Source organism: Wyeomyia smithii, chromosome 3 (genome assembly GCF_029784165.1).
Source record: "Wyeomyia smithii strain HCP4-BCI-WySm-NY-G18 chromosome 3, ASM2978416v1, whole genome shotgun sequence".
Classification (NCBI taxonomy): domain Eukaryota; kingdom Metazoa; phylum Arthropoda; class Insecta; order Diptera; family Culicidae; genus Wyeomyia; species Wyeomyia smithii.
Genome location: NC_073696.1, coordinates 276,428,823 through 276,500,911, shown reverse-complemented (window position 1 = coordinate 276,500,911; position 72,089 = coordinate 276,428,823). Strand labels below are relative to the sequence as shown.

Below are 72,089 nucleotides of genomic sequence, written 5' to 3'. Positions count from 1 at the left end.
TATGCTTGTTTTCGAAACCCGAACATAAAGAGGAAATACTTATGTTCCACCCCAGAAGGTCAGCTTTCTTAGCTTTGTCACTTCCAACGAATTACATTACTTCTTACATACGGATTAGTTGGTACGGATTGTCCCCGTTCTTAAATTATATTGTATTATATTGCGCTACACAGTAGGCCTGGCCGTTGACAAGAAAAATGTTTGGAAATCATTTTTTTTAAAAAAAGGTGGATATCATTTTCCAAGATCCTTTTAAGTACTGGCTGTGTTAGTGTAGACTAGACTAGACTAGACTAGATATGTCATAATTATAGGTAGGAATACTCGCTAGGTAAGTTGATCAAATTAGAATTTTAGTTATAGATTACGAATTAGTAATCAAGCACAAAATAATTTTAAAGTATTTTGACTGGTACACGTTTTATCGCCTTTCAGATATTTGCTTCTTCGTTTTCAATTACCCGGCCGACGACAAACCTACCGTGTTGTCAGTTATCCGTTACAAGCGATCGTATTAACAAATCGATCTTGCTCGGTCAGTCGAGGAGCACACTGGATCGTGAATGCGCGGGCAGGTTAGGGTCTACGATAATCTAGGGCAATCGGCTTCGCATCGACGTACCGTTTTGTTCGTTTGGTGATTGAATAACCAGCGCTTTCAGAGCTGGTTGGCCAATGCTTGAGATGTACGTCACTTTTGCATGAGTAAAACTCCGCTGTCATCCAGTAAGAAGAATGGTTTCGAGTGGTTCGATGGTTTCTCAGTACTTCTTCGGACAGCTTTCGTAAAGGGGAAATGGTAGTCAAGTTGTTCTTCACACTTTTAATTAGGCGCTCCCAACTACAACCCATAAAGGCAGCCAGGGGCGGATTCCAACTCGTCTCGGTGGTTACGAATTTTACGATGACCTTGTCGTAATCAACTGCTTTATACAACTTTTTGAGTTCTAGACTTGCACCAATGAAGTCTGTTCCCAGGTCGCTTCAAATGGTCCTTGGAGTGCCGTGTTGGCTCATAAAGTTTCGCAGTGATCATTCCCCTTCTCTTCTCCACTCTTCATCCGATTACAACTTCCATCGGGCCAAAGTAGTACAACTTTCATGGGGCCAAAGTAGTAGGGTGAAAAGCAACGTGTAGGCAGCAAGCCGTTCCTCTGGAAGGTCCACCTTGATTAAAGGTAGGGGAACCGGGGTATACGAGGAATCGCGAGTTTTTAACGCAGTTCTCATGGTGAAATTTTTCGGGGTAGTGGTTAATTATTATGGTGGTCAGAAGGTGTTTCGGGAGAATTACTGGGCTCTTAGTTTCTTCGGTGGGATAGTGACTGCACATACCATCACTCCGCGATCGTCAAGCCATGGTGACAATTTATACAGTGGGCTGCTTTTCGGGAGTTTTTGTGTCATTGCGATTATTGGTCAGGATAATCATTCCATCGGTGTAACCTTCTTGCTGAGCTAGGCTAGGAAACTTTCAGCTTCGTAGAGTTCATCTCTGGATAGTGGTCCTCTTGATTTGGGCCTTCTATTTTGCTTGCGTTTGCAGTTTGCGATGAAACGCTGGGTGTAAGCTACCGCATTGCGTAGCCGGCTCCAGCTCGAGAAGCCTGATACAACGAGGATGGTTTTGCCATGAAAGAAGGCTGAAGGATTCTTGGGTCTATCCTGTTTACTGCGGTAGAAAATTTCAACATTTGAGTAAGACTCGATCGGTGGATTGCGGCAGTGTGAATATTGTAGGGCTATCTCCTATATATTGAACAACTGGAATGGCAGCATCAGCTCTTCTACGGTGCGCACTCCATTGAGTTGAAATTGTTTAGCGTGCGACTCCAGCAATTTTCACGTCTACTGTGCATGAGCTCACCTCGTTACGGTCGGTACCGCTTGTCCATCGCAAGCAGAATGAATTGTTCGGAATCTCCAACTTCGGTTGATCAGCTAGCTCTTGATCTATCACAGTTATCTTTATCCAGAATGTAGTTGTAGAGCTATTCGATGTATAGTGTTGAAATTGATTGTCATAATGGAACAACTCGTGATGATAGAAAGTACAACCAGCTTTTCCACACGGTTTCGTATCGCATTTTCCTTCGTGACGGAAGAGACATCGACGACACAGTAAAAGTTCTTTCACGGCGGCGTCATCTTAAGAAAGTTAACCCTTGAAAGAGTTACGTGAAGTCGAGCCTATTTCAGTTTCAAAGTGGTAGGCACTTTGTTAACCCATAGATGAATAAGAGAGACATTATACATATATTCCTCTAGGTCACATGCATCGACGATTTCGCAGATGTCAAGCTCTAGCTTACCTCTTTCGTTGGAATTGAGTTTATTTTTATGATCAGCGAGTGAATAATTCGCCAGCCATGTCGTCTGCGGAGGCCCCGTAGGTCGTCTTCCACTTGATCGAGTCACCTTGCTCGCTGCGTGCCGTCAGATCGGTTGGTCCTCCACGAGCATGATCCAGATTTCGTGGTCGTAGAGGACTACCGGTCTGATCAGTATTTTGTAGAAGGTTAACTTCGTGCGGCGGCAGATTTTATTCGAGCGGAGCGTCCTCCGAAGTCCAAAGTAGGCACTATTTACAGCCATAAGGCGTTGACGAATTTCTCTGCTGGTGTCGTTATCAGCTGTCACCAGTGAGCCCAGGTACATGAATTCGTCTACCACCTCGATTTTATCACCGCTAATATAAATTCGTGGCGGGAGGTTTATACTGTCTTCTCTGAAGCTCTTCCTCTCATGTACTTAGTTATCGATGCGTTGAGGGCTAGTCCAATTCGTCCGGCTCCAGCCTTCAGTCTGATGTACCTCTACGTCATCTTCTCAAGGGTTCGTGTTACAATATAAATGTCATCGACGAAGCCAAAGAGCTGAACAGACCTTCTAAATGTCGTACCACTCGTGTCGATACCAGCCCTACATATAATCTGCCATAGCTGATCTCGATGGATTGTGTTGTATGTCGATTTAAAATCGATGAACAAATGACGTGTGGGCACGTTATACTTCGGGTTCGGGTGAGTTCGTTATACTTTGACACTTCAGTGCCGTGGTGGCGCGGGCAGCCATAAATCCCGCTTGGTAGTGCCCCACGAATTCCCTCGCAGACGATGATAGTCGACGGCACAGAATTTGAGAGAGCACCTTGCAGGCGGCGTTCAGCAACGTGATTGCGCGGTAGTTGCAGCAATCCAACTGGGCACACTGTACCCTCCAACCACTTCTCCGGTATTACCTCCTCCTCCCAAATCTTGGCAATAACCCAGTGTAGTGCCTTAACCAGTGATTCAGCACCGTGTTTTAACAGCTCGCTGGGGAGTTGTTCAGCTCCAGCAGCTTTATTGTTTTTCAGCCGGACGATCTCCTCTCTAACCTCCTGGAGGTCAGGGGCTGGAGTTTTGTCATCGTCTGCGCGTACACAGAGATCTACTACCACTTCGTCGTCGTCCTCTGCTACATCGCCATTAAGATGCTCATCGTAGTACTGCTTCCACCTTTCAATCAGCTCACACTTGTTCGTGGTTGCCGTCCCTCAACATGTCGGCTTGTGGCACATAGCCTATGCGGGAACCAAATATCTTAAATACCAATATAGTTCACTTACGTGAAATTAGGAAGACAAATTGAAAATGACAGGAGCGTTAGTCACCTTTTCGACCGCTAGGTGCGCCACTTCTGATTTTGTTCTACACGACATGCGAAAAAGAGTAACTTTTGACAATAATATTACCCTAATGGGTACACTGAAAAAAATGCTCATTTTATTGTGAAGTGGACTCGGCCGAATAGTTTATATTAGTAAACTACGTCAATGTATGAGGCAATCCATGGGTGGTGTTCCACGGTTTGTACGTTTTTCGACCTCCGACAATATTTTGAGTTGTAAAATAGCGACTTCCGGTGACTGGAAAACTGCCGAAAATGACTAAATACCACTTAATATGGGTGTTTTTTTAACCGGAATGACGCTCAGAGGCCAGAAATTGTCGCCAAATGCCAGTTTGAAACCCAAGATGGCGACTTCCGGTTTCTGAAAAACAGCGGCGAATGACCAAATATGGGTATTTCCGCGATTGTTATGATGCACTGAAGCCACAAATCGACCTCAGACAACATTTTGAGTTGTAAAATGGCGACTTTTGGTGACTGGAAAACTGCCGAAAATGACCCAAAAACAACCAAATATGGGTGTTTCTTCAACCAGAATGATGCTCAGAGGCCAGAAATTGTCTCCAAATGCCGTTTTGAAATCCAATATGGCGACTTCCGGTTCCTAAACAACAGTGGCAAAAGACCAAATAACACTCATTATAGGTATTTCCGGGATTGTTATGATGCACTAAAGCTACAAATCGACCTCAGACAACATTATGAATTGTAAAATGATGACTTCCGGTGAATGAGAAACTGTCGATTAAACGATGATTGCATCATATTCGTTTCGTTTCCATCACTGCTTGGGATTAGTTTACATTTACACGTCGTGGCCTGATTATTTGAATATTTCTTCTTCGTGCCTCGATAAGCTACATCTATTATATTATCAATATTTAACTCCCGGAATGGCGTTAGTTTTACATACAAACAATATACGCACGAAATCTACAACATATTTTTTTCTGTGAAAGTATGAAATTGAGTCAACTGAATCTAAAATTGAGTAAACTCAGTTTCGTGTGTGAGAATATCACACGCTCACAGAAATTCAACAACAATGCACAGTGGTACAGTAAGGCAATGTAGGCGGACATGAGTTTAGTCTATTTAGTCTATTTTTTATGTGCAAATGAAAATTAGGGTGTTCCTGAAATCGACTAAATAAAAAAACTAACTTTTTTATTTGCAGAAATAAATGTATACATTCATCGGCACAGTTGTAGATCAACTAATTTCAAGCAACTTTCGGTATTTCTTCACAATATTTCAACAATATTTGTTCTTTCAAATGAACTAAAAAAATATTATTTATGTTTGCCCTAAACGGAGACATTAATATTTTAAAAGGGCCTATTTTTAAAATAGAAATAGTGAAAACTCTTCATCTGTACAATATATCGACAATGTTTTTTCGTCAAAATTGGCGTATTTTGATAAAGTTACCGAAGAAAACTTTGTTTTTAAATTTGAATTGAAAAAATAGAGCGAAAAGACTGTTTTTGGAAACCAAATTTATTGTCTACAAAAAAGTTACTTAGAATTAGTTGATCTACAAGTTTGCCAAAGAATGTTTACAATTATTTATGTAAATAAAAACAAGTTAGTTTGTTTTTAGTTCGTTGATTTTAGGACCACCCTAATTTTCATTTGCACATAAATAGAGGACTATGTATAAAAAACAACTTTTTACAAAAACTATGGCTTTAAACCGCAAACCAAAATCGCAACGAAAAGCTTATGTCCGCCTAAAATGCCTTACTGTACCACTGTGCAATGAGTTTAGTTACCTCTTCCACCACAAGAGGGGGTGTTCCCTGTCTGTCTTCACGGAAATATATGGGAAATCCTAGAGTGAACTATATTGTTATTTTAAGATATTTGGCGGGAACTGTCCAGCTTCTCAGTCTGACCGTAGAGCACTCTTAGTGTGTTCATAACGTTAGTCACGTTTATCAGGTGCATTGGGCAACTCTTAACGGCCTCGAACACTTTTCCTTTAAGGCACCTTTGTTGTCGGATCAAATTCTCTTCGTTTGAAAAACCGCATATTGCGGTCGTACTTTCAAAAGTTGAATGTGTGAGGGAGGAGAAGTGTTGTGAAATTATATTTTGTTTCGACACCTCAGTCTCCCTCGCCGTTCAACAGCACACCAAAATATTGTTTCCAACGTCTGGCCACCTTTGATTTAGCGGTAGTCAGGTTCCCTTTCCTGTCGTTGCACATGACAGTAGAAGCTACTTGCAACGTGTCTGGAGAAGCAGTCCTCCGCCTCCGCATGAACACGCTCTCGCGCTCTTTCTTCCGGTGATGGAGTCTCTTATCAGCGCATCTGAGCGCAGAACACCCTAGTTGGGTGCATCCAGGAGTGCGATGTAATGTAACTCAAGTACAAGGCAAACAGCAAAGGACTCAGATTACTACTTTGAGGGACTTCGAAAGTGAAACTTTTTACACGCAAAGTGCAAGTTGAAAGATACGAGCTTAGCCATGTAGTCAGTCTCTCAGGCACACCGAGCTTAGTGAGCTTATGCAAAAGTCTTCGATAAGTATTCTGAGTATTCTATTATGTCAAAACGTTAATCAACAGGAACACCTGATGCAGCCAGTTCAGTATCAGACTGTGTGGTACGGTCGCTGCTGAACACAGACGAAAAATAATCAGCAAACAATTCGCAAGATTCCGTAACAGTCAAAGATTTTGTGCCTAATATCACACTAGAAGGAATCGAAGAGCTTTTCCTCTTTGAGTATACATATGTCTAAATGCCTCTAGGGTTAATTTGCAAACTGAATTGCATCCGCATTACATGGCATTTGTAAAGAGAACTAATCAGCATCAAACCTTTAGAACTAAAATAATGTAATACATCAAAAGAGACAAACATTTTTCTAGTTTTGTCAATTTTACTAAATTGGTACAATAAGCTTTCAAAAATTTGCATTAAAAACAGGCGGAAAACAATATCAAATAAGCACAAAACAGAAATCACAAAATAAATGTTACAAAAACTTGGCGCAATTCAACACAAATTGCATCAGTTTTGTAAATTTAGAGATGATAAAAAATGAAACGCTTTTCGAATATAATTAATAAGAGATGTAGGAGCGCTTGTGAAATTACCTGAATTATCTGAATATGATTATATAAAACGGCCATTAGAATGGTGCTAGTGTTAAATGGTAACCAATATCGAGATCGAGATGTGTGTGTGAAGGTAAACATATTGATTTGCTTTTGTTTCATTCAGTGCTAATTTACTTTTTTTTTACGTTTTTTTCCGGATTTTTCATCACTGATTAATATTCTTCTGACGTATAATCCACCGTTACATCCGAGTTGTGTGAAGTACAACGTGTTCCGACGATTTTTAGCGATAAATTACCAAAAACAGCATTTGCTTTTCTGTTGCCCAGCGAACGTGTAAAATTACAATGGAGTCGGTTTGTTGTCGGTTTGCTTGCGCCCGTGGTTTAGAAAAGGAAGATGAAGTTGTTTGTAGCGGCTTTTGCGAATCTTCGTTCCACTTGAAGTGTGCTCATTTGACGGCAGAGACCAGGGATGCTGTAGCTAACTGTTCACAGCTGTTCTGGATGTGCAGAGCTTGTACTAAAATGATGGCAAACGCTTGTTTTTGTCAAGCCATTTCGTCCACAAACAGTGCAGTGCAGTTTATGGTTGATGAACAAAACAAAGTGCTTGATGAAATTAGAAAAGAAGTTGCACTTAACACTACCAAAATCAACACGATACTTCAGCGAACGCCTTTACCAACTACACCACGAATTCCCAGATCACAACAAACACTAAATCTAAGGAAAAGACCACGTCTGTTGATTCCCGATGAACCTCCGCAACGTGAGATTGTTTCCGAAGGGACAAAAGATGGAGAACCAGATGATGCAATACCGTTAGCTGCTGCTCAAAAAGAACAACTGTTTTGGCTATATCTGTCCGGCTTCGATCCCCAGGCGACAGTACAACAAGTTGATAAACTCGTCCGTAGCAATTTGAAAACTGATAGAGCAGTGCAAGTTGTGAAGCTTGTTCCCAGAGGGAAAACACTCGATGAGCTTACCTTTGTTTCCTTCAAAGCTGGTATCGATATGCGACTAAAGGACCTAGCGCTCACGAAATCGACCTGGCAAAAAAGAATTATATTCCGGCAATTTGATTTCCAGCATACTGCTACTCGCATTTCCTTTCGCTTCCTCCCCACACCAGCTAGTAATCAATCGTAATGAGCCTGCTTTTGACGTTGACTAACGTCTATATCGAAGTTAGGCCCCTGAATTTGAAAATCTAGTAATTCAACCAGGGAAAACCAGAGAAAAGTGGTCAGGTTTTGAGCGCTTATTTTGCAGTCATCTATAATCAGGTTTTCGAGGTTTTAGCATCAAACGATCAGAAATTCTTTTACGGTTAAATTTATGTAACAAAAACAAACTATTGTTTGAGATACACTATTGAAAAATTGGTAATTAATATCGATTGTCTAAATCATACCGCGCAGCCAATCACTACCTCTCTTCCCAAGCACAGTCGACACTAACGGATACAATCGATCTGACTTTGTTGTTATTGTTGTTATCACTTTCTGTTTCCGATGTTTATGCTGCTGCTAGCGGAAAAAACCTTGCAAATATGCATCTTTTTGTTGGTGTTAATTTTACGACAGCGGCCGGCGCCCCATCATTCTGATTCCAAAACCGCACCAGTGACATGCGGACGCTAGGTGATAGCAGCTGAAAGGAGGAAATACAAAATAGTACCGGTCATCTCGTGCCGGTTTCACCCGTAATGCTGGTGGCTTTAGTAGTAAATGGCTACTGCAAAACACTTAAATGGCTGGAATTCTGGACGGACTAACCAGGAAACTATAACCGGCAACTGGCACCTTTTGGTGCCTCGAAATTTTGGCACAGAAGCGGCTAATTGAATTTTCTGTTTTACCAAATGCTGCTGCTAGCGGAAAAAACCTTGCAAAAATGCATGTTTGTGTTGGTGTTAATATTACGACAGCGGCCGGCGCAGCTTTCAAGAAACATTTGTCTCTACCATTCCATCATCTATGAAGCCCCTCCTTCTTTCTAATAATCTGACGAAGCCTTGGTATAAAACGTATCGTTCGAACATTTCACCCCATCAGTTTCATTATTAAACCGTACCGGATACATACGGACGCTCGGTGTTAGCAGCTAAAAGGAGGAAAAACAAAATCGTACCGGTCATCTCGTGCCGGTTTTAACCTGTTATGCTGGTGGATGTTAGTAATAAATAGCTACTGCAAAATACTAAAATGGCTGGAGTTCTGGACGGACTACCAGTAAACGAGAATAATCGGCAACTGGTACCTTTTGGTGCCTCGCAGTTTTATAATAGAAGCGGTTAGCTGAATTTTTTGTTTTACAAAATGCTGCTGCTAGCGGAAAAAACCTTGCAAAAATGCATGTTTGTGCTGATGTTAATTTCACGACAGCGCTAGGTGTTAGCAGCTGAAAGGAGGAAAGACAAAATAGTACCGGTCATCTCTTGCCAGTTTCACCCGTTATGCTGGTGGCTGTTAGTGATAAATGGCTACTGCAAAATACTAAAATGGCTGGAATTCTGGACGGACTAACCAGTAAACGAGAATGATCGGCAACTGGTACCTTTTGGTGCCTCGAAATTTTGTTACAGAAGTTTTGTAAAAGAAGCGTTGCAATTCCCTCTACTATTTGCTTCAATGGAATATAAGAATACGGTAGTCAACGTCATGCGGTCGTGTCTTGAATACCACCCTCCTACTTTTTTATTAACTGCAAATCACCACACGAATTCCTCTGCTGATAATAACGAACGCACAAATTTAACACCTCCCCGCCGCGCACCCGTCCCGATCACAAACGGACACGATCAGATTTTACCTTCCAACGATGTTCGCTCATTCACTTGCTACCAACAAAACGTACGTGGCCTTCGCACAAAAACGAATAGTTTGATGTTAGCCCTGTCTCAATGCGAATATGACGTCATCGCCCTCACAGAAACCTGGTTGAACAACGATATTCTGGATTCTGAGCTTACACACAACTATACTATTCACCGCTGTGACAGAAATGCCCGGACTAGCCGGCACAAACGAGGCGGCGGTGTTCTTATTAGTGATGGGAAATATCGCCCAAAACGGACATCGATGACAATCGACAATTCTGGGGCTTCTATCGATATTATCGATAAGTATCGATAATTTGACAGCTAACATTTGCGGTAAAAAAAAAGTTTTCAGATGGTGATGAAAAAAAAACTATGACGGATAGTTGAGTTGGATAAATTTCCCATGGAAGGTTACCATGTTAGCTTCCTCACAAAAAATATTACGTCCTTGCGTGCAGTCTTCCGGCAGTTAACCGGAACATTCGCCATGGCGGGCGAAAACATGCGTGTAGCCATGTTTTTAAGCTCTTTCTTCGTTTTTTTTTATTAATTCCTCCTCCGTTTTCGCGACAAAATTTTTGGAATAGATTTTGCGCTTCGCGTTTGCCCAGAAATTCTCGATGGGAAGCAGGTGGGGGACAATGGGCAGATTCGCCGACTTCGGTACCACATCCTCCAACGATCGCTTCGAGTAGTTGATCGACGTCAAATCTTGCCAGGACACCGTATCTTCGCGCTTATGATATTTCTTGATGAACGACGCAACTTCTGTCAGGCAGTTCGTACTATAAATTTCCCCGTTCACGGCCAGCCCGGAGCGAAAGAAGAGCAACTTTGACATCCCTTTCTCGCTGATTGTCAGCCACAACCGCACCTTCTTGGAGAACTTGGTCTGTGAAATAAACTTTACCTCGGTGCTCACTTCCTTCGTGGGAGAGGTAAAATACGAAGAGCCCTGCTAGTCGTTGCCATCCAGGGTGAGATAGGTCTAGTCGTCCAATACCACTGCCGCGTCGCGATTCGCCGGGAAAATCGACTTGACCATCTTATCCAACCGCTGTCGCTGCGTCATTGCCTGCAGCTCCGAGACCAGTGGACGGGGCTGCCGCTTCCTGCATGTATGTCTACGTCTCCAGATGCTTTTTCACTGTTTTAGAGCATGCACCAACCTCTCGGCCAAGTGCACGCTGCGATTTAGCCACTTTTCCCTCGGTCTTCCTCTTTAGCACCGTTTGAAGCTTCTTGTCGCTCAGGGTCGTTGGCCGTCCGGAACCGGGCTTTCTTTCGATGCTCTGATCGTTGTCCAATAGTGTCAAGATGTTGTAGATGCCAGAACCGGCATACTCGGCGTCCACAAAGTGCCGCACGATGTCCGTTTTTGACGCGGCGGGGTACCATTCTATGAACGCGCACAGATAGAGCTGATAGAGCTGTCAAATTTTTTTCGCTAACTCATGGGTTACTATGAGTGATGATGCATGAGTAGTTTCGTCAGTGCTATTAAAGGTAAACTCATGAAATATTGGCAATTTTTGCCTATTTTTTTACCGCAAACGTTATTCGACAAATGCAATTTTGCTATATAAATTTGTTAAAAACAGAAACAGTGAGAGCCCAAACAGAATGGATACGTTCGCGTTGCATTGACGTCAATGTGACAGTGAATGTATGAGCTAACTGTTAAATTGCCGCAAACGCATCCGCAACGTATCCATTGTATTAAGGCCTTGAATGACAAATCTTACGATACTACAAATGAAAATTCAAACAACCGGACGAGTTAAACAGTTTGTTTTGGAAAGTCTTCGGGTTTTACGCCGGGAGTGCTTTCTACGGAGTAGTTTCAAGCCGAAGTTCACTTTGAAGGTTGTATAATAAGGGAAATAATTGAATCAGGCAAAATTCTGTCAATTTTTAAACGTCCAAAACTTCACGAAAAATGAATCAATTCTGACAAAACAGGTTTCATTTTACTGGAAAACTGCCCTAGTTTTCCAGTATTACTAGAAAACTGGGCGTGACCAAGGGTCACTGGAAATGTTTCGGATTTCCGGAGTGTGTGCCAAAGTGTACATTTTTGCAACGCGTAGAACTTTTTCTGACATTCTGTTTCACTTAGGTTTATATGTTGTCTATGAATCAGAATTTGTTTCGGGTTCATTGGTAGCCAAAGATTGAAAATTCGCCAAGGAATCATTGAAGTATGAATTTATTAAGTATGGGTGTTGATTTTGGCGGTTTTTTTCTGTTGGGTACTAGTTTTCTTTGAGCTTGCAGCACTCTAGCAGAATTCAATCGAACATTGTGGGTGTGTAGGTCTTATTAAACCAAGCAACTTTGCGAATTTGCGTTTGAAAATTTATCTGGATTAACATTTAAAAAGGTCAGATTATTTTCACGCGGATTTTCTCTGAAAGGTTATTTATGCAGATTTTCAAATTAACGTGGTTTTTTACGCGAATTTTTGAATTAAAGCGGCTTATCAAGAATAACATGGTTTTTTTCACGAGGCATGTAACCCCCGCGTAAAAAAACTGTTTTCCAGTGAAATGAAACCGGTTATCAAAATTGATTCATTTTCCGTAAAGTTCTGGCCATTTAAACTTAGAGAGAATTTTATTTATCCCAATTATTTTGTCTATCCCATGTATAAATCAAGATACTTTTTTGGCGCAACAATTTCGTTGATTTGGATTTTTAGTGGAACTAAACATTGTTTGTTGGGTAACAGATACTTTAAACTTAAACAATTCCAAGTTAAACTAAACAGTTACCAGAGAATTGCCAATAGACTGCCGCTATGCATGTCCATCATATTATAAGAGTTGGCAAGCCAAAGAAAATGCATTTTATTACAATTTCGTATCATTGCTTTTGATGAGATGGTGCAAAAAGTTTGGATATTTTTTTAAAGTTCTCCAGTGCTGAGTTGTCGAATTCACCTGTTCTTAGGAAACTAAAAACTATAAATACCTTTTTAGTCACCATTATTTCTCAGAAACTCAGTGACACCCGGGGCGAACCTTTACACCGCCCCCAACAATGCTAAATCTTGTCGAATAGCAGCACCCAACAAATACCTAGCGGCAAAAGCAACTCCTGGGGTAGGGTAGGTTCTTTTGGGTCTCCTCCAGTAACCAGCCGCACTGACTTGTGCTCACCCTTATAATATCGATTAGTTCTTGTGCTGCGCGATAACAATAGCCTGTTATATATCGGCAGAAACATCTGCACACTGGTAGGGGCAGGCTACCCCGCCAGTGATTTGATACGCAGCTGATATATCAGCAAGAATAATTCTCCCGCACCGCTGTTACCTCGCTAGCAGCACGGACCATCATACGATCGAGCGAGTGGAAGTCAACTACAAGTGGCATCTACAAGGTCGCGTGTAGGACACGGCCACTGCGTCTCAACACGAAGCTGGATCGTCATTGTTTGTTCTGCGGAGACGCTCGATTAATTCTACTATCAGCCGTGAGGTCGTGACTTAGACGTTCGGTGACGTATTACCTTTAGAATTTTTACTATTATTATCAATATTATTACTATGCTATAATATTATTATTAATATTATTATTGATATTATTATTGTTATTATTAATATTATTACTATAATTATTATTATTATTTTTATTACTATTGTTATTAGAATTAGTATTACTGTCTTTTTTTTATTTGATCCATTGTAGATTGAAAAATTGTTTTTAAAATTTAACATCAACTACTTGAACCCCCCCCCCCCCATATTCGAATATTTATCGTTTGTGTGCGGTAGAGCGTAACGCTCCCGCAAAATGGACGACATGCAGGTGCAACTTTTCCTGGAGGTGGAAACAAACGGGGAAGAAATTGAAATTTCTCCCATCAGCTCACCCCTACCTTCCCCTGTGCCCTCCCCTTTGCCAAGTCCTGTACCAAGAGTACCGGAAGTACGGGTAAAAGCTTACTCAGATGCCGCTGGCGGTCCCTACGTTGTTTTTTTCCGGCCCATAAAGAAGCCATTGAATATTATTCAAATTAGCAAAGACCTGGCAAAACATTTTTCGGCCGTAACCGAGATTACGAAGGTGAGGCCGAACAAACTGCGAGTTGTCGTGAGTAGCTTGAAGCAAGCAAACGAAATTGCTGGCTACGAGCTCTTCACGAGAGAGTATCGCGTGTACATCCCTGCCAAGGATGTAGAAATCGATGGTGTGGTTACCGAGGGGAATCTCACTGTCGATGACATTTTGCGTCATGGAGTTGGCTGTTTTAAAAACCCCTTGATGCAAAGTTTAAAGATACTGGATTGCAAGCAATTGCATTCAGTATCCATCGAAAAAGGGAAGAAGAAATTCCTCCCTTCGGATTCCTTCCGAGTAACATTCGCCGGATCCGCGCTGCCGAACTACGTCCGCTTGGACAGGGTTCGTCTACCTGTACGCCTGTTCGTACCGCGGGTCATGCATTGCCAAAACTGTAAGCAGTTAGGTCACACAGCCACCTACTGCTGCAACAAGGCACGCTGTAGCAAGTGCGGAGGCAATCATGCTGAGAACGCTTGCAGTGGGGATACTGAAAAGTGTCTTTATTGCGAGGGAACTCGGCATGACCTTCCGGCATGTCCCGCGTACAAACAGCGCGAGGAAAAAATTAAGCGTTCCCTTAAGGAACGATCAAAGCGCTCTTTTGCAGAAATGCTTAAGAGGGCTGAGCCACCCTCGACAGGAAACATCTTTTTTTTTGCCAACCGATGAGGGTACATCTGACGATCCCGTCGAAGGATGTTCCTATGCCTTGCCAGAGGGATCTAGGAAGAGGAGAATGCTCAACTCTCCTAATCTTTCTCGTAAAGGTCGTAAGATAACCCCTAGCGGAATGACCAATAAGACAACACAAAAAGGAAGCGGTGAAGAAAAACCGGAGCAAGTACCCCCCGGTTTTAATTTCAAATCAAACCAGGAGTACCCACCGCTTCCTGGGGCACCAAAAACCCCTCGTGCACCCATTTCTCGATCAGAAGACATAAAAGAAACAGGGTTCATAAAATTCTCTGATATTGTGGACTGGATATTTAAAACATTCAACATACCAGATCCCCTTCAAAACATTCTTCTTGCCCTTCTCCCAGCAGTGAAAACCTTTTTGAAGCAACTCACAGCAACTTGGCCCCTCATTTCAGCTATCGTATCTTTCGATGACTAATACGTTGAAAGAGGTTAAGAATTTTGTCACTGTGTTACAGTGGAACTGCAGAAGTATCATCCCCAAATTTGATTTATTTTCACATTTGATAAACACATACAATTGTGATGCGTTCGCGCTTTGTGAAACTTTTCTCAATTCAAATGACCAACTTAATTTCCACGATTTTAACATCATTCGTCGAGATCGAGACTCACACGGTGGAGGGGTACTTTTAGGGATCAAAAAGTGCTATTCCTTCTTCCGAATCGACCTCCCCTCGATCTCGAATATTGAAGTTGTTGCCATTCAAACGAATATGAATGGAAAAGACCTTTGCCTTGTTTCGTTATATATTCCCCCATCCGCGCGGATTGAACAGAAGCAACTCCTTGATATAGCAGAATTGCTTCCCGCACCTTTTTTGATTTTGGGAGATTTTAACTCTCACTGTTCGCTATGGGGGTCGCTGTACGACGACAACCGATCTTCTTTAATCTGTAACTTGATCGACGACTTCAATATGACAGTTTTGAATACTGGGGAAGCGACACGTGTACCTAATCCTCCAGCACGTGAAAGCGTGCTTGACCTATCCCTCTGCTCGACATCACTTGCGTTAGATTGCCAGTGGAAAGTAATCAACGATCCCCACGGTAGTGATCATCTTCCAATCGTTATATCAATTGCTAATGGTTCAACTCTTCCGAACCCAATCAATATTTCCTACGACCTTACACGTAATATTGATTGGAAGCGTTATGAGTCTATTATAGCGGAATCTATCGAGACTCACGAGGAACTTCCTCCGGAGGAAGAATACGCGTTCTTAGCTGGCTTGATAATCGACGCCGCGACGCAAGCTCAGACGAAACCGATACCCGGGGTAACGATTAGACAACGCCCTCCCAACAAATGGTGGGACAAAGAGTGCTCTGAGCTGTACGCGCGAAGGTCCGCGGCGTATAAGGACTACCGGGAGTACGGCACTGTCAACCTACTACGAAAGTACGAGGCACTGGGCAGGCAGATGAAGAGCTTAGTAAAGGCGAAAAAACGCGGGTACTGGCGGCGGTTCGTAAACGCGTTGTCGAGGGAAACAGCGATGAGCACTTTTTGGGATACCGCCAGGCGCATGCGGAACCGTGACGTTTCGAATGAGAGTGAGGAGTATTCAGATCGCTGGATACTCGATTTTGCCAAAAAGGTCTGTCCGGATTCTGTACCGGAACAGAAAACCTTTCGCGACGCGTTTATAGTAACTACGGAAGAGCCTCCATTTTCGATGTTGGAATTTTCAATGGCTCTCCTGTCGTGCAACAATAAGGCTCCAGGGTTAGATAGAATAAAATTCAACCTGTTGAAGAATCTACCCGACTCTGCAAAAAGACGCTTGTTGGACTTGTTCAACAAGTTTCTTGAGCTAAATATTGTTCCGCATGACTGGAGGGAGGTAAAAGTCATTGCTATTCGGAAACCCGGGAAACCTGCCTCTGATCACAATTCATATAGGCCGATTGCGATGCTCTCTTGCCTCCGGAAATTAATGGAGAAAATGATCCTCTTACGGTTAGACAAATGGGTCGAAACAAACGGTTTACTTTCAGATACTCAATTTGGCTTTCGCCGGGGCAAAGGGACGAACGATTGCCTAGCGTTGCTTTCTACTGAAATTCAACTCGCATTTGCTCGAAAAGAGCAAATGGCTTCTGCGTTCTTGGATATTAAGGGGGCTTTTGACTCTGTCTCTGTAGAAGTTTTAAGCGCGAAACTTCATTCGCAGGGACTTTCACCAAATTTGAATAACTTTTTGCTCAACTTGTTGTCAGAAAAGCATATGTATTTCTCACATGGCGATTCGACAACTTCCCGAATTAGTTACATGGGCCTTCCCCAGGGCTCATGTTTAAGTCCTCTCTTATATAATTTTACGTCAATGACATCGATGAATGTCTTGCAAATTCATGCACGCTAAGGCAACTTGCAGACGATAGCGTTGTATCCATTACTGGTAGCGAGGCTAGCGATCTGCAAGGACCATTGCAAGATACCTTAGACAATTTGTCTGAATGGGCTCTTAAGCTGGGTATCGAATTCTCTCCGGAGAAAACTGAGTTGGTCGTTTTTTCTAGGAAGCATAACCCAGCTCAGCTGCAGCTCCTACTAACGGGTAAAACGATCTCTCAGGTTTTAGTCGCTAAATATCTCGGGGTCTGGTTCGACTCTAAATGCACCTGGGCTTGTCATATTAGATATCTGACACGAAAATGCCAACAGAGGATTAATTTTCTTCGTACGATTACCGGAACCTGGTGGGGAGCCCACCCAGGAGACCTTCTAAGGCTTTACCAAACAACGATATTGTCAGTTCTTGAGTACAGCTGTTTCTGCTTTCGCTCCGCCGCGAACACGCACATTATAAAATTAGAGAGAATACAATATCGTTGTTTGCGTATTGCCTTGGGTTGCATGCAGTCGACCCATACGATGAGTCTTGAAGTGTTAGCGGGTATTCTTCCGTTGAAACATCGTTTTTGGAATCTCTCTTACCGGTTGCTAATTCGATGCACAGTTATGAACCCATTAGTAATTGAAAATTTCGAGAGGTTGGTCGACCTTCAATCTCAATCCAGATTTATGACTTTATATTTTGACTATATGGCTCAAGATATTAATCCTTCTTCATACGATTCCTCCAATGTCGCACTTTTAGATACTTCTAATAATGCTATATTCTTCGACACCACCATGAAACAAGACATTTCTGGTATCCCGGATCAATTGCGACCCCAAGAGATCCCTAAGATTTTTTCGAATAAGTTTAAACATGTTAGTTATGATAAAAGGTTTTACACTGACGGATCTAATCTAGATGAGTCCACTGGCTTCGGTGTTTTCCACGAAAATTTTACCGCCTCCTACAAACTCGATGCTCCTGCTTCCGTGTACGTCACAGAACTTGCTGCCTTTCAGTACTCTCTTGGGATCATCGAAACCCTGCCCATAGACCACTACTTCATCTTCACAGATAGTCTCAGTGCCATTGAGGCTCTGCGATCAATGAAGCCTGTGAAGCACACCCCGTATTTCCTGGGGAAAATACGGCGGTTTTTAAGTGCTTTAACAGATAAAAATTACCGGGTTACCTTAGCGTGGGTCCCTTCTCATTGCTCGATTCCGGGTAACGAAAAGGCTGACTCTTTAGCTAAGGTGGGTGCTATTGACGGCGATATTTATGAAAGACCAATTGCTTTTGATGAATTTTATAGCATTTTGCGTCAGAGAACACTCAACAGTTGGCAATCATCATGGAACTCAGATGAACTGGGACGGTGGCTACATTCCATTTTTCCTAAGGTATCGACGAAAGCATGGTTCAAGGGGTTGGATGTCGGTCGGGACTTCATTCGCGTGATGTCCCGACTTATGTCCAATCACTACACGTTAAACACGCATCTCTTTCGTATAGGGCTTGTAGACAGTAATCACTGCGTTTGTGGCGATGGCTACCATGACATCGAGCATGTTGTTTGGTCGTGTACCGAATACTGTGGTGTTAGGTCCGAGCTTATAGATTCCCTTCGGGCCCGAGGAAAACAACCGAACGTACCCGTTAGAGACATTCTGGGAAGCGGTGATCTCCAGTACATGACACAGCTATACTGCTTTCTGAAAAACGCTGACATTAAAATTTAAAATTTTCTTTGTCTATTTGTCAGATTAAGGATACAAATATGCTATGCTGAAGACACGGAAACGAAGAGCCCGCATCTATGCTTACACAAATATTTTGAACCCACAACAAACAAGAATACAATTGCTCTACCAGTTGAAAAACAAAGTTCCAAAATAGTTTTAAGTCAAAATTGTATCTCCCCTCCTCTCACCTTAAATCCCCACTAGCTCGTAGTCGGCCGCGAGAATAAAGAAAAGGCCTCCCTCTTTTCCCTGCTAACGTAGAATTAATACGAATTGTACTTGGCTCAGTGAAACAGAAAATGTATCGTGCCGTGTCAAATAAATTAATTTAAACCTTTAAAAAAAAAAAGAAATGAACTTCGTAGTGCTGCAGTCCACATTGCAGACAGTGATGAATTGGAGCAAATTGTTGTTCGAGTCTTGCTACCGAATTTCGAATTGTTTGTTTGCTGTATTTATCTTCCGCCCAACAGTAATCCGTTGCTATATACTCAACATGCAGAATGTGTGCAAAAGCTAACGAAGCTTGCTGGCGATCGCAACGTAATTCTGGTAGTGGGTGATTATAACCTACCACATTTATGTTGGACGCAGGATGATAATTTAAAATGTATGCTGCCAATAAACGCTTCTACTGAACAGGAAATTGCCTTGGTCGAGTCCGTCCCGTCGAATGGGTTGTATCAAATAAATAATGTTACAAATTTCAACGGTAGGCTTCTTGATTTAGCATTTGTGAGTGATAACAGTTGCGTGGAAATATTAGAGCCAGCTTTACCATTGCTGAAAGTCGATCAACACCACTATCCTTTTGTGATAATATTCGATATTGCGGAAGAGAAGACAACTTCTAATGTTGAATCACTTGATTTCGATTTTTCTCGCTGCGATTTTGAATCACTAAACACATGTTTTGCCAATGTTGACTGGGAGGAGATTCTGGTTGGTTGCAGTTTAGATGAGGCTGTGCAACATTTGAACGAGCAGTTGTTGACTATACTGCGCGATGTCGTTCCTCTTAGGCGGGCTAGTGGACTACGGGCCAAACGTCAACCTTGGTGGAAGAACGAGCTGCAACGGTTACGCAACCGTCTTCGCAAAGTGAGAAAACGTTTTTTCAGGCTGAGAAATGAGCAACACAAAGCTGATCTGCGTGTCATTGAGAGCGAATATAACTCACTGCATGCACATTGCTTTAGGTGCTACATTCATCGTATGGAGGACAACTTCAAGCAGGATCCAAAATCGTTTTGGACTTTTGTGAAAAACCGCAAACAGCTTTCTGGAGTTCCCGAACGTGTCACTTACAACGACAACGTGGCTGAATCAACGCTCGAGTCAGCAAACCTTTTCTCATCCTTTTTTCGGAGTGTGCAAAGTAATAACCGACCACCTTCGTCTGAAGCGTATCTGAATAGTTTGCCGCAGTTCGACTTAGGTTTGGCACCTTTCAACTTTTCGCTTCGTGATGTGATGATGCAACTTCAATCTATCGATGGTTCCAAAGGCGCTGGTCCTGACTGTCTACCACCTATCTTCTTCAAAAACTGTGCGGAGTCGCTTGCATTGCCTGCAAGGATCATTTTCAACAGATTAATATCAGAGGGAAGCTTTCCCAGCGCATGGAAATCAGCGGCAATTGTTCCCGTTCATAAAGCAGGTAGTATTCACGACGTTGAAAATTATCGGGCTATTTCCATACTGAGCTGCTTACCGAAAGTGTTCGAAAGCCTGGTTCACGATTCGCTCTACCCAAAAGTTCACCACATTATTTCCGAATGGCAGCATGGCTTTGTCAAAAAACGATCGACGACTACTAACCTGATGGCATATGATTCGTTGCTTATTAGCGCATTGGATAACCGCCAACAAGTCGATGCTATTTACGTTGACTTCGCCAAAGCGTTCGATAAAGTGCCCCACCTTCTGCTGGTTACAAAGCTACGGAAAATGGGTCTGCCGGACTGGCTCACGAAGTGGATATCGTCGTACCTCAACGAGCGCAGCGCATACGTACGTATCGGTGGAACGTGTTCTTTGCCGTTTACGTTACACTCGGGTGTGCCTCAAGGAAGCCACCTTGGACCTCTGTTGTTCATTCTTTTTGTAAACGACTTATGTTCAACCATACAATCTCCCAAATACATGTTTGCCGATGATCTCAAATTTTTTCGAGTAGTAACATCTGCTCTTGACTGCTGTGCTTTTCAAGCTGATATCGACACCTTGTTAAGCTGGTGCACTCTTAATGGAATGGAAGTAAACGTGCGAAAGTGTAATGTGGTTTCGTTCTGCAGAAAAAGGCATGTCATGATGTACGACTACAGGATGTCACGAGCCAGTATCAACCGAGTCAATACTGTGAAGGATTTAGGCATTCTTCTTGATGCCAAGTTAAGTTTTGCTCAGCATATTTCAGCTACAACCGCAAAGGCCTATGCTGTACTTGGGTTCATCAAGAGAAACACGCAATAATTCAACGATATATACTGTCTGAAATCACTGTTCAGTGCTCTTGTGCGCAGCATTCTGGAGTATGGGGCGATTGTGTGGGCACCTTATCATGCTGTACATATCAACCGAATTGAACGTATTCAGCGTCAGTTTCTTCGATTCGCTTTACGTATGCTGCCGTGGAATGATCCAGTACGACTGCCACGCTATGAACATCGTTGCTCTCTTATACAACTACAAACTCTAACAAGTAGGAGGACCATGCTTCAACGTCTCTTCGTTTTCGACCTGTTAGAAAACAACTTAGACAGCCCAGAACTGCTCAGTAAATTTCAGTTCAACGCAACACAAAGGCTTACTCGACGAAGCGATTTTTTCCGGATTTCCAGATACCGCACTAACTTTGCTCAAAACAATCCATTCGAAGTGTGTTGTCGTGAGTTTAATATTGTTTCTGACGTGTACGATTTTAATATGACCAAATCAATGTTTTGACTTAGAATAAGTAGTTATTAGAAATGTCTGTACGATTTTTTTTCGAAGACTTATGAACAATAAATAAATAAATATTCATAAAATGACTCTGTCTTTCCATCAATTCTTCTAATCTCTCGAATATGAAAAGTGGCTGCACAGGTTCACGTTCAGTTCCTTACAATTAAATTTCCGCCTCAAGTGACTTACCTAAGGTACAGCTGACACTTGAATCGAGCACTAAAGCGGCAACTATTGAACTAAAAATGTCATCAATCAGCAAAAAATTGGAACCTGATACAAGACAGATGAATAAAGCCGTGAATAGAGCAGATGTCAAACTTCAATACATACTGCGATTAAAATTTGCTTTGCGTGGAAAGTCAATCGTGTTGCTGTTTTAACCAGAAAGATTTTCGCGTCCGATTGATGCGAATAATTTAAACCCACAAAATACAAACTCAAAGCCACCAATGGTCCAATAAGGCAAAAAGTGGAACTTAATTCCATAGCGCCTTTCAACTTCATCCTAGCTTAATAGTGTCTTCGGAGCAATTGTTTGTATGAATGACCCGCGTAATTGCAAATTATCAAAAAATATGAAAAGTTTACTATACTAAAACTAAAAAATTTAACTTTTTTGTGTTAAGAGATAGAAGAATAGTTTATTCAGCAAAGTTGTAGAAAACTCAAAAATATGAAACTTTGTTGAACAAATGAAAATCCTATCTCTTTTCGGTACAAAGTTATAAAGTACACTACATGGAACTTATTTAAAAGTTAGTTTTTTGTACTTAACTTTTGTTAGTTGCATTTTACACGAAAGTGTAGTTCGGAGAAATTGTTGCGACACATAAAACTCACATTTTTGCCGAAGACCATATATCTCCAGGACTTTTCCTTACAAAGTTATACCATATTTTAGATTATTTTTTCGATAACTTCAAGTACGTATAGGTTAAAAAGGGGCAAGTGGAATCATGATGTCATTACTTTTCCTTGAAGTTAAGCTGAAGTACTATAAACTTCTTTAGGTTCCATTTGTCCCAATCCACTCATTTTAGAGTACGGCGAGCATATGTTACAGTAGGTTTTCATATATTAAATATATTAACTTTTTTGTGTTAAGAGATAGAGGAATGGTTTATTCGGCAAATTTTTAGAACATACAAAAATATGAAACTTTGTTGAACAAACGAAATTTCTATCTTCATTGGGAATAGAGTTACAGAGTATTTCATGTAAAAGTTACTTAAAAGCTAGTTTTTTGTATTTAACTTTTGTTAGTTACATTTTACAAGAAAACGATGTTCAAAAGAAGCATTTTGGCATACAAAACACACGTTTTTGTTGAAGGCCACACATCTCCAGGACTTTTCCTTACAAAGTTATAGCGCATTCCAGCATATTTTTTCGATAACTTTAACATCGTATAGAATAAAGATTAGGTGGATTGGGACGGATGTAACTTATAGTAGTTTTGAGCATTTGAGCTAAACTTTGAGAAAAAGAATTGACATCATGATTCCACTTGCCCCTTTTTCCTTTATACGTTCTTAAAGTTATCTAAAAAATATGCTGAAATGTACTACATCTTTGTAAGGATAAGTCCTGGAGATGTGTGACCTTCAACAAAAACGTGTGTTTTGTATGCCCAAATGCTTCTTTTGAACAACGTTTTCTTGTAAAATGTAACTAACAAAAGTTAAATACAAAAAACTAACTTTTAAGTAACTTTTACATGAAATACTCTATAACTCTGTTCCCAAAGAAGATAGAAATTTTGTTTGTTCAACAAAGTTTCATATTTTTGTATGTTCTAAAAATTTGCCGAATAAACCATTCCTCTATCTCTTAACACAAAAAAGTTAGAATATTTAATATATGAAAACCTACTGTAACATATGCTCGCCGTACTCTAAAATGAGTGGATTGGGACAAATGGAACCTGAAGAAGTTTATAGTACTTCAGCTTAACTGCAAGGAAAAATGTTGACATCATGATTCCACTTGCCCCTTTTTAACCTATACGCTCTTGAAGTTATCAAAAAAATAAGCTAAAATATGATGTAACTTTGTAAGGAAAAGTCCTGGAGATATATGGTCTTCGGCAAAAATGTGTGTTTTGTGTGTCCTAATAATTCTTCCGAACTACACTTTCGTGTAAAATGCAACTAACAAAAGTTAAGTACAAAAAACTAACTTTTAAATAAGTTCCATGTAGTGTACTTTATAACTTTGTACCGAAAAGAGATAGGATTTTCATTTGTTCAACAAAGTTTCATATTTTTTAATTTTATACAACTTTGCTGAATAAACTATTCTTCTATCTCTTAACACAAAAAAGTTAATTTTTTTAGTTTTAGTATAGTAAACTTTTCATATTTTTTGACAATTTGCAATTATGCGGGTCATTCATACAAACAATTGCTCTGAAGATACTATTAAGCTAGGATGAAGTTGAAAGGCGCTATGGAATTAAGTTCCACTTTTTGCCTCATTGGACCACTGTGCGGTGGAATGCTAGGCAAGATTCCAACGCAGCACAGTTCCAACCGGCCAGAGCAGAAGCTCGCTCGTTGTTTATTTACGTTCAATTAATTGCTGATAAAAATACATGCACCTACAATCTCTTTCCGATACGCGGCAAGTGCCACCGCGGACTCGTTTGCGAGGTGTGGGCGCGGGGAAGGCTCTACCAGGAAGAAGATTTCATGCGCAGATTATGCGGAAGAGCTTCGCTCGGTTTTGGTGCCACGGTGCGCACGCGGATTGCCCGGCCAATTCGCCGCACCAACTGCGTACGGGAGAGCAGCAAGCATTGCACATACCAAGCCACCAGACGACCGGACGAACGCACGGTATGGCGGTAGTAGTCGTCGTCGCGGTCGCTTGGTTTGCCTGCGCTGCGACGGGGGCCGAAGCAAAACCGGGTATGCAGCGAACATTCCAAATCGTCGTCGACGCAGTAGTAAAACGTGTTACGATACACTTTCACTCTTATCTCAGATGGCAATTAAAACTCAAATTGAATTACATGATGAGCGCGGACGGACCGTCCACCGGCAAAGCAATGAGCATAAAACTGTATCTGTATGGAGGACATTTGCGCCGTTGCTGGTTTTTTTATTGCCGGTTTTTTTATTATCTGAACAACTTAACGACCAATCTCTTATCCAAATTTATACTCTCGTTAACAGAGATGCTGCACTGAAGGATACCATTGGCGGCGATTTAGCCCGACACCAATCAATTTCCGCCTACAAAAAACGTCAATTATACTCTAGCGGTTACCAGCACCTGGCGGTGAGAAATCACACCAATGAGCGAAGGTTAGACTAGAATTGAAACTGTTTGTTACTGTTATTACGATGTCACTTTTCCTTACAGTTATGACAGACAGAATCTAGTGAAGGAATTCATCCCATCACCGGAACTAATTCAGTTGCATAACACAGAAGGATCATATCACACATATCATCAAGGTCGCAACATTCACCAGGTTGATGCTCCGTATCCTTCTAACGCAGCAGACCATGACAGCAGATGGTACGGTGGTAACCATCTGAACTTCCCAGTTGTTTCGAATGCTGACAAACTCACCGATCCTAGTTGGCCATCGAAGGGTGATCATGACAAGTACGGGAAACATCTTTGGTTGCCTAACAACGGTCAAACTGAGTCCGACTCTCCATTCAGTAAAGTGAAACCTCCCTCGAAGGGTAAATGGAAGTGGGTTCCGGAAGAGCACGGTAGCAGCCACACAGCGACAGTGCACGCAGAATTGCCACCGGTGGAAAACAGTAATTCTTTGGCTGAGTTTGACGGGAAAATTGTTGCCGCTCCTCATCAGCATCAGCCGTTGAAGTTTCCAGGGCGTGATCGGCCGTATCTGTTCGATAGTGCCACCGGTGGCATTGAAGAACCGGGAAGTGCCGCCGGTGTTGTCCCCTCGACGTTGGATTACTTTTCCGGAGGGGGCGCGAAACTGCCGACCAGTGGCAAAGGGGACGAGACAGCTTTGAAGCAGTAATTTGCTGATATTTCGCAGCCCAAAATAATAATTTAATGATGTTTTCTATCTTATTTTCTCTGTAGTGTTTCACCTTGGAAGAAGATTTTCCATGTCCTGACAGCGGCCATCCCGATTGGACTTATTATTTCAGCCCTGACTCCGCAGGTTGTCTACATCAATCCGAACATGACACAGTGAGTATTGATGTTTCAAAAAATAGTAGGAGGGTGGTATCCAAGACACGACCGCATAGTTGACGTAGGACTACAATAATTTTATATATTTTTTTTTGAAACTATGTTTGATTTGAGCTCGTTTTACTTTTGTAGTTTGCTTGATTTATTTTAACCAATTTTAGCTCAACATCTTCAAAAGGAAAGTATTTTGGTTCGGGTGGTAATATCAAGCATCTAGGTCGTCAGCCCAAATTCATCAAGCGACACTTCAAACGACTTGGAACTAAAACTAGTTCATTGGTGGCCATTTCTACTTGAATTTATTCACTTATGTTCGAGCTTCTTGATGGAAAAAATTTCACTACACTTTTCACTTTTTATTCACTTTCACTATTTAATTCTATCACTTTTCACTTTTCACTTGCAAATACGTATTTCGGCACTGACATAGTGCCTTCGTCAGTGCTTATTTGGACTGTGGAGAAAGTAGCGAAACCCCAAGAATTTTATACCTAATTAGGTAAACGACTGGGGCAAATTTTAACTCAGAAAACGTAAACAACTTGAGTTAGGTAGAGAAATGTGCGGCCTGGTGATCCATGCTTTGTCGGGGAGTTTTCGGTAGAAATTTGAAAAGCCAAGAGAAATGATTACCCTGATCTCTTTTAAGGAGGGTAGCTGGGTTTTGTTTGAAAATTTCTAAACTTTCTGCGACATCTAATTTCCAAGGGGATGTTACTGACCGAACTAGACTAATGTTGTCGGTAGTCATAGCGTGATCTTCATGAAATATATGTTCGGCTATTTTGGATCTGAAATGGTGAGTTGTTCCTTTTTCTGAGTCTTTCTTAGCCTTTACAAGTTCTGAAGTATGAAAGAACTATCAAAGAATGCCAACCTATTTTTGGTGACGCTTTGAAAAATCTTCGTGTTTCGAACCCTTCTCTTCCTAGAATAAAGGTTCTCCCTGAAGTACATAAACCTGGTAATGAAATGAGAGAAATCGTTTCTGTGGTGGGGGCACCAACAGAAAAATTGGCAGAATGGTTAGTCAAGGAATTTCAATCAATGCCGAAAAAATTTCCTAATTTAAATATTTTCCACAAATCCACATGAAAAATGCAAAACCATAATATTTTAGGCTCAATTTGTCTCTAAATCGAAATTCAAAGCAATGACATGTGATTTTTTTTCAATAAAATGTTCGTTGTTATTCAGGAATGACATTCGAGAAGAAATAATAGTTATCTGATAACTGAAAATAGAGATATTATTCACAAAACTAAGTGAAACATGCAATTTCATGAATATTTTGGCTCAATTTGTCTCTAAATCCAAATTAAAAGCTATGATGTATGATTTTTTCTACTGAAACGTTTGTTTATGTTCAGGAATGACTTTTGAGTAAAAATAACAGATTTGATTACTGAAAATTGAGATATTATTCACAACACTTCGTTAAACAAGCAAAATCATGAATATTTGAAACCAATTTGCCTCTAAATCGAAATTCAAAGCTATGATATGTAATTGTTCTTCATTGAAATGTTTGTTAATGTTCAGGAAAGACATTTGAGGAAAAATAATGGGTATCTTATTGCTAAAAGTTGAGATATTACTTTAAAAACTACGTATGTTTGAAGATGATTTTCTGCATACAGAAAAACACATTAAAATACTCTTTTTGAAATTTTTTTTTATACATATGATGCATGCAAAATTTTGTCTTTTTGAGCATGAGCTCAATTCACGTGTAAATTAAATTTTTTTTTCTAATAAAATGTTCGTTGTTCCTTTCAACATCTACAAATACGTTCGAGCAGAAGAATTTATGTTTTAATTTGGTGCGAGTCGAGCAGAAAAAAATTACATTTCTGATGTTTTCGTAGTTTTGTGAATATTAACACATTACGGGATTCGAAATACTTTTTTACTTTTATCAAAACTAGATCTTGGGACATTTGGCTGGAGAAAAGGCCGCATTTCATTGGTTTAAACTTTTTTTTTTTAATTTCTTCGTAGTTATGTGGATTAATACGTTAACTTCTTCTCAGACGTGTTCCTTGGACACCAACAAACATTTTCGTTATAAAAATTTACATGTTATCTCTTTGGATATGATTATGGAGGTGAACTAAGCATGAATGGTCACGCTAAATTCTTCTTACTTTGATTTCTTTCTTCTAAAAGTTACATACAAAGAGGTTTTACTGTGAACGATTGACGAATATCCGGTTATCACCCGAATGTGGTATATTCGGAACTGGGATGACCCCACATAACATTTTCCAAAATAACCACTTCTGGTTCCAGGAAAATAATCTAAAGTGGTATTTGGCCAACCATTTCAATACTTCCGAAATCCATACGTCATTTTGAAATCCGAAATGCCGACTTCCAGTTTCTGAAAAACATCCCCAAAAAACAAAATGCAATCCAATATGGGTATTTCCGTTCTGTGCGTTTTCAGAATGTTAAAGTACTTAAAGTGATGATGGACGTATAAAATGTGAAATATTTTTGAAGTGAGTTGTGCTAATAATGCAATGAGTTATAAAAAATTATTCCTAATTTTGAAACTTTTGATCCCGAGCATCGCCGGGAACGTTCAGCTAGTGGATAATAATAACCAATATGTTGTTGGATAGATAAAATGTATAACAATTTTGTAATATGTTAATTATCACTCTAATTTCATTGCTAAGCGGTAAAATTGATACAAAATTGCAATAACAAATTTACGCGAATAATGAACCAATTACATGCGAGCATTACTAGCACAGACGAAGTGAATGGACACCATCCGTTCCCTGTGATATTCCCTGTATCAATTTCGAAAAAAAAATTGACAGAGTTTCCCCGTCCCAATAGGTCAATTTATTTTTGCTTCCATGAGCTTAGATTAATATGATGTCTCGAAGGTAAAAGTTTTCCTAAAAGTTTGAAACAATTCCCATCCTTGAACAATTTCTAAACCTGCGTGTTAGGTACTAAAGAACCTAATAAAAACTGATGTCTTGAAAGAAAACATGCCGGTAAAAGCAACAGTACCAGTGGAGTATAGAACCGCAGGTCTCTTGTCGTCTATGATTGCAGTGGTACTCCTCTATTCGTACATTTCAGCGGTACACTTCTATTCGTACTGCAGCGGTACTATTCGTATTGCAGTGGTACACTTTTGTTCGTACATTTCTATTCGTATTCGTAAAACTGCAATGCTGCTGTTGATTTATCTCAAAAATATGATTACCATAAATTACTTAACAAAAATTGAAAATTTTATCCTCGATATTCACTAAATAATCGTGACCGGATAGTATCGAAAGAGTAAATTCCTAAATATATACATTTATAGAAGAGTAAGAGCCTGCGAATGCTTGTGATTTTTTTGTTTATTTAGTAAGATTCGTACAGAGTCTCTTTTTAGATTTCAAAATTGTTAGATGATATATTATTATTCTAAGCTTTACTATAATAAACGTATATTTCCTGTCTTCGTAATACAGCGAATGTAGTTGTAGGCAAATGAAAAAATTGTCAAGCAAAAATAAAAATGTAATTGTGGATTGCTACGATTTTTTACTGTAACTTGTTAATAATTTCGTTTAAAATATTTTCTCATGTTTGCCAATTGATGAACCTTTGTAAGGGCTTCCATATTATTTTGAAAGTAAGATCCATACTATCAATTTGATTTAGTTAGAGTTAAATAAGAGAAAACCATTCATTATTATAACGTATTATTGGATTTGGTTTTTGAGGATAGAGAGTTAATTCTCACTTTAACGCATTACGAGAAATTCTTGGTGCTTCTTCAACAAGCACGATATGCTTGTGCATTGTCATATACATGTTGTTTGCACAAAAAATACTACAGGCACAATATCGCCAAATATAAAGGTTATTCTTTCGAGTGTTGTTGAATATATTTCAAAAGTTGATTTCCGGGGGAGGCTGAAAATAAAAAAACGTACAGTCGCTGAGCAAACACATTGATTCTGTCTGCAGACTCTGTATATTTTGTAACAAAAAATCCCCTTATTACAGTGTTCAGTCCCACGTCACCATTTCATACATCCCTAGGGCTGTATACCTTGTAGTATTTCAAATAATATTCAAACTGACATTAAGTTACCGGAAAAGAAGGCGGATAAAATAAAACGAGGCGATACGCTCCACATTCGAGAAAAGACTGACTGTTTATCTTCAGCTTCTCTCATTACGAGCAGGGGTCTCATCAAATCGAACGGGGTCTGTATTTTGATTATTTCGTTGGAGCACTCTAACTTGGAAGAAAAAATATTCTTTTTAACATTCACAATGGTCCAGAAACCAAATTTAGGAGGAAATTTGGGTCTAGAGCTCTATAGCAATGTTTTAGGGAAACATTTTTTTTTACAAAGCTACTTAAAATTATTGGAGCTATAAAATTGTAGAACAAGGTTTTCTATCTACAAAAATTAAAAAGTTATATATTTGATAGCATCGAAAATTTTGGTCACCCTAAAATATTGCTATTCTAATACAGCGAATTTTCTTCATTACGCGAAAAGGCAACCTTCTATAAAATATTTAATTGAGTACGATTTAGTAGAAATTAAACTTCCTTCTATACCTATTTGTCTTGTTGAAGTTGGCTCACTCATCGATCACAAAGCGGCAAAGATGTCACATAAAGTTTTTTCCTTCAGGTACAAGCTCGTGGAAAAATATCGATAACGAAGTACAGTTTTAGTAGAAAATGAATATTTATAGAAAATTTGAAATTGACATAGAATTCTATGAACATGGTAACATTCAATTCAGGTCAATTTAATCATTTTATCAGTATATAGAATCAATCAGAAAAAAATTGATCAGTTTCAAGATACCTACGAACAACGAAGATACCATATTTGAAAGTTATATGTCCGTTATCTTCGAAAATAATCTGGGCTAGAGTGATGCACAACATTAGCCTCAGCAATTAATGTTTGCATAGCGTTGTTCAATTACAAGTAAGGTTATGGAAAACAATATTTTCTTGCAAATGCTAATTCAAAAAAAAATTCAGTTGAAAAATACAAATTCTAATGTCGGAACTCTAATATCAAGATGAAATGAATTTGGTTTTCCTCTATACCGCCACCGCGGGATGCAACTAGTATTGTCATATTGGACTAAGTTTATTTAGCTAGTATAATATAATCATCAGTACAGCTCGTTTAACTACCTATACAAAGATCTGTACGGAGCATTTTGGTTTTCTATTGTCGTTTTAATACCCTATATTCAGTTATTTAAATAAATCTGAAAAAAGCAGAGTGTAGAGTTCAAAAATAAACAACGCATTTTGTTGTCCCCGGCGGCGCAGAATATTTTGCGGCACCCGAAAAATCATATTGAATTCTGATATTTGCTGCTATACGAAACAAGAAGAAGACAATTCAAACGGCAATTCAATTGTATTCTACGCCCCTCTGTGCGTCAACAGCGGCGATGTAGTTTCTCTTGGCTTGACTGCACAAAAATGAATTTCGAGTTTTCCTGCACTGATAGACGACGAGTAACCAGCGCTTTGTTCATACATTGCTCGGTGCAGTACTGTTGCCTGTGCCATCATATTCTCCTTCAAGACATCAGTTTTATTAACTTTAACATATATATTAACAGCAGAACGTAATACTGTCTGATAGTGGAGGTGGTTACGAACTTTCCGAAAAAGCTTCACCTTCAAGCCATCAAAATAGTCTAGGCTCATGGAAGCTAACATTAGTTGACCTATTGGGACGGGGAGATTCTGTCAAAATTTTTTTTGCCACTGCTATACAGGATATCTCAGCAGGCAGTTGGTGTCTATTCATGAAGTCTGTGCCAGGCGTGCTCGCATATGATTGGTACATTGTTGGTGAAAATTCGACCTTGAAACTTTTATTCAATTTTAACTGTTTAACAATGAAGTGATAATGAAAATTGAAAAATCACAAAATTGTCCATCATTTTATCAATCCAACGACATATTGACTATTGTGATCCATCATGTGGTTACATCAGTATAACCGTTTGAAATCTTTCATTCCGACGTTACATCATGGTTTTATTATTCGCGGAATGTATGTATCTCGATATAGTGCGGTTAGACGTAGTCCTACGTCAAAAATCATACTGGAAACACTACCCAGTTCACCAGTGTTATCTTTTCCTTACTTCACAATTTCGTATTCTCACGATGCTGGCGCAGATGCAATCTGTCAAATTAAACACAACAGCCCGAGCTGTCAAACACCAAACAAGCCGATCGAGCGGGGCACAGCTTGATTCGGCTGTCAAATTAACCGTATCGAGCGGCGCGTGTGGCGCAGGTTGCAAATTGGCCAGCCGACCGGTAAACTGGCGGCCCACGCCACGCTGCCTCAAAACCGGACGGACTCGTTAGACCACAGGAATGCAAAGTGCGTCACGCAGTATCTGAAAACCACTCAAAAATCCACTCAAACAGTGAAAAATTTCTCAAAAAATAACACATTACCATTGAAAGTGAAAACCAGATTCACCGTGTGTAGCAACACAAATACCAATCTGATGTTGCTGTGAATCAGCTCTAGGGTTAGGTACGGTAGCTAAGCCACAGCTACACAGCAGTTGAATTGAGTTGCCGAAGAAGGTAAAAATAAGCCCATCACTCAACCCTGCCATCGTAGCAGGCCAACTAAAACGAAAGATGAATGAACCGTAGACATGGTGACGAGTACAAACTACAAACTCACATATTTTTAATCCTTCCTGAACCTACCCCTCCCCCTTTTTACCATTGGTTGAGGGGGGCTGAGGGGACATGGGCCACCACGGTTGGCTGGATTGATGGGCCCACCACACATTGCCTGGTTAGCGTAGGCCTAGCACCACGTAGCCGCAGGGCTTTCCCGCTTCCCCTCACTCTCTGGTATGTGGAATATAACGTAATAACAATAACGATAATCGCATCAATGCCTCAAGCTGCTCCCATGTCTAGCGTCAATGTTGCCTCAGCTTGCTACGAGGCGTTCACTGTTTTGATGCAAATCACAGACAATAAACAGCCTGAACCCGGCGGCACGACGACGACGGTGAGGAACTCAGCAACCTGGTGTTGATGGAAAGTCTACGGTTTAGACAACGTGTTTTCCCACCGGCCCGCTCGGTACAAGTGCACCGTGCGGAAAAGGTTTTGCGATTATTTTTTCTTTGCTTTTGGCTCAGCTTACTTAAATATGATTTTGGATAAACCAATGTGCGCTTCGTGTTGGCTAATAATAGGCGCGATTTAAATGAAAGAAAATAACTAAACAGTTTCACGGAAAGCCGATCCATATCTACCGGGTTTCGCCTCCATGAACTTGACTTTCGCATGACTCCGCAGACTTGTGATAGACACCGAAGCGATAACAGAGGGCATGACGATAACAGAGAAGGATAAAAACCTGCCATATGAACTATAGCATTTTTGAAACTTATCTATAGAATTGATTAAATTGAAAATGTCTACTGAAACTTATAAAATCTTTAAAATACATGAAATGTAAGAAATTGTTAAAAGTTGTGAGAATATTTGAAAAATATTATAATCACTTTTAGGTTCGTAATCGTTTGAAATGCTCAGAAATTGTCATAATTTAGATTATTTGAAACCGAGTTACAATGTTTTTACAATTCATTCATCACTTTTGACTCGTTACTCATAAACTGCTAGCTGAAGAACCTTTTCGATAGGATTCTAAAGGAGTGCAGCAGCTTTCATTTACGCTTAAGAACTAAGGATAATTCGTTCTGTTAGAGAAGTGTCATATTTCAACTTAACATACATATAGACAACATACTTACACACTAGAGATGGTCGGGTACGGATATTTTTACCCGAAACCCGTACCCGACCCCTTCCTATTCATTTAATAGAATTATATGATCTTTAACCACAAGTAACACCACAGAAGCAGATTACATAGTTTTTGTACGACTCCTCAAATCAACCAAATTTTGCGAAAAAAATGATTTTTTTACAACAATTAAAACAATATAGGTAATACTAAGGCTGTGCGAGATTTCGTATAATTTCGCAAAACTCGAAATTTCCCGAAATTTCGCGAAATTTCGGTTTCGCGAAATTGCCGAAAAATTCCGTTGAATTTCGCTAAATTTCGCCTAAAATTTCGCGAAATTAAACTTCCAATTTCGACGATTACGAAATTTCGCGAAATTTCGGACCAAATTTCCGATGCACATTATTACATTATTTTGGTTTGTGCTCATTGCGACTATAAATTAAATTGAATATATCTCAACAGATATCTGGAATACTAAGTCAAACATAGAAAAATAAACTCTCAGCCGGTAATTTTTGTTTTTAAAGACAAAACCGTAACATCATGCGGGAGGAATTTTTTATTCACGCAGAGCATTTAATTCATGTCTTCACTGAAGTCATATTTGAGGAATATGGAGCCGTCCAAATGCGCTACAAGGTATCTAGTAATTTGTTTGTAGGAATAAATTTTACGCATCTTTTACGTAGCAATACTCAGAGGGAGAGATATGCGAAGAGAGTGTTGTGAGCCATACGAACATGTCAGAATTCGAGCCAAACGAACAAGAAAGGTAACACATTGAAAGGTATTGCAATAAGGTTCTATAAAGAATATATTTATATTCACACGTTTTCCATGTTTTATTGCTAAAACATGAATTGAGAATCCTCCAAAGTTGCTTCTTCACAGTGATTTTTAACTGGTGCTTCACAAACCCTTTGTATGGTCTACAGATAAATGATGAAAGTATATAAAATTAAACATAAACATGAAATTCAACACCTTCACGGTTTTTGTGATGCATCTTGTTATTCCCCAGGACTTCCACCGTCACCATCAGCTATACGAGCCGAATCAAAAAAATTGGTCAACATTGCGCTTTGAGAAGAGATCTGGCACCTCTGATATGTAAAACCTAGTTGCCAAATCAGCGGTTTTTTTCATCGCTTATCTCTCCCTCTGAGGATCTCTACTTTTACGTACATCAAAATGTGGTTATAATTGGAGCGCACAAGGTTAAATAGGTCACTTTTTGTCTTTCGTTTAGGAGGGCATAGCAATTTCTATCTTCTTTCTGCTCTACCTTACAGGCCAAATGTTCTATGCTACTCGACTTGTAAAAATTTTTAAGCGTTTTCGGATTCTCTGTGTTAGATGAGTCCTCTTCGCACACCGTAGTGTATTTAAATGTGTTTTTTCAGATAGTTCATTGCTATCACTAGGCTGACCAGATATCATGCCTTATAGTGTGCAGACAGAGTGATCGATGTGTCAAGCAGAAAAAGTTGTAATTGCCTGAATTTTTATTATTGTTTCAAAACACTCTGACTTCAAAGTCAGCATAGGTTTCAAAATTGCCAGATACCTTGTCAAAAATATTTTAAACGTGTTACCGAAAAGTATACTTTATCAAAGAATGAATAAAAAGTACATGGTTCGCTCTAGTTGAACACATAACTGAGAAATGTTACTCTTGTTTTAGGGGACACAAAATTTTACAATGTCAAAAACAAGTTCAGATTATAGCATAAAAGTGATTCTGACTTTGCACGAATATACAAGGTAGAAGGAAAGAAAGGTCAGAAAGAACGAGAAATAAGCGAACGAGGATGATTACGAATACATAACTTAATTGAGTAAAAAGAAAACTATTTGTTTGTTGCATTACAACATTCCATTCTAACTGTTGATTGGTTGAAAGAAAAATAATTTTTGGTTTGTTTCAAAGGGGCCGTACCCAAACCACGTAGTCATATATAGGGAGACGGGGGGGGGGGGGTTGTTTATCAAAAGACCACGAAAAATCACGCGGGGGGTGTGGGGGTTAACGAATAGACCACGTAGTCTTTTTTCTGACTTATAATTTATTATTGCCGCTCAGTCAAGACGAAGCTTTCGCAATTTTTAATTAAAAAATTTATTTGACACGACTTGATAATTAATAAGTGTCACGGAAATTTTGAGAGTTGTCATCAATTAACCGCAATCACATTTTTGAAACATATTTCAAATTTATCCGAACGAAGAATTTTTTTTTGTTTTAAACAGGCTTTGCCTTATATGGCATTTATTTCTTTAGAATAATAGTTCTATTTTGCAATGCGTCGGGATTTATGACATTTTTCCTGGAAGTATATTTTAATACTCAACGTCCGGTAAAAAATCAACGATTTGGTCTTAAAAACAATATATAAGACCTGGATGTTTGTGAACTGAAGGAAGAAAGAAAGATGTTTTTATATTGTTCGACATTCAAAAACTTTGGAATTTATTAAAAAAAAACTAAGTTACAAATCCGATACCTGAAAATCACTAAAAGTAAGGTTTCACTTATTATCAACTAAATATTTTTTTAGATGATTTCTAGATGAGTATACAATTTACCATAACTATAAGCGAAAAATTTATCGTAGATGATCAAACTGCTTAAACAAATTTTATTTATTTTGATACTCAACAACAAATTAAAAATCATTTTGAATATACTCAACAGAATAGCGTATTTTAAATTACTTTCAGGTAAGGAAATTGTTATATTTGTTAAAGACAATGAAATATTATTAAAAATTAAACAACCATTATCAATTTGTTATTTTGGTTATGAGAAAATGATATTACTGAAAATTCTATTTACAATTTGCGCAATAACTAATAATCAGTTTTCTTAAACCTTCATTTTTTTATACATTTTTCATACTTTATTGTACATACATGCGGAATAAGATCACAAAACAAAAGACCACGAAAGACCACGGGGGAGTAGGAGGGTATAAAACGGATCAAAATATGACCACGTAGTTTAGGAATGGTCCCAAATGCATTTTATAATTTTTAGTGTCGCAGAAACTCACAGGGCATATTTTTTTAGGACAAAATTATTTTCTACAACCTTACCAGAACCACTAGTTATGCTAGTCAAACAAACCGATTTAGCTGAAAAAATAATTTAATCTCCAATTGGGCACTCTGTGGGTAATTAAAATAATTTTATAATCGAAACAGTTAGTTTGATTGGCATAGTGCCTTTGGCAAAGTTGTAAATAAAAATATTGTCCTTCCAAAAATAAACATGTTGTAAAATTTGTTTTTTTTTTGAAAAAATATAACTTTTTTTTTGATTTCTTCATCGCTTCGGTAATTTTTTTGTAATTTTTATACGAAAAAATAAGGTTTTTGAAAATAAGCTTTTTATATTAATTTTAATGTTTGATCAAAAAACTTTTGGCTCTGAAAATATTTATAATCACAATTATCCTCCCAAAATAGCATTTTAAATAGCTTCTCAGCCTATAGAAACGTTTATGCAAAGTTTAAGCCAAATCTAAAATGACAAAAAATATTGAAACTGGGACATTTTTTGTGGAACTGCTCAGTTAAAAAGTAGTTTTTAGTTATTTTAAAAAAATGTGGAAACATATTGAAAACTTCAAAGTTTACAGAATAGTTAACTTAATTTTTTTTCCTCGAATTGATAAAGATGTCACTTAGTCTAGTCTGACTAAACGGTGTTAAAAAAATTCAATAACACTGGTCGACAAAAGCGAAAAAAAGTTGCCCTAAAGCTCAAAATGGTTGCCCTCCAAAGGTTTTACAGCTTTTTAACCATTCCTGTGAATTTTGCTGCTTTTAGAGAATGCAGAAATGCATCAGAAGGCCGCCGAGGAATTGCTTATCGGATTCGTCGCTTTTACGTTTGCATAGGGAAAAACTCTTTGGAAAAGTTATCTTTGCTAGGGACAACAAAACTCACAGGAATGGTTGAAAACCTACCTACCATCTCTCATGTTTTCCAGTTCGAGCTCTAGGACAAAACTTGGATTTTGAATGATGAAAGTGCTATGAAAGAAGGATTACTATTTTAAACATAGTTGCATTTAAACCAAAAGAATCAGTTCAGAAGTTTATTAAAATTAAATTAATATTTACAAAGACATTTCGAGTTTGACCTTTATATCATTTGTATCAATCGCGCTACTATTACCTGCAATAAAATCTGTATGAATGAATGCATCAAGATTTTGGTTTTTAACATTTTTGATTTTCTCGTCTTTGTCGGTTTATCGATATCTGAATACCTACGTTATTCTTCGTCGGCCAGCTGCGACCTTGCGATCAGCTGCTGAAGGGTACTTCGTTAGCGTACGCTCCAACGTTTCAAATCATTGTAATGCTATGTTTCAGAAACATTTATTTTATTTTTCGAAATTTCGCGAAATTTAGAGACCAATTTCGTTTCGTCTCGAGAATTCGAAATCCACCTTGATTTCGTTTCGGCTAATTTGGCGAAACCGAAATTAAGGGTTAATTTCGTTTCGTTTCGTTTCGACACCAGAAAAGCCAGTTTCGCACACCCCTAGGTAATACAAACTAAAAACGAATCAACTATTTCTTCGACGCCAAAAAATCCAAAAATCTTTTTTTGCGGTGGATAGGGACTGTATAAAAAAATTTCTCAGTTAAAAATAACTCGAAAGTTGATGATTCTGATTTAGAATACCTATGAGAACAATTTTCAAACATCTGATTGATAAACGTAACTTTTTGAATCATATTATTTAATATCGATTAATCGATTTTAAGAATGAATCGATGACACCGAATCTGTACTAAAAATCAAAGGTTTTTGGCAAATGCGGTGAATTATCAATTTTTTTTTTCAAGTTACAAACAATAGAACTTTGACCTTATTATAATATTTAGATTTCAGGTTGCTGCGATTTTCACATAAACTCGTAATTTATTATAAACTTTACCAGATATGCATTTTACACAGTGGACCCCTTCCTAATAAGGAACCAACCAAAACAAAATTTATGGCGGGTCGGGTACCGGCAATTTCGTCGTTTTTTTCTTTCGGGAACTGGTCGGGTACGGGTAGTTGGAATAGATATTTTTCGGGTTCGGGTCGGGTACGGGTATTTTTAACAAACCAGACTTCGGGTTCGGGTCGGGTACGGGTTTGAAAATTCTCGAAGAGTCGGGTACGGGTCGGGTACGGGTAACAAATTCCCCATACCCGAACATCTCTATTACACACATACATAAAAGCATACATACCAACGCATATAGACATTGCTCAATTCGTCGAGCTCTATTAGTCTACATCTTTTGGTCTTCCACATATTTATTTTGCGTTTGAAGCTGACTATCCGATGTAAAAAATATTCTTGATCAATATCTAAATATCCAAGCCCAATATCTAAAATCTATGAAATCATATGTTTTGTTCGTAGATATATTTATGATAAATTTCCTCACTTTACACTTTTCTTGGAACATTATTTTTTCCGAAGGTTCAAGGAAAAGATGTACCGATCACCTGTTAACATAGTGAAAGTACTTGAAAAAATAGGTTATATACGAAACATATGCAGGCTTGTTATTCTCCTCGATATGTGGAAAGAGCAGAGTGAATATTCACAGTTCACTTCTTACCCAGCATGAGCGCTGCGAATAGCAATTTTTTCCCCGAACTTCTTCATTCTGCTTTGTGCTGTGTTTTTGTCGCTCGTAGAAAATTGAAACAAGCTGCTTACACCATAGCGGAGCGAAACAAGAGCGGTGAATCACTCTGACGAAAATACACAGAAGTACTCTGCTGAGATAAATTCGTTAGCATTCGAAGAGTAAACATGCGTGACGGGCGGCTGGATTTAATTTTTCCAGTTCCAAAATACAATGCAAACAACGTAATTTAGTTTCCTACCTAGATTTTCCCCTCATTTGATGTTTGTTTAAGAGACACACAGTAAAAGCACTGCAGTGAGCTCTGTTTTGTAGTTATTGAGCGATTGTCTTTCCGTGTAAGAAAGATCACACCAGTTTATTACCTCTCTGGAGAGATATTGCAGATTCCACCGCGGTGTTTTTTGCAAGTTACTCTGATACACACAATTCACTGCTTTCTTCAAACAAGTGCTTCGCTTTGCCCACCAGTGTGTGAGTTATTGTTCTCGCAGTGAACGGTATTCTCCTATACTATTGTTCCACTGTAGCGTCCTTAGCGTAATTCGAAGTTGTTGCATCTGACAATCCAGCTGTAGCGCGCTGGTGTTTTTCTAATGAACGCTGCCGTGCAATCCTGCTGCTGCTATTCCCCAGCCTTTTCCTTCCGGTGCTGCCGATATCTACAACTTAGCTACCTTGGAAGCTTTCGGATTTTTGCGATTGCTGTTTGTTTCTATTGACTGAAGTTTATACAAGGCTCGAGTTGGTTTTGGCAAAGGTAAGCACCATTCCAAGCATATGTAGTCTTTTTTATGGGTCTACTTTTGGTCTCTCGTTCTGCAGGTATTTAACCGTATTTCCAAAATCATCACACCGCTTCACCTTCTTTCAATACGGAATACGCTACTTGCGTCTCAGGGTCGGGCAGAAGAGTTTGACGCTTCTTTTGATGCTCGGCGAGACCAATCGCAGATACCGTTGCGACTACAATACGTATCTGGCATATGGGACGGACGGGAGGTCGCCTAGGGGTGGTGAGCGTCGAACCAGGGACAGTCGACTCCTCGCAAAAGCCACAATCACCCGGAAGCACCTCTGACGGAGCGAATAGAGCCGCTCCCAACACCCAAAAGCACTTACCCGCCCATCGGGACTGATGCCAGTAAGGTCCCGATTATGGCAACTGGCAGCGTAGCTGGATTTCGGATTTCGGAATGGTACCGCATCCTCGGGCTGGCACCTGCATCGAGCTCCCTTAGTAAAGTCGCGTGACAACGGCTTGAAATGGCGAGGTGGTACCCGGTGCAGGGGTCTCCGTCCCATAAAACCTGGCAGGCCTTCCAGTACGTTCCGAGTCTATTGCCTGGTGGGAATCAGGCAGGAGTAGGATCAGATGGTTGTTCCTGACTTGCGCCGGTCGGTGGAGTCATAGTTGCCCATAAGGCGCTATGACTGCTTACCCTAGCCATGACCTCACTGCTTCGGCATAGACCACCATGGGACCACATAGGCGACTACTCCACCATGGACAAGGATAGCGGCTGGAAGGGGGACCCATTTAACATCAAGATGAACACATTCAAAACGAAAGAGACGAGTGCGGAGGGATTACAAAATCCCTTCGCAAGAGGTGGCATCCAGCGGTCTCCGCAGAAGAAGGCGGAGACGGATGCGGCGAAGTCTGGAGGTGGAAAAACGGCGAATCCGTCGGTGTCCACACCAAACATCTCGGTAAACGGTCCCTTGCTAGTCAAGGCCGTCGAAAGGTGTATGGACACGCGGCCAAGAGTGGCGGCGCTGTCTGAACAACTCGATGCCATAATCGAGTTCTTGGCGAACAGGCGAAACATCGCTGGCGACCTGAAGCAGAGCCTCCTCCTGCTTCGGAGCACCATTGATGAAGCCAGAAAGGAGCACGAAGAACTCGTAGCTCGGGTGAAGGCGGCCGAAAAAGCGGCCAGGACCGGGAGGGCGACTGCATCTAAAGAGGTGCAGACAGACGCCCCCTCGTTCGCGTCGGTCTGCTCCACGGGGCAGGTCGCTAAGCGAACGAGGCAGTCCCCGGGGGAAACGGCCCCCGGGAACACCAAGAAACGATTGGTCGTGCTACTCCCACGGGAACACACGCCAACCGGTTCAAGGTCCACCGCGGAAAAGGCACAGGTGGAGGCTACGGGCAACCCTTGGACTACCGTAGAGGGTAGGAAGCGTCGAGAAGGTGCGACGCGACATGATGGCGGAGCGGCCAGAGGACCAAAAAAGGTCAAAAAGGCGCGGAGTAGGGGTGATGCCCTCATACTCAAGACGGATGGGCCGAAGTACTCAGAAGTCTTGAAGAAGATGAGGGAGGAAACCCAGCTCAAGGATCTGGGGGCGGATGTGCGGAGTATCCGCCGATCTCGCACTGGCGAGATGATACTTGAGCTCCGGAAGGACGCCAAGAACAAGGGGGCTACCTACAAAACGGTAGCTGAAAAGGTCCTAGGGAAGGAGGTGCAAGTGCGGGCACTCACCTCAGAAGTGACTCTCCAGCTTAAAAACCTGGACGAAATCACTGAGGGGTGCGACATTGCACAAGCCCTAAAAGCGAAGTGCGGGGTGGAGGTGGCTAAGGAGTCAATCCGCCTCCGCAAAGGTCCGGCGGGGACCCAGATAGCTACCTTCCGACTACCGTCGGCGGACGCTAACCTGGCCCTGAAAGAAGGCAAGTTGAAGGTCGGCTGGTCTGTATGTCCTCTGGGCATACTACAGCAACCAGACATTTGCTTCCGGTGCTTCGAGGGCGGACATAAGTCCTGGACCTGCAAGGAGCCCGATAGGAGCCAGCTGTGCAGGCGATGTGGAGGTGCAGGCCATAAAGCAAAGGACTGTGGGGAGTCTCCCAAGTGCATGGTATGTTCCGGGAAACGGGACGCCAAACACTTTATGGGAGGCCCCAGGTGCCCAGCCGGTAAGCCGGCTGCAAAACCACGGGCGTAAGGGTGACGCAACTGAACCTGAACCATTGCTTCGCGGCTCAGCAGCTGCTACACCAAGCAGCCACTGAGTCGTTGTCGGACATCGCCGTCATATCGGACCCCTACCGCATCCCTCCCGGAAACGGTAACTGGGTTGCGGATAAGTCCAGATTGGCGGCCATATGTACGACGAGCAAGTTCCCGGTTCAGGAGGTTGTCTCAACCTCAGAAGAAGGGTACGTAGTTGCTAAGGTGAACGGAGTGTTCTACTGCAGTTGCTATGCTCCGCCACGTTGGTCTACCGAAAGGTTCACCCAGATGGTCGACCTCCTATCCATGGAGCTAACGGGCCTAACGCCGTTGGTGGTGGCGGGCGACTTCAACGCTTGGGCTGTTGAGTGGGGAAGTCGCTTCACGAACCAGAGGGGCCAGATCCTGTTGGGGGCTTTTGCAAAGCTCAACCTAGATCTGGCCAACGTTGGGAACAAAAGTACATTTAGCAGAAATGGTGCGGAGTCGATCATCGGCGTGACGTTCTCCAGCCCAGGACTGATCAAGAACTGGAGGGTAGACGATGGCTACACTAATAGCGACCACCAGGCGGTCTGTTATAGTGTAGACAACAACGAGAGGCGGCAAGCGACGGGTAGAGCCAACACTCCGACCGTTCGCGGGTGGATGACATCGCACTTTGATGCCGAGGTATTCGAAGAGGCAATGAGAAGGGAGCGCGAGGGGGGCAGTTGGCTCCGCCCGACTGCTGACCAACTAGTTGCTATGCTATCGCGGGCGTGCGACGCCACCATGCCTAGGACTCGCCAACCTAGGAATGGAAAGCCACCGGCTTACTGGTGGACGGACGCGATAGCCGACCTTCGCAGTGCGTGCCTCCGTGCAAGACGGAGGATGCAGCGTGCGCGAAACGAAGATGAGAGGACAGAACGCCGTGCAGCATTCAGTTCAGCAAGATCGATGCTAAAGAGTGCGATAAAGGCCAGCAAGAGGGCCTGCTTCGATAGGCTATGTGCGAGTGCCAATACAAATCCGTTGGGTGACGCCTACAGGATCGTAATGGCCAAGACTAAAGGCGCGCTGGCGCCTGCAGAGCGATCACCAGCGATGCTGGAGCGTATCATCGAGGGACTCTTTCCACGCCACGAGCCAAGTCCTTGGCCTCCGGCGGTCGAGTCTCACGTCCGACGTTCCAGTATCTCAGACATAGACCAGAGATGGTCGGCCAACCTGCCGAGCATCCAATCCGTGAGCGACGACAGCCGTGTCGAGGCAGGGGAGGAGGCAAGGGTTACGAATGAGGAATTCATCGTGATCGCCAAATCCCTAAAGGTGAGCAAGGCACCGGGACCGGATGGTATCCCTAACCTGGCGATCAGGCTGGCGATAAAAACGGCCCCCGGGCTGTTCAGGGCAGTCATGCAGAGGTGCCTGGATGACTGTCTCTTTCCGGACAGGTGGAAGCGGCAGAGACTGGTCTTATTGCCGAAGGCTGGGAAACCGCCAGGGGACCCATCGGCATATAGGCCTATCTGCCTGCTGGACACCGCGGGCAAGGTGCTTGAGAGGATCATCCTCAACAGACTGGTGAGGTACATGGAGGGTGTACACGGTCTGGCAAGTAACCAGTTCGGCTTCCGGAAGGGCAGGTCCACGCTGGACGCAATCTCTTGCGTCATCGAGAAGGGGAATACGCTACTGCGCAATCGTCACGCTCGACGTGAAGAATGCGTTCAATAGTGCCAGTTGGGACTCCATAGCGCTCGCGCTCAGGAGAATCCATGTACCGGTGTCGCTGTACAAGATTCTGGAAAATTATTTCCAGAATCGAGTACTTGTTTACGACACGGAGGAGGGTCAGAAGTGCGTCCCAATTACCGCAGGAGTTCCGCAAGGTTCTATCCTGGGCCCGGTGTTGTGGAATGTCATGTATGACGGAGTGTTAAAACTCAAGTTCCCTGTAGGGGTTGTGATCGTCGGCTTTGCAGACGACATAACGCTGGAGGTTTACGGCGAGTCTATCGAGGAGGTCGACTTGACGGCCGCGCACTGTATACGCAAGGTCGAGGACTGGATGCGCTCCAGGAAACTGGAGCTCGCGCATCATAAGACGGAGGTCACGGTTGTGAACAACCGTAAATCGGAGCAACAGGCGGTGGTCAGAGTCGGAGACTGCACCATCACCTCGAAGCGATCCCTGAAGCTCTTGGGGGTTATGGTGGACGACAAGCTCACGTTCGGGAGTCACGTCGACTATGCCTGTAAGAGGGCCTCATCGGCTATTGCAGCACTATCTCGTATGATGTCCAATAGCTCAGCGGTTTATGGCAGCAAGCGAAGACTTCTTGCCAGCGTGGTTTCGTCCATACTTAGGTATGGTGGGCCAGTGTGGTCCAGAGCGCTAGATACTAACAGTTACCGTGGTAAACTGGAAAGTACCTACAGGCTCATGTGCCTGAGAGTTGCGAGTGCGTATCGTACGGTGTCATACGCAGAGCTGCGATTAATCCAAGCAACATGCTGACTATGACGAGAGAGAAAATATCATCGCACTCGTTTCTTTCTCTCATGAATAGCCAGCAACCATCACAGTAAGCGTGGAGATCCGACAAGTGATTCAATATCTTGTCTCTTTTGTTGCCATTTTCGGGTTCTCATTGTCAATCGTCGTGAATATACAGAGTTCACTCGGAAATGTCACTGCAATGCAAATCAAGGTGATTTTTGGAATATCAAAAATCGTTCCAGTAGCGTGATTATGTCAGTGCCAGCTTGAAGTTTGTTGCGTTTGCGGTCCGTGACGATCCCAACTCAAGATATGGCCACCAATGAACTAGGTTTATAATTTCAAACCGGTCCGCATTTTTACATTTTTCAATGAGAGGCATGGTAGGATTTTAAGCACTTCTAAGCACTGCTTTGATCATCGTTACCATGTTACTGAAACATATTCCGGCCATATATCCGAAACCAGTCGATTAACTCCGGCCATCCTCTTCGTTGAAAGAAAATGTGAATGAAAACTAGGAGAAAAGCAAAACCGTTCCGAACCGAAATTGAACAGTTTCAAAGTTGAACCGTGCCAAAATTTAACAGGATCTGTATATAAATATACATACCCATACATATTTTAAAGTTTTCTGTTTTGCCACCCGCGATTCATTTTTTGCCGCGAACTAACACTGTCTTTAGTTTAACCTACAACAAGCACAATATTCAAGAATTAAATTAATAAACTCATGCTGTCAAAAAACAAATAAAAATGCAATATTATTTTTCAGATATGAGATCATTTCAAAAATATTAATAGATTTCTTTCTATAACAATTGGTGTTATGAAAAAGCACCAAACTAAAATACGCTCAGTTACAAAACGAAGGAATAGTTGTTTATTGGCAATGCTTTTAGTCGGCGTGCAGTCAAACCGAACCAAGCTTCTAAAAACATTTACCGTCGCAATTGCTGTGTACAAGCTGTTACAGAGAATTTTTGTTATAATATCGTTATCAAATGCTCAAACGATTTCGTTACTTCATAATAGATAGATCATTACTTCTCATATCCACTGGGTGTCAATAACTCAATCTGAGAAAACGGCGCTTAATTCGGTTTGATCGCACGCCGACTATATATCAATATCATACATATCAATTGAAGAAAAATCATTGATTTTATGTTTGCTATCCTCATAACATCATGCTGTCAAAATGAACTTGATATTTCTGCTGGTTCAATCTCAGTACAGCCATACCCGAATGATCGAGAAAGATAGCAAGCAAAAAATGAGAGTGAGAGTTGACGCTAAGAGAATCATTATAACATCGCAAACTCTTTTGTAATGAACCATGCATCGTAGTTGGCTGATTCTGGTGTTGCATCATTTTGGCGTAATGTCAGTAGTATGATATTGACTTTTCGCAGCTCTGGTCATACGATGCAATCAGTGTCTTGTCCGGCATGATGCCTATCAGCATCGCCATCAAGGAGGACAGAGAGTGTTTGGACCAACGTGACACAAGGGGCATACGAGGTACCAGAAGGTCATTCTCGATGCTCCGCTGGCAGCGGGAATGGTCCAACTCCACAAAGGGCAGATGGACGCACCGACTCATACCGGAGATATCCGGCTAGGTCGGGAGACGACATGGTGAAGTAAACTTCCACCTGACACAAATTCTGTCAGGCCATGGTTGTTTCAGGCAATATCTGCACAGGTTCGGACACGCGGTGTCCCCCATGTGTCCCGAGTGCGTTGAGGAGGAGGAGACTGCTGAGCATGTCTTCTTCGTATACTACTCCGGACAATCTAGTCCGGAGGATGTGCGACGACCCGGACATCTGGAACGCGGTCTGTGCGGCCGCCTCTCAGATTGTTCTGGAGCTGCAACGTGTGTGGCGGGTCAACCACCAACACGCCAGTGGTAGCTAATTACCAGTCTCCAGGTAGCTAGCTAGGAGGTAATAAGAGTAAAGAGGGTGCATCACACACAAAAGCCACTCCCCGACGTAATACTTAACCGTCGTTCCGGGAAGACCAGGGCTGGAGACTGAGGGGTTTTAGTGGGTCGGGACAGGGATCAGTAGGTGCCTGGGCGAGTGTAACTACCCCAGCATCTCTCCCCTAGTCTCATCCCCACACCCTGAGTTCTCTTCTCAGGTGTCTGTTTGCAGATTTCCCCGCCACCTTTAAAAAAAAAAAAAAAAAATATGGGACGGATTAGAGGTCGTGAAGGTTCAATTAGAGGATAACGTGAAAAGTACGGAAGGGGACGCACGATGCGTTCTGATTTCGAATCCCGGCTTTTTTCAATAAAAGCCAGTTTAATTTCTAAATCATCTTCTGTTCATGCTGGCCACAATCCTTCCTCTCATTCTTCTTCCGCTCTCTCAGGTATCAAGTTGCCTCTCATCTCTCTGCCGAAACTTGATGGTGATTACAAGCAGTGGCTTGCTTTTCATGATACTTTTTTGGCTTTGATCCATTCCAACACCGATGTTCCGAACATTCAGATTGCAGCTGTCGAAGGGGAAGCTGCTGGTGCTGTGGGGCACCAGATTGGAGCATCTTCTGTGCACGCGCTTGCAGACAATGCTCTTCGCGAATGGGAAAATCATGCATCGACAGTGGAGAACCCGGATTACACCTGCCTAATTGATCTAAAGAAGGACGCGAGTTCGCGAATAGTCGATCTTCGTGAAACATAATCACAACACAAATTCCACTTCCGCTTCTACTACTAATCTACTTAAGCGGCAGTTCCACTCACAATTTCGTTTGTCTTCCTCTGCATCTACAGCCGCTTCGTTGGAATCCAAATCCGCAGAAAATTGTGTAGTTTGCAGGCAACTCCACATGGTGATGAGGTGCCCGAAGCTCAAGCAGTTCACTTGCAAAGAACGACAGCATATAGTTGGGTCCAAGCGTCTATGTCACAATTGCCTGAAAACCGGGTACATGGTTCGCAACTGTTCGTCTAATTTCAGCTGTCGTAAATGCAATCGTCGTCATCATACCCTACTTCACTCCGGATAGGGTGAGAGATCGCAATGGACCAAACAAAATCCCACTTCCAGTTCTGTTTCCACCTCTTCGAAAAATTTTCAACCAGGTGAGTGTCCTGCCTTAGAATCTTCAACTCAATCATCGGTTCCAGCCACCGAGATCATTCCAGTAGTTGAAATCAGTACAGTCGCCCAAGACCCACCTGAAAATGTTTTTCTTTCAACCGTAATCGTAAAAGTGATCGATTCCTATGGTCAAGCACATCTTGCTAGTGCTCTACTAGACAGCGCTTCATAACCGGATTTCATCACTGAACGAATGGCTCAAGTTCTTCGATTGCGTAGAGAACGTGTCGACGCCACCGTGCAGGGCGCTGGTAAGCTTTTTAAGCTGGTTCGAGAGTAGGTATTTACAACACTCCATTCGAGACGAGACGGTTTTTTCATGCGGTGTGAATTTCTTGGTAATGGACAAAGTAATGGCGAATCTTCCGTTTCGTGATGTACCCACAGCTGGATGAAGAATCCCAAGAGGCTTGTTTCTGGCAGATCTGTCATTCAACGTTCGATTGGGGGCAAGAAAATTCTATTCATTGTTTCCCAGTACTGCGCGTATCCAGCTGAACGGAAACATACTTCTTCTAGCCGACAGCTCAACTGATTCTGGACCAGATCCTTCTTTAACAGTTTGAAGTATTGTATCAGTGTCGGCAAGTACCCTGGAATACAGAATCGATCGATTTTGGAGTACCGAAGAGTTGACCACCAAACAAAATTATTCTGTAGAGGAGAGGAACTGCGAAGCTTCATTTCAATCAACATGTTCGCGAAATTCGAAAAACCGCTGCGTAGTAGCGGGTAATTTGGACCCCCTAAGGAAAACTCCCGTTATTTCGGAGCCTAAGTCTTCTCTCCCAGAAATGTAAAGTATCACAGTAGTATTGACCTAATTTCTGTGTTTTGACATAAAAAAAAATCAGGATATTGAAGTCAAAAGTACTAGAAAAATAACAAAAATAAAAATAGTTATTTTCGGACATAAAAAATGGTTTAGGGTGAAATGGATAGCTATTGGGGTAATATGTACAATCTTTGAGATGATGTGAACAGAGTAATTTAGCTTCTTCCAATTATTAACAACTAAAAACAGAGTATGCGTTCGTGTATCGCGTGTGTCAGTGTGTGGGAGTCAGTGTGTGTGAGTCAGTATATGTGTGAGTCAGTATGTGTGTGTCAGTATGAATGTGTGTGTGTGTGTGTGTGTGTGTGTGTGTGTGTGTGTGTGTGTGTGTGTGTGTCCTTTGATATTTTTGAGATAAATGACTGGGTCTTTATGCAGCGGATCAATGTTAACCAGGAGATTGGAAACACTTCCGATACTTTGTGTATAGATAACGTATCACGGATTTCCTGGAATGCTTTTTGCAGTTTATCTAATGTCCAACGTTGTCTGTCCATCTCTTTTTATATGCCCGCGGCATCTGTAATCAACCCGACAAAAGAGTTTAATTTAAACTCACCTGACCTTATCACCCCAAAAAAGTGTCCATTTAACCCAATACTTTCATCAAACTTATCGTAACCTTTCATCAAAATGTAGGCTCTTACTAGACAAACACGGCTGCATAGCTAAATAGACACTTTGTAGAACTCCTCAAAAAACCTTCAATGCGAGAGCGTAAAGCTTACAGCCAGTGATGCCACAAATGCAGATTTATTTGTATGTATACAGATTATTTACGTATTTTTCATACAGATATCTGCATATACACATTACAGATTTTATGGAAATAATACAGATTTATGCAATTTTTTTTTTGGTTTTCAAGAGGTCGCCTATCAAACTTCTTGATACTGTTGAAAAACAATTCGGGATTACGAAGCAACTGATATTTCTCGAGAAACATTTCAAAAGGTCCTATCTGCTTTGATCGATTTCTTGATCGATCACTTTCATTCAATCACCACAACTTATTAAACAACTTTTATAACACGCTATTGGCACAAGTTAATAGCGGAGGGATCACTCTAGCCTTCTGAACGAGAACCATGCTTGGGAGAGTTACTAAAGCTGAACCATTACCAAAATGAAAAAACACTCTGGAAAAACGATGAAAGCAGATAGGACCTTTTGGAATGTTCATCTAGATTTGTTCGGTTTTTCGCATAAGAGAACAAAGGAAAGAAATATTTTTGCTTTTGTAAACACGCATACTCTCACAATCTATACGAGAGTTTACGTGTTTGTGAGCGAATAATGAGCATGAATGCTGTTTAGCGTGTTGGAGGTTTTATTAAATTTGTTACGTGTAAGCGTGTGTATGAATGACTCACCGGAGTTATGTTAAACAAGCTATTCCGCGTTTTTTAAGAAGGCGATGTTCAGTACATATACAGATTTTAATACAGATATTTTGAAATTTTACCAAGGTGGCAAGATTTTCTGAAAATGTGGCATCACTGCTTACAGCCACATCAACTTTTATGTTTCCTTTGTTTACATTGGCACTGCGGTGCACGTATCAAAGCAAGCCATGAGATGTTTATGTTAGAGGAGGTTTGCAGGTTTAAGGAAAAAGTGAAGTAGCACATGGAACCCAAAAAAGTCAAATTTTTCAAGATAAAGAACCTGTCCATTCCACCCCAAACTAAGTCAAAATCCGCTGCACTACGGCGGTTCAAACTACTAGAAAGACGACTGAAACAGAATATGCATCTCAAAGATTAGTTTCACCAGTTCATGCGAGAGTATCTTTCCTTTGAAAACATGAAGCTGGTCAAAGCGGACGACGATCTTAACTCTTCTTAGCATCATTCTCCGGTATCGCACATTCCTGGTCACTCTGCATTGGCTGTGGCCAATTTTCGCCGCTAATCGAGCATCCGACATACAGTATTATACAAATGGTTGCAAATGAAGGGATATTCCCGGAGCAAAACCGCTGATCTTGTTTCTCGTGGTTTGTCGGTGAAAGAGTTTCTGGCAGGCAAACTATGGAGCAACGGTCCCGCTTGGCTAGCGCAATCACAACAACATTGGCCATCTTCTACTCTGTCAAGCATCCGTATTACTTAATCCGTGGTTTCCGCGTTGGTGTCCTACAGGTTTCTATTGCATCAGCTCAGTTCGCTAGCAGTGCACTGACCGTCGCAGATTTAAATACAGCAAAAACATTGCTTTTACCAAATATCTTAAATACCAATATAGTTCACTTACGTGAAATTAGGAAGACAAATTGAAAATGACAGAAGCGTTAGTCACCTTTTCGACCGCTAGGTGCGCCACTTATGATTTTGTTCTACACGACATGCGTAATATAGTAACTTTTGACAATAATATTACCCTAATGGGTACACTGAAAAAAATGCTCATTTTATTGTGAAGTGGACTCGGCCGAATATTTTATAATAGTAAACTACGTCAATGTATGAGGCAATCCATGGGTGGTGTTCCACGGTTTGTACGTTTTTGGACCTCCGACAATATTTTGAGTTGTAAAATAGCGACTTCCGGTGACTGGAAAACTGCCGAAAATGACTAAATACCACTTAATATGGATGTTTTTTTAACCGGAATGACGCTCAGAGGCCAGAAATTGTCGCCTAATGCCAGTTTAAAACCCAAGATGGCGACTTCCGGTTTCTGAAAAACAGCGGCGAATGACCAAATATGGGTATTTCCGCGATTGTTATGATGCACTGAAGCCACAAATCGACCTCAGACAACATTTTGAGTTGTAAAATGGCGACTTTTGGTGACTGGAAAACTGCCGAAAATGACCCAAAAACAACCAAATATGGGTGTTTCTTCAACCAGAATGATGCTCAGAGGCCAGAAATTGTCTCCAAATGCCGTTTTGAAATCCAATATGGCGACTTCCGGTTCCTAAACAACAGTGGCAAAAGACCAAATAACACTCATTATAGGTATTTCCGGGATTGTTATGATGCACTAAAGCTACAAATCGACCTCAGACAACATTATGAATTGTAAAATGATGACTTCCGGTGAATGGGAAACTGTCGATTAAACGATGATTGCATCATATTCGTTTCGTTTCCATCACTGCTTGGGATTAGTTTACATTTACACGTCGTGGCCTGATTATTTGAATATTTCTTCTTCGTGCCTCGATAAGCTACAACTATTATATTATCAATATTTAACTCCCGGAATGGCGTTAGTTTTACATACAAACAATATACGCACGAAATCTACAACATATTTTTTTCTGTGGAAGTATGAAATTGAGTCAACTAAATCTTAAATTGAGTAAACTCAGTTTCGTGTGTGAGAATGTCACACGCTCACAGAAATTCAACAACAATGCACAGTGGTACAGTACACGCTCATTATTTGTTACTCTAAAGTGAGTTAGATATGACCCATTTTTGAAAAAAGTGGAGGTACTCTAATTTGAGTACTTTTACGGTTACTCACTTCTGAGTAAGGGCGTCATACGTCAAAAACTGAGTAGAATCTACTCTGTTTATGCAAACCAGGAATTAACGAAAATGAGTACAAGTTACCCAGTTTGCCTAAATTTGGAAATTTGATGATTTCTGGTTTTTGTAAATCTGACTCAATAAATAAAATAAATTCAGAGCAATCAAAATCATAGATTTATTTTTCATCGAAACATTATAAAAGTTTTAAATCATTCACGTGCCTTTATATAATGCGGCAACCAACCGGTTCACAGTTGCCCGTGAACTGTGGCTCATGTTTTTGTACAGTACGCACAGCAGAAAATCCGTCATCATCCGTCACCAAACACTGCGAAGGATTTAAATTGTATCGATTGCATGTATTGGGCACTGTACATCGATACAAATGTTTCCGTTCATTATCACGAATAAAAGCCCGACTTAAAACGGCATCGCAGGACACACAACATGCGGTTGTTCATTTTGAAGAGATGTTTTTTTATGATTTCAAATCCTCTGCAATAATGATGTTGGGCTGGAATTGTTATGGAATATTGTTACATGTTGTTTGTAATGTAATTGATTAGGAAATTATTGACTTGATGAAAGATCAAATACTTACTGCTAGCAAACGAATAAAAAGCGACACCAATTGTTCTTCGGAAACAGATAATATCGCTGTTGAAAACTTTTGACATATACATATATTCAGGGGTGAGTAAAGATCATGGATAATAACTCAAAACTGAGTAAACATGGTGATTATGAAAATTTGGGTAAATGTTACTCAATCATCCAGTACCCGATAACTCACTTTTTGACATTTTGCATAAGAATACCAAACTGAGTAGATCCTAATCAGATTAGAGTTGAAATTAAGCAGCGTGTAAGGCAATGTAGGCGGACATGAGTTTAGTCTATTTAGTCTATATTTTATGTGCAAATGAAAATTAGGGTGTTCCTGAAATCGACTAAATAAAAAAACTAACTTTTTTATTTGCAGAAATAAATGTATACATTCATCGGCACAGTTGTAGATCAACTAATTTTAAGCAACTTTCGGTATTTCTTCACAATATTTATACAATATTTGTTCTTTCAAATGAACTAAAAAAATATTTTTTATGTTTGCCCTAAACGGAGACATTAATATTTTAAAAGGGCCTATTTTTAAAATAGAAATAGTGAAAACTCTTCATCTGTACAATATATCGACAATGTTTTTTCGTCAAAATTGGCGTATTTTGATAAAGTTAACGAAGAAAACTTTGTTTTTAAATTTGAATTGAAAAAATTGAGCGAAAAGACTGTTTTTGGAAACCAAATTTATTGTCTACAAAAAAGTTACTTAGAATTAGTTGATCTACAAGTTTGCCAAAGAATGTTTACAATTATTTATGTTAATAAAAACAAGTTAGTTTGTTTTTAGTTCGTTGATTTTAGGACCACCCTAATTTTCATTTGCACATAAATAGAGGACTATGCATAAAAAACAACTTTTTACAAAAACTATGGCTTTAAACCGCAAACCAAAATCGCAACGGAAAGCTTATGCCCGCCTAAAATGCCTTACTGTACCACTGTGCAATGAGTTTAGTTACCTCTTCCACCACAAGAGGGGGTGTTCCCTGTCTGTCTTCACGGAAATATATGGGAAATCCTAGAGTGAACTATATTGTTATTTTAAGATATTTGCTTTTACGGTATGCCCTGGAAGATGCATACATGGAAGAGATTAGGGAGTTGCTGAAAGGTTACACAGTGTCCAGATCAAGGTTGTTAATCGATAATTTATCGTAAACGCCGATAACGATACCGTCTGTTATCGTTATCGACGATGACGCTTACGTCTTCAGACATTATCATCATTGTCAATGACGATAGCTACTGGACGGTATCGAATCAATAACGTTTGTTTATTACCATCCACTGCAATACCATCTTTTGCTTTATTAGCAGTGGTGGGCACCGCTAACCGAAAATTTAGCGACGCTAATCGCTAAGTCGCTAACCGGGAAATTTAGCTCGATAATCGCTGAACGCTAAACGCTAAACCCACATTAGCGGAACTTTCGCTAATCGCTAATCGCTAACTTTTTAATATGTAAATAGTCATATCGCTATATTTATTGCTCATATTTTGTAAGATTTGGACCCCTTTGATCTATTTTGGTTGAACAAACGAAAACAATTACCTTTTGAAGCTATTTACAGTAAGAGGTTCACGAAACGGTATTCATATTTGATTTTGTAAAAACAAGAATAACAAAAGTTATTTAGCTTGCTTTGAAAATAGATACTCTTAGGGATGTTTTCTTGAAAATTCAATTATTATCTGAATCGAAAAAATAGAACCAAAGTTCTTATAATTTCAAGCGCATTGCAATTCATCAAAGTTCTTGGTGTGTGTGTGTGTGGAACCTATCTCTCTCCCACTGTCTGGCAGTGATAATGTGAAACAAAGACAGCTGCAGTATAATTTCATTTCTGCAATTTTTTTTGTTTCGGGATCAAGAAGGTGTTAGCTCTACCGATTTTCCAAAGATCCATGACAGAATGACTGAGTACTTGCAGCGCATTCCGAAATCCTTTTCCCGTCGGCAAGCCCCGCCCGAAAACAATAGTAGAGTCATTGGGATTCTGCTATTGTGTTCAGACTTTCGATTTATTTGATGTTACTTTCGTATCAAAGAAATCGACCCGTATATAATAATAATATTATGAAATGCTGTTTGTATGGCGGTATAGGAAGAATTTATCTAGTTTTGTTCAATGTATGGAAAGTGTCCGTTATGTTGTGCTTAAATAAAATGGATGAAATAAATATTAGTCTATTTCACGACATATCATTGTCAAATTCACGACATGTTATTGTGTTGATTTCTGCGGCTGGAAACATGAATTAAAATCAGTTATTACAACAACATTGCAGCGCAACCATTCATCGTACAAAGTCATCGAAACAATATAGATATGATAATGAACATATAATGTGAGATTAATATAATTGAATTACAAAATACAACAAGAATCACTAGGGCATGTAAAGAAGATCCCAGCCGAGTGTCTTCCATAGTTGAAACTGCAAACCTTTGAAGTAGAAAGCGCAAAAAATAACGTCTATAGCCTGATTATAAGAAGGCCATATTGATCATAAAATAAGTGTATGATGTTTCTGAGTGTTTTATTTCTAGTAGATTTTAAGATCAGAAGACTGCAATACATCATGTCATTGAGCTATTAATTTTGTTTTGTAAAAAGGTGCTTGATTATTTGAGTGATGTGATTTAGGAATTATATTTTGATGCTTTCTACAACCAATAAATAATGTTTTGATATTCTTTAATTTCGACAAATTTTGTTTTACAGTTATGGTTTCATTCATAACTTATTCGATTTCAGAACCAGATTCTTCTTCACTGCCCTCTATATTATAAATTTCTTCCACTTTGTTTTTAAAGTCTGTTTTGTTCATTGCCAGATTGTGCCATCCTACTTCAGTAATATCATTTAATTTAGATTTGTCTTCATTGATTGTGTCATTCCAAGTTTTTGCTGGCCTTCCCCTTTTCTTCTCTTTAAATTCTAATTTTTCTGCTATTTTCTTGGTGTTCTTGGTGTGCCAAAAATTCAATCTAGACCTTGTGCTTGTTCTTCGAAATGCTCCTGTGGCTTGTACGATAACTGGAACTCTATTCTAGGGTAAAAAAAATCTGACAAAAGTAACTTTCGCAGTAAAGTATGTTCATCTTTCGAAGCAATTTACGTACGCCATCAGCAATTCACAGTTTTTCTAAATATTTCTATTGTCGCTTCTCCACAAAAATTAGCGAATTAGCGATTAGCGTTTCGAAGGTCAAACTTTTAGCGACGCTAACAGTTTCGCTAACCGGCTCAAAAATTAGCGAAATCGCTAAATCGCTAACTGAATTTTAGCGTCGCTAATTAGCAAATGAGCGAATTAGCGGAATGGTGCCCACCACTGTTTATTAGATATATCATTTGATGCATTTTAAATGCAACTATGACAATGCTATATACCTTACTATTCCAATTTGTGCTTTAAAAAGCGCCTCATAAGCTAAAACAATCAAAACTGATAAATTTATTTCCCTGATGAGAAGCGAAACATAAACAAATAAGGAAAAGTTTCTTCCTGTTGCCTAGTGATGTTTCGTCTCCAACCCTCCGAAGTGAAAAAACATTTCCTCACCCCATGCCTGCTTTTCGATCAAGTCGTACACCATTCGCTACCACAGCAGACAAAACAGGCATAAAAGGTTAGTGAGCTTTTTTTTTTTTAAGGGGGGATTTGTTAGTAGCTTAGGTATTTATGATAAATATTAGTAAATAATGAGTGTGTGTGTCCAATCACAAATGGTGACTTCTCAACACTGTTAGAAATTTGTAATTTTAATTGTTAGGATTTGTTTGCTTTCGCAATTAGGACTTATCATTCGTAGGGATTTAAACCTACTTGTCAGAAAAGGGGAAGTAAACTTACAACTAACTTAATTGCTAAGTTATTGGCTATAAAGAGAGCTTATCGTAGCAATTGAGGATAGCAACGATTTTTGTCGAAAATTGTTAATAATTTTATTTGACATAGCTTCTAATGGTTCAACACTAGTAAGTCTATGTAATTCGAGTGTACCAAACCAAGGAGGACGCTTCAAAATCATATTCAGAATTTTATTCTGAATCCTTTGGAGCGTTTTCTTCCTTGTTGAACAGCAACTTGACCAGATCGGTACAGCATAAAGCATTGCTGGTCTAAAAATTTGTTTGTAAATCAAAAGTTTGTTCTTTAAACAAAGTTTAGAATTCCTGTTAATGAGAGGATATAAACATCTCGTATATTTGATGCACTTGGCTTGTATACTCTCAATGTGCTCTTCGAAAATAAGTTTTTTTTCATAAATTAGTCCCAAGTACTTAACCTTGTCGGACCAACTTAAAATAACCCCATTCATCTTGACAACGTGATTATTGTTTGGCTTGAGGAAAGAAGCCCTAGGCTTATGCGGAAAAATTATCATTTGAGTTTTAGAAGCATTGGGAGAGATTTTCCACTTTTGCAAGTAGGAAGAAAAAATATCTAAACTTTTCTGCAATCGACTGCATATGACACGAAGACTTTTTCCTTTTACGGAAATGCTTGTGTCATCGCAGAACAATGACTTTGTGCATCCTGGAGGCAAATCAGGAAGATCTGAAGTGAATATGTTGTACAGGACTGGACCCAAGACTGAACCTTGAGGTACACCTGCTCTAATAAAAAATCTATCAGATTTTGAATTCTGATAGACAACCTGCAGAGTTCGATCAGTAAGATAATTTTTTAAAATTTTGACTAGGAAAATTGGAAAATTAAAAGTTTGCAATTTCGCAATCAAACCTTTATGCCAAACACTGTCGAATGCTTTTTCTATGTCTAAAAGAGCAGCTCCAGTGGAATAACCTTCAGATTTGTTAGCTCGTATCATATTAGTAACTCTGAGCAATTGATGAGTTGTGGAATGCCCATGGCGAGATCCAAACTGTTCATTTGCAAAAATTGAATTTTCGTTGATGTGTGACATCATTCTGTTAAGAATAATTCTCTCAAACAGTTTACTTATTGAAGAAAGCAAACTGATTGGTCGATAACTTGAAACTTCAGCTGGGTTCTTATCCGGTTTTAAAATTGGAGTAATTTTTGCATTCTTCCATAATTTGGGAAAATATGCAATTTTGAAGCAGCAATTGAAAATTTTCACTAAAAATTCCATTGTGCTCTCAGGGAGATGTTTGATTAGTATATTAAAGATTCCATCGTCACCAGGTGCTTTCATATTTTTGAAATTTTTAATAATTGATTTAATCTCATTCAAGTTAGTTTCAATTATTTCTGCAGGTAAAAATTCTGGGAAGAAATTAAATCAAATTGACGTGTGACTTCATTTTCAATTGGACTCACAAAATTCAAATTTGAGTTATGAACACTCTCAAACTGCTGAGCAAGTCTTTGAGCCTTTTGTTCATTGGATACAAGGAAACGTTCACCATCTTTTAAAACTGAAATAGGCTTTGAAGGTTTCTTAAGAATCTTCGACAGCTTCCAAAATGGTTTTGAATATGGTTTCAATTTTTCAACTTTAGTCTCAAAATTTTGATTTTTCAGAAGAGTAAATCTATGTTAAATCTCTTTCTGTAAATCTTTATAAATAGTTTTAAAAACAGGGTCACAAGAACGTTGATATTGACGTCTGCGGACATTTTTCAAACGAATCAGAAGTTGAAGATTTTCGTCAATTATTGATGAATCAAATTTCACTTGAGCCTTTGGAACAGAATAATTCCTGGCATCAACAATTGCACATTTTAATGCTTCCAAAGCGGAATCAATATTCACTTCGTTTTGCAAATCAAGCTCATTATTGAAATTTCTCTCAATATAATTTTTGTATCTTTCCCAATTAGCCTTGTTATAATTAAAAACAGAACTCATAGGGCTTAAAACTGATTCATGTGATAAAGAAAAAGTTATTGGAAGATGGTCAGAATCAAAGTCAGCATGTGTGATCAAATCACTACATACATGACTTTGATCTGTTAGCACCAAATCAATTGTTGAAGGGTTTCTTACAGAAGAAAAGCATGTAGGACTATTCGGAGACAAAATAGAATAGTATCCTGAAGAACAATCATTGAATAAAATTTTGCCATTGGAATTACTTTGAGAATTATTCCATGAACGATGTTTAGCGTTAAAATCGCCGATTATGAAAAATTTCGAACGATTTCTGGTGAGTTTTTGTAAATCACCTTTAAAATAATTTTTGAGCTCGCGTGTGCATTGAAATGGTAAATATGCTGCGGCAATGAATAAAATCCCAAGTTCAGTTTGAACTTCAATTCCCAAAGTTTCAATAACTTTCGTCTCAAGATGGGGAAGAGCACGATGTTTGATTCGGTGATGAATAACACTTGCAACTCCACCGCCGGAACCCTGAATCCTATCATATCTATGAACCACGTAATTGGGATCATATTTAAATTTTATGTTAGGTTTCAAAAATGTTTCAGTAATAATTGCAATATGCACATTATTTACTGTTAAAAAATTAAAAAGCTCATTCTCATTGGCCTTCAATGAGCGAGCATTCCAATTTAATATTTTAATTGTTTTATTTAAAATCATTGCTAAATTTTAAATTAGAAACAATTTTAATAGTAAAATTTGTGCCTATTTGAATGGCTTCAAACATTGATTTTGCCTGCAACATGGCGTTCATAAGATCGAACATTGCCTGTTGCAAAAAAGAAAGTTTACCTGCCGTAATAGGCCTCAGGCAGTTGACGTTAGAAAAAATATTTTCGGTAGCAATATTAGCTGGAGTGATAGGTGTACAATTATTTTCTAGCGTGTTTTGCTTACCCATATTAACGGTTATTTTCGAACTACCAACACTAGGCGGTATAATGTTCGAACTCCCTGTAACCTGTGCATAAGTTAAACGGGTATGCAAAGGAGTAGGTAAACTATGCGTCACTGGTACGCTTGGAGAATTTTGTTTTGAAGTTGGTTTTAATTGAGAAATTGAATTTTGTTTACCTTGCCTTGCCTTAACAATTGCTGAACGGACTGGGCATTGGTAAAAAGTTGACATATGGTTGCCGTTACAATTCGCACAGCGAAAATTTTTACTCTCTTTCACAGGACATGTGTCCTTTTTGTGAGAAGAGTCTCCACAATTAAGACATTTTTGGTCCATGTTACAGAATTTGGAACCATGGCCATAACGTTGGCAAGTACGGCATTGGGTGATATGCTTTTCACCTCCGCCATACTTCCTATAAATTTCCCACTTTACACGCACATTATACAAAGCATGTGCTTTTTCAAAAAATTTTAAGTTGTTAACCTCATTGCGGTTAAAATGAATTAAATAATTAACAAGGGAAATTCCAGTTCTCTGACTGTTTTCGCCTCGTGATTTTTGTTTCATTAGAATTACTTGGGTAGGGGCTATGCCAAGTAATTCTGTCAAAGTAAGTTGGATCTCATCAACGGTTTGATCGTTGGTGAGACCTTTCAAGACAACCTTGAACGGCTTGGCGTTCTTGGTGTCATATGTAAAAAATTTGTACATCTTGTCAGTTATATACTGAACAAGACGATCACGACCCTTTACTGAGTCGGCTAATAAGCGGCATTCACCTCTACGGCCAATTTGATAGGTAACTTTAACGTCAGAAACAAACGTTGAAAGTTCCTTTTTGAATATATTAAATTCAGAAGAAATAGTTACCACAATAGGTGGAACTTTCTCCTTTTTTAAAGATTTTATATTTTGTATAGTTTCATTATTGGTAACTTCCATTTCACCAGCTTCTTGCTCAGGCAAAATATCAAAAGGATTGTCACTACAGACACTCTATGTGTCAGAAAGAGATGCCTCTCTTTTCCTCCTCGCAGCGATGCGAGGTTTCTTTTTCCGTCCAGCCATTTCAGGTGATACGAAAAAAGTTAAAACAAATGTTAAATTCAAAAGTAGGTAGTCTTGAGAAAGACTGATGGGAAATAACTTTCAGGTAGTCTTTAAAAGACACACTGACAAAACACAAACTTTGAAGCTATAGGCAGTCAAAGACCAGTCCACAAGCAACCGAAAAAACGTCTGATCTGTAGGACAGTTCAAGACGCACTGAGGCGTTAGTGAGCTGATAACGTCTAGTGACTATCGTTATCGCCGATATCGTTAATGTTTGAAGACGGTATCGTCATCGTCAATAATGATACCATACGTTATCGGTAACGGCGATAACGATTATCGACGATAATCTATCGTATTAACAACCTTGGTCCAGATAATCTTCCATTCGCCGTAAACAACAAAACAATATCGTACGCTAGCCTGGAGGACTGAGCTGAGAAAATTTCATGCTCGAATAGATCCTCGAACTGATCGGGAATCGAACCCGACATCACAACCGTGTGAGAAAGCTAGCCAACCGACTTCGCTTACCACAGAACCACGGGGACCACAATCAATTCGCCGTAAGAACCCCACGTTGAACCCTGAAAAAGTGTTAAAAGCAGGAGGCACTTTATCTTCGCCAAATTTATCGCCCGCCGCGGTCGACCTACGCATATCCATTCTGACGATCGAAAAAATTTGAAGAAGCGAAAAATGAGTTAGCTCGACTTTTTGATATGTTGCACAGTCGGTCTCAACAAGACAAAGTTGTTGCATATCACTTGGCATTTGGTACCGCCCAAAGCATCTCACTTTGGCGACTTATGGGAAGCCGTAGCTAATTTTGCCAAGATTAGTGACCTGGAAACGGCAAAGCCGCAGGGAAGGATGATATCCCGGCCGAATTTCTAAATGCGCGATCCACCAGATCATACTGAGGATCTAGATGAATGAACAAATGCCGAGAAACTGGAGGGCCTCATATGCCCAATCTACAAGAAGAGCTATCGACTGGATTGTTGCATCTATCGAGGCATTACGTTGGTCGTCTCGGCATACACATAACTCTCCCGTATCCTGTTCTTCAGATTGAGACCGTTAGCGGAATCCTTCAAATTTTCTCTCTACGACAGATCCTCGATAAGTACCGGAAGTATAACTTGCAGACTATTCATCTGTTTGTAGATTTTAAAGCGCTTCACGACTCAGTGAAACAATCGAGCTGTGGCAAATTCTGCTGGAACACGGTATCCCGATGAAACTAATTCAACTGAGTTGTATGACGCTGGAGGGTTTTGAATCATGCGCGCGGATAGCTGGCAAGACATCAGTTGCGTTCGTAACGTATGCTTCTTAGTTCTGCTGCTTCTTAGTTCTGTATGCTTCTTAGTTCTGCTGACGACATTGATATGCTCGGTATCGACCGTAGGGCGAGGTTGAATCTTAGCTTTATCCCTGCCAAAACAAAGTACACAGTAGCTGACAGAGAGCGCGGGAGTTTCGGTGGTGCTGGTACTGAAGCGGAGATTGATGGGGAACCATTTGAAGTGGTACTCTTGCGACATGTGACAACGATATGAGCCGCGAGGTTCAACGACAGATTGCAGGGCCTTCTAAGGACTACGTAATCAAATAAGGTCCCGCAGTTGGCAAAGTCGCATAAAGCTAATAGGACGCTGATCATCCCGGTCGCCCTTCACGGTCATAAAGCAAGCTGATCGACGAGTGATCGAAGTTTTTGAGCGTAAAGTTCTGCGATCGATTCTTGGCAGTAAATTGGGAATGGAGTGCGGCGCTGACGCATGAATCACGAGTAGCACGAGGTGTACAAACATGCTGATATAGTGAAGGTAATACAGCGGGGCAGGCTTTAGTGGCCTGGGCATGTTACCATATGTTACCAGAATGCCTGACGATAGAGCCACAAAAACTATCTTCAGCAGAGCACCAGGAAGGTGTAAGAAGAAGCTGGACATCTTTAACTCGTAAAGTAGTAATGCATTTTCATAGTTCATTGGGTATGGTCTGGATCCTTTTTCTGTTACAGTGGCCCACTATTGCTATGAACAATTCGTAGAATAACAATAAGACTACTGTCAGTTGAGATGAGATTGAGCCATCTAACCCGTGACTTGAAAGAAATCTCTTCCGGGTCGAAAGACTAGTCTTTCTTGGTTAAGTATTCGAGGAAGCTTATTCAAGAATTATTGGTCTTGTGATCGCCACTGGCACTGTCTAATCGTCCTTCTGTACTATCGGACCAAACAAAATTTAGTCTAGAGTTTAGTGGAAAATGAGAAACTGAACCGGTCGGGATTAGGCAAAAAGGAATGCCGAGTTTACGTCAGTTGCATAAAAACTATACACATAGTCAACTTCTGATTTACGTAGCTAATGTTATCTGATGTCTAATTTTCGTTTCAAACTTTAGGATATTACCTAACAAACGCAACAATAGACATAACCTCATCCAATTAACCCACATTGACGCTCACCATTCGACTAATATTTGGTAGCTAATTTTCCGCCTGCCAGCTGATGCTCACGTCACCCAGTGAAGGTTTAGTAACACACTGGTCCTATTTTAACCTGCGAACAGACTTCACGTTAAATAACCGACAAATCTACTACAATAATGTTCACTCATCCTAAAAATTGAGAGCGGTTCCGCCTCGGCTGATATCGCACCGATAGCGAATTCATTGAATCAAACCAAAAATTAAACCCAAAAGTAAGAGAAGGAAAAAAAAACCGCGCCGAACTACGAGGTGAGGCAATCGAATCTGTTACGCGATAGTTGGCCTATTTGTGGGAAGAATGGCCCCACAATTACGGTTACTGTCGAAGGAAGAAAGGAAACAAAGAGTAACAAATCGGGGCGCATCACAGCATCCAACCAGGCCATAGTGGTCAGCAGGTGCGGCCGATGAAAGTGAAATTGCAAGCACCCTATGCAAGAGTATGTCGAATTTTTACGTAACCTTCCGCGTCGCTCATTTCCCATCTACGTTCATATTCGTGCTTCATTGCGTTGGTAACCTGTTGTTACTTACTGTTGCTTGCTGCTACGATTTTTTTTGGCACAAGTGTTTTGGTGTTGCAATTTTTATCACTTTCGTACTCCACAGGACTCCGGTGCAGATGCAGACTCCAACGCCGATCAGTGCAACCGGTGCAAGCGGGACTCGCCAACGGGCGGCTGCGATTGGTCATCATCGATCGCTGCTCGACTACTTTGCTGCGGGTGGTGCTGGATGCGAGGAGAAATCGTTCTGCGAACTGACTCGCCTCGGAATAAATCCCGAAGCTGATATCCTTGCGAAGACGCTTTGGAAAGTTGCCAACGAGTAAGTTTTCAATGTGGAAAATTTCTGCTACTTGATCATTTATTGACATAGTCGAGTTCATTATCTAAAAGTTTTGAGTGAAAATTACACTGAAATCTATAAAACTGTGTTGCCAACTCCATAAAGAAATATACTAAAAGTCTTCCCTACATCGCATCCACTTTCAACAATGCTTACGTGATCATCATTTACCTCTCTCTCTCTCAATAGGACACCCTCCGATCGCGCCCGCCAGAGTGGCCTGGAGGAGATTTTCCGTGCCGCGAAAGACAACGACTGTTCAAGATTTCGCTGCGAAAACACTTGATCCTGACGGTCTGCTTGGTTTTGGCACTGGTGGATTGATGCACTTTAAAATGAAAAAGATTGGCGCTTGTAAAGTTGTCGATGAGAGCTGTTTTATAGTAAAAGCCTTCCCATCTTCGCTGTCTTGCCAGAGTGAAGAGTGACGACGGAATTATGTTTTTTCGATTATTATAATTATTACGTATCTATAGAGTACCTCATCGGCGGCAAAAGTGGAAACCTAATTGCAACGAGAAGAGGACCAACCGAAAAGACTCCGTGTGTCCGTACGTCACTCCCATCTACCAGCACTTGAGCGCGCAACCTAAGAAGTGAAAGTTACATAACAAGATAATGTCTCAAGTTTCAAGTTTGTATTATGTAAATTTAAAGTTTCTCTTCAAATAAAATTACCAACTACTCACTCATACACACAATCACACACACACATTTATTTAAAATCAAAGAAGGCATGATTCTGCTGACCCACGGCCGACGTGATCGTTGCTATTAGCGAAACGGCCAACTCGGATACTCGATCAATTATGACAGTGATTCACATCATGCACTTCGGTGTTTGTCTGCGGTTGCATTCCTGAGCGGTGTTAATCTGATTTCGTTTCCTTCCTGGCTTCCTCCGGCACAAAGCTGTATCTTATCGCATACGTCACACGAACGATACATCATTGGAGGCGCGAGCTAAAAAGACCGCGGAACCCGCCGAGATATCCCCCGGCCGGCCCGTGAGCAATGTTTGTCCAACATAACCTTTCACGTGTTCCATACATGGGGAGACAAAAATTGCCGGCTTCGCGATTTGGCGGGATTTTCACAGGACGTACGACCGTGTGGAGGCACTTACACCGCAGTTACAACGGTGATGAGGCCCGATCTGGTCAAACGGGTCACATACCGCTCTTTAGGGTCTTTATTTATTTTGCTAGAGGTATGTTTTTTTTCGGCTGACTTATCGCGAGTCAGTAAGCAGTAGGTACTCTGGTGGTGCGGCCATTTGGATTGTATGCTGGTCCTCCCTATTGCACAAACCAGCGCTCGTCCGTCGGTATCGTTATTACTGTATTTATTGCCTTTACTTTCACTGAGGATTGCTTATTGATTGAGCCGCTTTGAAATTTATTGTCCGTGGGAAGGCTTAAGTAATAGATATCTTACTTAAGGGTATTTTTCCCCGGCGGTGCAGCTGGCCGAGCAGAGATTTGACAGCTATATATACCTTTGCTGTGTTGATTCGCCGGGTATAATAAATTTTGTCCGAATGAATGGAGATCGATGCTCGTTACGATTGTTAACCTTCCGGTTGGGTTTTTCCTATAGGATTAGTAGAATCGATTTTCAAGACAATTTCAGTCGTAAATTGTCTTAGTTTGTAGTGACATTCCAACTACTTCAAAGAATAATCTCATTAAGAGAATGTAATAGCGGATATATGAGGTACCTATTCGTAAATATGTTAAGTTACTCGTTTGAAGAGTTTTACTTTGATTTTTTAAAATAACAATAAAATAAAAAATCATTGTAGACATGTTGACTTGAAAAACTTGTTTTTACATTCATTCTTTTGTTTGCATAGAAATTCTACTAATAATACAGCAATCCAACATTTCTTCACATTGCGCACATGCAACATTCAGGTTTGTTTTCTTAGTTTCACAGAATTTCGTCAGTTCATCTTTTTGGGTCAGTTTCATATTTGCTACGTAACTCCGCTTGAGCCTCCACCCTACCCCTCGTCACATTTCGTCATAAAACTCATAAAACCACAACCCCCTTCAAATGTTACGTCACTTATGGATGTTCCCTTATGTAAGTTTGTTTAAAGAAGCTATTCCGTTTAATTGTTTTTTATTTCACGTTATTTGCAAAATAACAGCAGAGTCGAACTTATAAAATTCACTTCGCTGTGGTTTAACTGCGCATATTTAATTTAGTGAACAGTAGGGGGATTAGGGCATAATGAGCACCCTTCCCTAGTTACTACAGTATCTCTTTATGCAGAACTAAAGTGATTTGTCTGTTTAAAATATGGAAATATATTGAAAAAATCAACTTGGTTTCCGGATGTTGGAAAAATTATTATTATTGCGCACTACAAAATAAGCTTCTAAGGTCGTTTAAATGGCTCAATCAAGTATGTAGACTCATTCCCCAAGCAACAATTGAAACATAATAAAAAAAATAAATTGTGATCATTTGTTGCACTAATGAAATTCCGAGGTTTTAAGAAACATTTTTTGTTGCTACGATGAAATTGTAAAGAAACAAGCAACAACTAAAGTTGCATCGCTGCTTCAAAAATCTTCACACCAACAACGTAATTCGCGAGGTTGGATTTGTTGTTGAAACGTGTAAACGGCATTTGAAAACCTAACCTTCACTGAATAAATCTAGTAGGTGGAGCATGTAGGTTGCCAACGTGATGCTTGCGAGATACAAAAAACAAACACACAAAAATACTTTTAAAAGTTGCTGTCATGTTCTGAAGCCATGTAACAGCAACTTTTGCTCGATCGTTTGCCTTATATTTGTTTTTGAGATGAGGTTATTTACTGCGTTGTAACTTTTGGATACTTGGACTAGAAGTCATCCAAAAAGTGTGGGTCTCTAAGCTGCCCATAATCGCATACCAGTCCCACCTGCATTTTTGTCGTTCTTCTAGGAAAGTTATGGTAAATGTCTATCTCATCATATTATGTCGAAAATATGGGAATGAACCACGCTCAACAGCTGAAATAACTAAAGGAAGAAAAATACCTTAACGCGCTGTTTTATCAACATGATGAAAATGAAGCTGGGACTGATTATGGGCAGTAAAACTAAATGTGATAAATTGCTTATCACGCTGAGGTACTTGAATTGAAGAAGCAAAATTGAAACTGGTAATGACCATTAGCATGATAAGGGAAGCAATATGTAAAACTGAGCCATGAACTTGCAAGTGTTTCTACAGCAAATGACGTGAATAGTACAAACGAGAAAAGTGAATAGAAATTGATAACTGGAGTTTAATCCTCAAACTTCTGGAAATAATCAAAAAATAATCGCTACACAGACAATCTCTTTCCATTCTGACCATTTGCCATTTTACAATCTTACCACAACGCCATGAAGTTTCTATTGCGCCCTAGTTGCTACTACGATGCATCTTCGCATACCATGCAGCATTTATCATGTTGTTATCAAATTCCTTGCATTAGCTCATACACATTGCGGTTTCATTCTTGAAACTTGTGTTGAAACAACGAAAATGTTGCAATTGGCTCCACCTCCTGCGCTGTTTTTGTCATTGTATAAGAAACTGAGATGTAACTGCAACTTAATTTCGCATAAGAATTTGTTACTGTGATGCACAAAGTTCATAATCGAAACAAATTTTGCTGCTTGGGTCGCTTCTCTGCACCCGAAAAATGAAATTCGATCAAAGCACTCGGGGATATTACGTCACAATGCTTGTTTTGAAAATTGCAGTGCGTTCATTTATGTGAAATTGACGGAGTTATATTTCTTGAAATGCCGTTTTGCTCAATAAAATCAGGTGAAATATCTTCATAGAAGATGCAAAGTTTATGTGTTCCCAGCACTTCAAACCGGAAGGCTCCGAATGCCGATATCTTATCGGTCATGGTAAGGCAATAATCACTTTAAATATTTACTCTGGTCTTACTATCAAAAACATTACAGCCGTTCCAAATATTCTTACGCTACCTGAAAGAGATTCGTCTGTAAGAAGTCTGCGATTTAAACGTAAGGCACAGGCGAAATTAATAGCTATTAATTGATGGTTGGTTGAGAAATCCAGAGACAATTATACGGAAGATCTCTCAAGAAATGAGCAGCTGAAACCATCGCAGGAATGGTTCGATTCATCGAATTGCCTGAACGCATCTTGTGACTGGATTTACAGTGGTGCAGAGATACCTGGTTTAGTCATGTTGAACATGTTAAAAAAGTCTGTTTCAAAAATTAAAAAGCGATTTCCCGAAGTGATTCAAGAAAGGATCGAACAAATATGTTGCTACTCATATCAACATTAGATTGAAACACATGAACAAAGTATTCTAGAGGGAAAGATTACCAAGTACAAAATAGTCAAGATGAGAGACTACGGTAATTTTCGAAATCGTGCTATTTCGGGGAAAAAAAATTACAGGAAAAAATATTTGAGACTCCATCCGAAATCGTTCGAGAAAATAGCAAGAAAACAAGGCACTTTGTTGAATAAAAATTGATTTTGATTCTTGATTTATTTATGTAATTAATTTTTATGGTGTATTTTTGGGAAATTTACCCGATTAAAATCCATGTTGAATTTCGGCTCGAAATTTAAAATAAATTTCTTGGTGTTGTGAATAACCCGAATAATCCGCTAACTGTACTATTTTCGCTTATAACTGTTCCTCTTCACTACATATTTATTTCGAATATAACAAGAGAAAATCTCTTTTCAAAAGTTGTATTTATTGCTTAAAATCCTGTGTTATCAATATCTACCAGTGCGTTGTGATGGAACCTTCAAGAAGCTCGGGGCAATCAATATAGCAATTTAAAAAAAAAGTTAAAAATCAGTTAAATAAAAGAAAGATTCCAAATTCAACCCAAAAGATTTGAAAGGCCGAGAAAAATTTTCAAATTTGAAAAAAAAAAGAAATCCAAAACAGACCAAAGAAAAAAACGGTTATTTGATAAATGAATTCAAACGACTGTAATCTGGCATATTTTTGGGGCCCAAACAAATCGAGAAAAAGCTTTTTACTCTATCAAAAATAAGATTCAATTAAAAGTTCGATTTACTGCAAGAAAATTTGAACATACCATTTCAATCTGAAACTTTCCTGCAGTGTTATTTTTTCGCGAGCGCCAATATCACAACTATTGGGCATGTAAATAAAAAATGTCAAAACATCGCTGCTAAACTTGGTGTTCTCGCAACACTGCAATCATCTCAGCCGCCACTAGGGTGTCAGTCCGGTTTACAAAAACAAATACATTGAAATCATTCCCGCAGTCCATGTTGTGTGAACACGCGTTTGTTCTATGTGTTTGTAACGTCGGAAGAAAGTTAGGAAGTCCAACTTCCGAACTTCAATTTAGTGCTGGCGCCACAATACATCCATAAGAGTTCACCTTGGATTCTCTCTGAATGACGACTATGAAGAATGAAAGGCTGTCAAACTTAGCATTGTTAAGTTGCGAGTACGATATACTGAAGGAATTGAATGTTGATTATTTAATTAATAAGTTCTCTGCAAAAAAAACTCGTAAGAAAAAATAGAAAAATTCTAATTTTGGTAACTTTTCAATAACAAATAAATGTTTTTAAATCGTACGATAAAAAAGGGTTTTGTTTTATTTTGGGCCCACTTTAAAACTGGGCCCCGGGCTCCCCCAATCGTTAATCCGGCTCTGCTTATCAGTACGGCACGCAGATGAGAAACATCAGCACGACGTTCCAGAGACGTACCCGTAAGGCGTTCCCGTAGGTAAAAACCCTCGAACAACTTCCGATTAAGCAAGTAGAGTTGAAATATCCTCCCAAACATCTGTTCCCTGCTTAATAGAAATCGTTAGGGCAGCTGATATAAACTCTGATCATGAATCGGTGACCAATATCCTGCGCCCTATCAATTGGATCATCAGTCATCACGAGAGAGCTTCTGTCTTTAGTGGGAATCCCATCGAGTGGCCGCTTTTTATCAGCAGCTACAATCTTTCCATAGAGATGAGAATTTCTAAACCGGGCTAATCTGGGCGCAAGATGACATCAAATTCACATTGCACGGTAAACAGATGGCCGAGCTTCAGTGGAGATGCTTGGAGAAAAAGACTTGAGAAGGATCCTCAGTTATATCAGACCGTACGACTGCAGGTACTACCGCCAAAGTGAACGGTGTGTCGCTGAACATGATGCTCCTGAAGGGTCCGGATCAATTGACCCCACAGTTTTCCATGTTACGTTCTAGTTTCGTGAGAGGGAAGTTGCCTTTCCCGGCGATATACATGAAATGTTCCTGCAGCTCGGAGTCACGAAAAGTGACCAAAGCGTACTGTTGCTCGTTCGTTCTTCTTCAAATCGATCATCAGTCCTGGGTTGGAACGCGTTCTCGGTTTACCCTGGCTGCGGATCGAAGACGTGTTCTGTTTTAAGTTCAACCTGCAAGATGATGCAAGGGAAGAGCAAAGCTGGATTGGGACGATCGCAAACCCGACAATCTGTTCTTCCGGTGGAAGCAGTGGCTGCAAGTTCTGAAAAAGCTAAGCAATTTCCGAACTCCACGATGCTACTTGCCAGGATATGATCCTGCTTGTTACGAAGACCTGGAGCTTCACATTTTTGTAGACGGCAGCGAGCAAGCTTACTCTGCAGTACTGTCGTGTGCGAGATCAAGGACAAATTCGATGCGTCCTGGTTTTCTCCAAAACGAAGGTAGCTCCACTACAGCAAACATTGGTACCCGCTTACGAAAGTACGTGGTGTTTAGAGTTCACGTGATCAAAACCCTGTCGAAAACCAACGAATGGCGATGGCTGGGAACGAAAATAACCGCCGCTGATGAAGCCACAAAGGGGTTAAAGGCCCAAACTGAAAACCTGACAGCTGATGGATGCGTGGATCCACCGTTCTGTACTAGAAGAATAAGGATTAGCCGGCGGACAAGTTTACGATGGCGAATGAAACCAATGAAGGGCTGCGACCAGCGTACGTCTGCAGTCATTTTCTAGCATTTGATGTGTCCGGATTTTCAAAATACTAGCGACTGTTATGACGCGTGGCATAAGTGCGCCATTTCGCTTGGAAGCATTTAAAGTGTATAGGCAAGCAACTGAGGAGCGACGAAGGCAATATCAGCAGTGAAAATCTGCAGAACGCAGAGGAGGGTCTCTGGATAAGCGGATGAAATGGATCGCAACGTACGATGGGCACCAGAGGACCGTAAGGGCCTAAGTCGAAGTAGTTCGATAGCAACACTACCTCCGATGCTGGTCTTATTGCCGGTAGCGAACGAAATACGTCAGAAGCTCTCCATCCCAAGCTTGAGAGCATAGGTCACTGGAAAAGAGCCATCAGTGATTTCGGCAATTCTTGCAGTTCCTTGGTTTTGTACCACTCCTTTCGTTCGACCCTTTATCTTTGTCGATATCGATTACTTTGGGCCATATCTAGTAGAGATCGGACGTAGTACTGTTGAACGCTGGCCAGCGATCACAATCTAACAACCGACTCGTGTAAGAAAGCAATTCGGCTACTCATCGCTCGAGGACCTCGACGAGGAGTTGCGGCAGCACCTTTACGGTCACGGCTACTCAGTGGCGATTCAACCCACCATCGGGTGGATACTGGGAGCCGATCTTAACTCGGCGGTCCAAGTGGTTCCACGATGTACCACCGATCTAAGAAGAAGCGTTGGTGATGATAATCAATGGAAACGCTCGGAACCTGGGAACTCGTATCGAATATGTAGAACCTACCCTGGGAAAGACGGAGTTGCGCGTCGCGTGGACGTGGAAACGGAGATCGGCATGTTGCAAGGCAAAGCGGTTTGCAACCTGGCGGTGCTGGATCATGAGAGAGTGAGTTTTAAAGGATGAAACAGCGAGAGGTTATTACGGCGCACCTTTTTTGTGGATTACAATCGATAAAAAGCCAACTATTTCTAACTCGCCAGAATGTCTAATTGCGTAATTGTTGTTCGCAACGGCAGCAAACTCCATTGGATATTACCCGTTCGATTATGTCGGCAACATCCGCTGTCGCAGTCAAGCGAAAAAAAAATCATACATACTTGGAAATCAATCGATTAACGATGAGTGAACAATCATTTCTGGAGCTATTTGTGCGTTCAATGCCACAAAAAATCCAACACTATACGAATGTCCCACATCACATCTTCTACTATATAAAAATGGAATTCCGTAACGCCTGATCTTATTGATATTATTCCCTTCGTCTTTGAGGTGTACAGGAACTACGTAAAACATGCACAATTATGACTTATTGTGCTGAATTTGCCTCTAAATCATAATTTAAAGC

At 40.4% G+C, this 72,089-nt stretch overlaps 1 protein-coding gene across 1 annotated transcript; it reads left to right on the top strand.

Annotated features, from left to right (window-relative positions):
* The first annotated feature begins 24,425 nt into the window (after window positions 1-24,425).
* LOC129732105 (uncharacterized) lies at window positions 24,426-64,367 on the top strand. The gene is made up of 6 exons (XM_055692620.1): window positions 24,426-24,506; window positions 24,572-24,703; window positions 24,762-25,400; window positions 25,470-25,580; window positions 63,539-63,757; window positions 63,968-64,367. Exons 1-6 carry the CDS (start codon window positions 24,445-24,447, stop codon window positions 64,062-64,064), a joined length of 1,260 nt encoding a protein of 419 aa, XP_055548595.1. The 5' UTR covers window positions 24,426-24,444; the 3' UTR covers window positions 64,065-64,367.
* Window positions 64,368-72,089: the final 7,722 nt, after the last annotated feature.

Coding starts and splice junctions, on each gene's coding strand:
- LOC129732105 (XM_055692620.1), top strand. CDS start 24,445: ATGAGCATAAAACTGTATCTGTATGGAGGACATTTGCGCCGTTGCTGG. Junction 24,507..24,571: donor TGCTGGTTTTTTTATTGCCG/GTTTTTTTATTA, acceptor TCTCGTTAACAG/AGATGCTGCACTGAAGGATA. Junction 63,758..63,967: donor CTTTGGAAAGTTGCCAACGA/GTAAGTTTTCAA, acceptor CTCTCTCAATAG/GACACCCTCCGATCGCGCCC.